The sequence below is a fragment of the Dermacentor andersoni genome, chromosome 6 (assembly GCF_023375885.2).
Source record: "Dermacentor andersoni chromosome 6, qqDerAnde1_hic_scaffold, whole genome shotgun sequence".
NCBI classification, from domain to species: Eukaryota; Metazoa; Arthropoda; class Arachnida; order Ixodida; family Ixodidae; genus Dermacentor; species Dermacentor andersoni.
This window is the reverse complement of record NC_092819.1, coordinates 72,492,546-72,564,634: the sequence shown is the minus strand read 5'-3', so window position 1 is coordinate 72,564,634 and position 72,089 is coordinate 72,492,546. Positions and strand designations below refer to the sequence as shown.

The following is a 72,089-nucleotide window of genomic DNA, read 5'->3' as shown; positions in this document are numbered from 1 at the left end:
CGCGAAGTCCAATTAAAACATAAAGCATTGTGAGACTAAACAACACGAGGGAAGCCGCGGTGAGAAGAGAATAGGCTAAAAACATCTGGAGAGTAACCAGCGCAAACACATGCAAGCTGCAGATGAATCGCTCGTACTACGGCACACGTAAGGATGACAACGTGGGCTTTCACAACAGGTTCACCTTTAACATATATGAGCCCTGTGGAACCCGCTCCTACTGTGTCAAAAGGATGAAAAATTTGCACGGGCTTGGCGCGAAGTGATGCAAATGGGAGACAGGCGGGTTTTGCGGGGAAACGAGCGCATCACGAGCTCTTGGTGATCACTCTCTTCACATGCTGCTTGGCGTCCACAGTACAGTATCTCTCCCGCTGCTCTGCCACTGTAACTGCAATTCCAGCGTGGAAGAGACACTTGTGGGCACTGTGCACGACCAGCTGCGTCTCTCAATGACCACTACGAATCAGTAGAGGGTACCTAAAGCTAGGCTGAGTAACTACGTTACCTAGTTCTGTTCTTATACGCAGAGGTCCATCGTCCTGCCCAAGAAATGGGTGAGGAGCGCAATGATTATTCAGTGGTTCCCCCAGCTTTCAGCGATGCTGTTCTCGTTGGGAAAGCTCAGGTCTGGGTGTAGAAGAGCCAGTAAACTTCCGCGTGGGCGATTCCTTCAGTTAGCAGCAAATGTCCCTTCACACCTGTTAAGCCTATTTCACATCATCCGATTTTCGCCGCACCGAAATTGCGATTTCCCGTGTTTGCGATGAAAGTCGCAGTCGCAGCGCCGACCCCCCAATTTTCGACTGCGACCAACCAGTTGGTCGCACATCGCACCGTCGCAGGGCTCGCTGCGATTTTCCGTCGAAATTGCGCGGAAAGCTACTTCGCCGGTTTGTTTAGGGAAATGGCGTCTCGCTCAACAAGTGCAGTGCGCGGAGAAGTGGATTGCCGAATTAAGTATGTACGCGACGGGAAAATAAAAACTTGTACCGCAGATTCTACTCTCTCATTTCTATGCGTTCGTTGACACGCTGCGCAGCAAATGAAGTGCACGTTCGCGTTTGCTTCATACACCTTTGCGAGCTGCCACAAGACGACATGGCCTTTTGGGGCCTTCACAATTTTCTTTTATTCAATAGCATACAAAAAACGCACGTTTGGAACCGCCTAAATAATTCCAACCTCGGCGGGCGCAAATGACAAGACAGCAAAGTAGCCGAAGTTTCAACATTGTGCTGAACGCGGTACCGTTAAGTTGCACTTTCTTGTCAGATTTCAAGCGTGAATTTAGCGATGCATCTTGAATGGTTATGTTACCTCCCTTATTTATTAAATTTGACAGGGCAAACGTGTAGGATATTGTAAGGAATTCTTTTCAGTACATTAAATCTGTGGCTTGAATAAACAGCGCCATTATATTTGTCTTCAAATATTTCATGCACGTTAAGTTGCATCTCTTCTTCTCTTCTCTGGAGGATATTTTTCCTTGCACAAAAACCAATCAACATTGAATATTTTGCGGATGTTGTATCGTAACTGCAGCTGTAAAACCATTTGCTTTGAACGGTAATTAATTCTGCAGTTAGTAAATTAAGTAAATTATTCGCTTGCTATAGTTGCACTGTGACTTCGTACCGTCCTCCACCGTCCTGTAAAACTCATGCAATAATGCAAAAAGTAGGCAAACAGCCTGCTCTCGTGGGGACGAAAGAGTAGAAGAGCACACGTTAAAGAAAAGTAAATCAGAACTGTGCATCGAAGTCAGCCATTTGCATCCCTTCCTGTGAATCTTTGAATTTTTAAAGTACAAACGGTTCTTGCAAGGTCACAGCTGACCAAGTGTGCAGAAACATCCATGCCTTGCATGTTTCTTATAACAGTCTCTAATGTAATTGTGATAACATATATTAGTGTCTAAACCCATATAACGATATCCACTGTGATTACTACCTTTACAAGAAATGAAATATCACACTACTTGCAAGAACATATCACCCGAAGATGAAAAACACAAATATTCTGCATTTCAACTATACACAATAATTGGTTTCTTCAGTAAAGGACCAAAATCTTTTTTGCAATAACAAACTTATTCCAAGTTTTACATACGTAACGGCCAAGAAAAGGAATCTGCACGTTCAATTGAAAACTGAAATTGTTCAATTTATTCATCTGCCACTGTGGCTATAGCATAACACATGGCGAGCGTTTGAATTGCCAGCCACGGCAGTCGAATGTTGATGGAAGTCATAGGTAAAAAAACCCTCTTGCTCTTAGATTAAGTTTATAATCATTTATTGAACTCTTAAACTTCCCATTGAAAAAGAGGCATGTTTTTGCAAAATCTAACACCAAACGAAGAAAATGGCGGAATTGTAAAACAAGCATTTTTTCTGATACTTCGAGTGTGCAAAGAGACGACGCCACCACAATAGTTGAAGCAGGCGTTCCAAGACGTGTGCCCTGACGTGTGCCCTGCATAAGGAGATAAATCCACTCACAGGTAAGTCCACCGACGGTCAGCTTTGCCGTGAACATTGTCAGAAACCACCTGGACAAAGTTGTATGCGCTGGAACCCGGGTCGGTGGAATTTAGATTTGCCATGATGGCGGATTACGAGACACCATCGAATCCTTTGCTGAAATCAAGCCCCAGGACAACCCTGGTTGCCTCGACACAGCGGGGGTCCACGACATCGTTCTGCAATTCGAGCGTGATGCCCTGCGTCGACAGGTGGCGCCTGAAGCCAAATATGATGTCGGGAAATGGATTATTGTCTTCCGCGTTGGTAATAAGCCGATTAATAGCAACTTGTTCTATGACAGTTGCAAAGCAACAGGTCAGATAAATCAGGGGAAGGTGTATAGGGGAAGTCATATAGTGACGTGCTAGTTGGATACACAAGTTTTACATAGGACGGAATAGAGCTCGATAAGTACGGGATTTTCGCACTCATAGAGTGACAACAACGTATTCAGGAGACTTAGGGAGTCTGTATAGACAAGTTCTTTTTGTAGTTTTAATTTACTTATATGCTTCCTCGCCGACAATATTGCATAGGCCTCAACCGTTAAGATACTTGTTTCCGGATGTAGAGCCTCAGATTCCGAGAAGGACAGTCCAACGGCTGCATAGGACACCCCGTCATGTGACTTCGATGCGTATGAGTAGAACACTGTGCAGGAGTGCTTCCTCTTGAGTTCCAGGAAATACATTCGCACTTCGAGCTCTGGAGCGTGCTTTAGCTTTTCAAATATATATATATATATATATATATATATATATATATATATATATATATATATAATCACATTTTATCAGCTGCCACTCGCTAGGCGGTATCGGCTTACCTGGAGGCATTAAGCTATGTTCGAGTAGCGGGAAATCCATATCAACGCTAAGCTCCCTCACGCGCAGTGAAAACTTTTTTTACAGAGGGACAATTACGAAAGTGTGTAGGACATGTCATTCATTAAACACTTCCTGGCGCGGCCTCATGTAATGTGGGATAAAATTTTGAGTAAGTTCATTGTTTTTAGGCATGTCATTTGAGATACTTTATATGTGGAATAAAAGTTAGTTTTGAGTCCAGGATAATGCCTAACAACTTATGCTCTTTATTCACAGGTATTTTGCTGACATACATTTGATATTGCGATCTGCAATCAGCCATTTTCCAATCAGCCTAGTGCTTTTGTTAGGATTCACTTTAAAACCGTTTTTGTCTGCCCATTTGGACACTTTCTTCAAGCGCTGTGGTACTTGTCTCCCACACACTGCAAGGTTGCAGGATTTAAAACCGATTTGTATGAGCTCTACATAGACGGAATAAAAGATAGCTGGCAGTAATAAAGCACGAAGCGTGTTTACCTTCACGATAAAGAGCGTGCAGCTAAGCACGCTTCCTTGGAGTACACGAGCTTCTTGTATAAGTGGTCGTGACAATATTTTCCCGATTTTCCGGCGGAAGGTACGATTGGACAAGTAGCTTTCTATTATTTTAAGCATATTTCCACGGATTTCCATTATCGGCAAGTCTCGCAAGATGCCGTAAAGCCACGGTGTGTCGTACGCGTTCTCGGCATGGAGCAATATATATATATATATATATATAAACTGTTTATGTACAAATGCATCACAATTATTTCTTTTAATGCGCACACGATTATCAGTTGTGGACCACCTTTCTCTAAAGCCACACTGATAGGGATCAGGCATGTTGTTCAGTTCAATGAAATGTATCAGTCCACAATTAAGCATTTTTCGAAAAACTTCCAAAGGCAGCTTATGAGAGTTATCGCGCGATATCTTGCAGCCAAGAGAAAGTCTTTACCTAGCTTCAAGACGAGAATAACAATAGCTTCTTTCCATGAGGATGGGAGATATCCGGCAGCCTAGATAGAGTTGAAAAGTTCCAGAACACTCATTTGTGTGTCGTTGTGAAGGTTTTGAATCATGTTCTACATGATTCTATCAGCTCCTGGTGCAGAGATTCTACATGCGCTCTAGGCAGCTCCCGGCTCGCCAATGAAAAAAGGAGAGCTGTGTGGTTGACTTAGTCGCACTTGACGATCCAGTGACTTCAGTTCAGTTACTTGTTTATATTTAAGGACTGGTTTTGTGTAATGCAAGGAGCGTGATATATGTTCGAAGTGTTCGCCCAATGAATTAGCCTGGTTTTGTAAGGTATTATTCTCTTTGTCGTCAAATAAAGGCAATGGTTGGATTTGCTACCCCGTTAGCTTTTTTTTGGCCATTGTATACTTTAGCCTCTTGAGTGTAGGATGTTAAGGCCAAAAGTATCCTCTCTTAGCTGTCCCTCCTTGCCTGTCTCGGGGTCCGCATTCCTTGTGATTTTACCTGTTAATATATTATGAAATTTTCTGCCTAAATAGTTAAATTGAGTACTTAAATTGAGGACGACGCAACGAGCTATGGAAAGAAGAATGATCGGTGTAACGTTAAGGGATAAGAAAAGAGCACATTGGCTGAGGGAACAAACGCGAGTTAATGACATCTTAGTTGAAATCAAGAAAATGAAATGGGCATGGGCAGGACATGTAATGAGGAGGGAAGATAACCGATGGTCATTAAGGGTTGCGGACTGGATTCCAAGCGAAGGGAAGCGTAGCAGGAGGCGGCAGAATGTTAGGTGGGCGGATGAGATTAAAAGTTTGCAGGGACGACATGGCCACAATTAGTGCATGACCGGGGTAGTCGGAGAAGTACGGGAGAGGTCTTTGCCCTGCAGTGGGTGTAACCGGGCTGATGATGATGATGAAGTTTTCTGCAGCCCGGCAGCGACGCAGTCAGCCTCACGCTTTTGTTATTTCTTGCCAGTCTGCGCTGCACAGTCCACCATGGGACCTGTGTTTTACATGAAAGAACTTCTGTTTGACAAATGAAATTTTCTGTTGCATTAATGATAAAAGCGGTAAAATGCGATGCCGCATGATCTATGCTAAAATTACCTATAATCTATACTATACTATACTATACTATACTATACTATACTATACTGTATACTATAAAATCTGGTGATATGTACGTGGATTCCTTTAAAAGTTTGCAATTAGCTTTGGCTATGTTCCAGCGAGGGACATGCGGAGGCGAGTCATGTTGTGTTACTAGGCGTAGTGTTCCTAGGAAGTCGTCAATTCCAAATAAATTTTTGATTACATGCCGTTCTAAATCAGAGAATAATGACGGAGTGCTAATGGATAGGTCTATTGAGGCATACGAGTTATGACAAAGATTGTAATACGTTGGCTCCTTGTCAATAAACAGGCAGGCACTGGAAGTCAAGAGCAAAGTATAAATGAATCGACCTCTTATGTCGTATCGAGAGCCTCCCCACATTATGTTGTGGGCGTTATTTTCACCCACGAGTACGTAGGGATCCGGAAGCTCATCAATAAGATTATAGAAATTGCTTTTTCTGAGATGATCTCAGGAGGTAGGTACGTAGAACACAGTGACGAATTTTTTAAAAAGATATCCCAACTGATACTGCCTCGAGAGACATTTGAAGGGTGCCGTGTGGTGAAGCTACAGACTTGACAGCAAATATTCCTACACCACCGGAGGCGTTAACCTCGATGCGGTCTCTTCGGAAGATGGAGTTATTGAGAACAAAGTTAGTGTTTGTAGGTATTTAGTGTGTCTCTAGAACACCCAATAACGTTGGAGTATGTTTGTGCAGAAGTTTTCTAATATCGTAAAGGTTATCAAGAGTCTTCTAACATTCCACTGTAGTTTTTGTGTCTCCATTATGATAAATGTGTTTAGTTCTGTGTGTTTAAGAAACAAACAGTAGCTCATGCACCCTTTCTAGCCGCCGTGACGCGGTTTTTTTTTTCCTTTTTGGAGCGATCGCGAGAGTCTCGCCGCTCCTTAGGCGCTGGTTCCGCCGTATGGCTGGTTATTGTGTAAATGTGTTTGACGTGAAGATCTCGTCTTTGGAAATGAGACCTTTGACACCACCATCTCTGTCAGCTTGAGCAAGTCATCATCTGAGACAGCGTTGCGTGTGGTGTTCATAGTATGGTGAGGGACTATTCGGACTTACACGTCCCCAAATGACACTAGAATGGGTAGCTTTTTGGAGCTCCTAGAGGACATCACTTGCCATCCTTGATCCTTCGTAGCCTGATCCAAGAGTCTGAAAGACACGGAAACTATAAAAGGGGAGATTTTTCGTACTTGTTTATCAGATTTTTCACAGTGAATAACGTGGAATCATGGAAAGATTGGTCTTTGAACTCCAAAGTCCTAGAACACATCCTCGGTCGGTACGCCCTCTTCATTGAGGGCGATGACAGAGTAGAGTGAAGGAACTAGCCATAAGAATATGTGAAGATTTCGGCAGCAACGCCAGCCACCCATCATGGAGTCCTACAAGGAGATGCTGCAAGACCCGTGAAACAAGTTCTGCAAACGCCAGCTGTACTTTACCACTATAAGCGGAAATGACATAATCTAGGTAGGCTACTCACACAGGGTTAACCCTAGCTGCCAAGAAAATCGGAAGTAATGCAGAACGGACTAGACGACCGCGACGACTAAGAGTGAGAGAGAAAGATAAAGATTAGAGAGGAGGATAGGAAAAGACTACTACCGATTTCCCCCAAATGAGTCAGACCGGTGGTGCCGTCTAGGTTACGATGAGGCCAAAGGGATGAGCTGCTTCCGCTGAGGGGGCTTAAAGGTTCACACACTCAGCATGGGCTCGACCCCCAGGATCCCCTTTTGACCGTACACGGCTAAGCCGCTCACGGTTAGACGCGGGAGGGTCCAACCCTTGTGTGCTCGAGTATTTGGTGTCGCCACACCAAACGCTTGCTGACGCAGACGCCCCTGCGAGGGAAATTATGAATATAGAGTATACATGAACTGATAATGTAGTTCGCGAAATAATTTCTTCTAGGCATCCCAAGAACAGCTCTTTCCAAAGTAATATTGATGTACACAGTGTCGGTAACAAATTAAAGTTCATTTTGCTATAGTACATCAATGTTTATATCCTATTGATCCCTTTTTTTTAGTTTTGTGATACAATGGCACATTACCATTCTCGCCCGAGTGTACAAAATATCGAGGACAGGAACTAAGTCAGATGCAGAAGAGCTCGTTTAGGGCTTCCCTTTTTTTGCTTTATTTTTCCTTGTTCGCAAATTTAGGTGTGGTCCAAATTAGTTGAAAGCAAATACTTTAAACGAAAGTTGAAGTTGAAACTGAAATGAGCTGAAATTGAAATGAAGTACCCTCATCCTATTGGTGGGACAGCCTCGAACATGACTTGATAAAATATCCGTTATCTAGTTTCAGCATTTTCACGAGCTTCCCAAAGTTGGCGTTTTGTGTTTACTGTGTAAGAGTTGTACATTTTTGAAAAAAAAGTAAGCAACCCCGTTTACTTCATTTATGAATGCCACTGAGTACCGAGACAAATTACTAGCCCCCAGTCTAATTGAGCCTCAACATAAAATTTATTCATTGTTCTTACTTTTAATTAATTTAATACTGCTGCACACATACTATAAATAAAGTGGCTAGCCTGGATTTTTAGTGCTCAAGTGCAGCCGTTCCCATGTTGTTTATAATCTCTACAACTCGTTTTCAAGATCTGCGTCGTTCATTTTCCATCGTAGTCTTGTGAGAACACCAGCAGCGACGCTGAGAAGTCGCTAGATGCACACTATAGAATGAAATGATCTGTCGTGAGGTACGGTGAATGGACTCAAAAATTAGCATACTAAGGTCGGCAGCCTCACAATGACAATGAGAAGGACGAGATTTAAACAAGTTGAAGATGAGTGCTTTGGCGTGGTTGCACTTGCGCCCTATAGAACCGAAGAAGTATCGCGAGAGGCACTCATTATCTTTTATACGCATGCCGCTCGACCTGAATTTATTATTGGAAGAAAAGTACGGGCGCCGGCTTTCCGGCTCGCAGCATGCTCAGCCGCGAGGATATTGCGCAGCATGACTGCGGGAATTGCACTATAGTTTCCGCCAAATGCAAATGCTGAAATCTTAGCCCCTTGTACTCTCGATTCAATAAGGAAACTCCTTAAATATGCAGTCGAACGCTTTCGAACGTCAGTACAGCGCCACCCGATAGCTACGCGCTCGACGGCTCCTCGCGCAGCTCTGTGGGCCGACTTGTTGAGGTCAGACGGCTCGCCCTTAATCTCTCCCACGTGAGCAGGGAACCAGACGATTGTGTGTTGCTTGATTTGCTTGCCCCGCAGAATCCGCAAGACCGGCTTCGAGACGATGCCCTTGGCGAATACTCGGACCGCCGATCTCGAGTCACTGTATATCGTCGTTCTCCTATCGGGCAGCAAGGCCAACGTTTTGCGGCCTGTTCCGCAACCTGGGCCGCCGTCATCCGGACCGTCGAGGAGTTTATTATTTTCCCTTCTTGATCTACGCTGACTAGCAAACGCCACAATAAAATTGAGGTGGGACGTTGAATATCGAAAGGAGTCATGGTGTCAGCGCTAACCTTTTCAAATGTCGTTTTACGTTTAGATTCGCATATCTACTTGGTAATAGAGGTTAACCGAAAATCGGTAGGCCGGTCGGCTTTGGGAGCCCTCGGTAAAACCGCTAATCACGCCGTGCATGGTGATATGGGTTGGGCCTCTTATGAAGTCAGATAAGCACAGAGTGACATTTGTTTTGAAGAAAGACTCGGGAACATGAATCAAAATAAATAGGCTGCTAAAGTTCACAAGTACCTATACCTGAAAAACATGGACACAGAATGGAGGAACAGGTAATTAAAACTGGCAGCTAATTACACCGCAACTGAAAGTGTAAATAGACAAGCGGGAGTCGTCAAACGGAAGCTTAGAGGAACAGGCATGGTTAATTAGATACAACTAACTGAAAGAAAAAGTACTTGGCAGATTTAGAAGAATGAGAAGAAAGAAATGAGAAGGTCAGTCTGTACTATAACACAATCGCCAGTGTCTGGCTCATTTAGATTCGAGCTGGTTGCCTAAGTACAAACACAAACCGGAGAAAATACGCGCAGCAAGAAGAGGCATGTGTACGCTGCCGAAAAAGTATAGATACCACTCAGCACATCCTCAGGCAATAGAAAGGGATTCACTAATAACACCCGTAGATAACGTACACATTCCATAATTGCTTGAAATTAAATTCGACTGAAACATCAACCAGTCAGTAGTCCAGGTAAGCAAGAGACGTTCACAGTATTGGTGAAGAAAAGCAGAAGAGAGCCTGATACCACCGGATCCATTAAAGCATTAGGTAGCAGTACAAGGTGGATATAGAAGTTTTTGAAGAGAAATAGTTTAAGGAGATGTGTACAAGAAATGCTTAAAGGAAAAGCATGTATAGCATACCTGATTGACTCAAGCAGGCTAGGTGACTATTTTTCATCGCCAAGCTTAAATGGGCATGCGAATAAACTATCATCGTCATCGTCATCAACGTCATCATCATCAATTCAGCCGTGCAAGACGTCTGAATTGCTGCGTTGTAAGGAAAATCGGTTGCAGTGCTCTTCATTGTAGAGGCTTTCGTAATACGTTTGAAAGACAGGAATTTGGGCGAGACCTGATATCAATTCCTTTATTAGATAGGTCACTTTGGCGTAGCAGCGCACGTTGTAGAAGTGTTGGACTGTGCCGATTTAAAGAAAAGTACCTGAATTACATTGTTACTAATTAATAAAGCAATCGATGCACTACAAGGTTAATGCAAAATTTGATTGGTTACAGTAATAATAACACGTAGTTCGCTACGTACAGTTCTTCTCAAACATTGGCACACTTCAACCACTCAGTGCCGCATGTTCTTTATGCGGGAATACTTACCTAACTATCCTTTCACCTGCCTTTGTGTTCTTGCAGTGTCAATGACATATTCCTACTTTGGCCGCGCTTGTGTATTTGGCTCGTGTAAATATCAACAAACCTCCTTGAATATGTGTAGGTGCGTGTCCATGGGTGTATGTGCTGTTTGTCGGTGCGATGGCTCTGTAGACCACAATTCTCACCCACTATCTCGATGAGCATGCGAAGTGAGAAGGTAAGCAAAATGTTTCCATTTCTGAACAAACAGAGCATACCTATACTTTCATAACCAGTATTGGTTTATGTGGTCTGGCAGAACGCATAATATTTAAAATTGGGAAATCTGTAAGGTATTCGTCGATCACATTTTTACCTTTGCGTCATTGAGACCAACCCCCAAAGCCCCCTACTCCACCTCAAAGAAAAAAAAAGCATGTCGCTGAGTATCGCGAGCATCCATAAATCCATGCTGAGTATCGCGAGCATCCATACCACTGCCTAAGTTCTGTCTGATTCACAAGAGCCCTGTAGAATGTTTCTACATGGTAGATTACCGAAAGTTTGCCAATAATAATCATCGACAAGCGAAAACCACCATGCCATAATTAGGTGCTTACGCCAGGCAGGTACCCAAGAGGGGTGCTGGGTAGGCCGGCGCCTTCCCCCCCACCCCCCGAAATTACATGGCATACCCCCTTCGCTCCCGTCCACAATACGACTCCAAACACACATTCCTGATGCGCTGCCAACTCGATCTTGAAATTTGACAGCTATTTGGCGGTCAACGTTTTGCTGCCCATTTTACTCCTCTTGGACGGCGGTAGTAACGGCATATCCTGGGGTGTGAAGGCCAGTTTTCTCATCGATTCGATGCCTTTCAGAATAGCTCCAGATGTGTTCCATTATCACCATCTCTTACAACGGTCACGCGCATTGATGTTGCGTCGTTAGTTCAACCTTTGTTTAGGTTTATCCACGGACGAGGGAAGGGATTCAATTCGTATTCAGCTGGTCAGTATGCGACCGGAGAAAACGATGGTTCCGTTTAACTTTTCCTGTTGCTTTATCATTTCCTGGAGTGACGGCTCTCCGTGACGCTGGCAGATCCTCAGAACCACATACCCATGCTACGGGTTCGATAAGGTGGAAAATAAAATCACGCGAAACCGCGTCCGTCACCAAACTTTGCAATGACCATTAAACTCATAAGCAATATGAATGTCATCCATTACGTCGTCTAATTCCACATCACGTTTCGCCCGAAATTGACAACTGGAAAGAAGAGTCGCAAGGAGTTGAGAAATTGAGTGGTCGACTAAGGGTGAGAGCCGAGGCAACAGCCAAACAGGAAGAAAAAACAAAAATTCACAAATGTCTCCGTTGTTTGTGAAAATATTTATGGATCAACATATTTTTATTTAAAAAGGAGGCAGAGAAACGCCGCCAGAAGTGGAGAATGATTCCGTGTGTTTTGAATGACGCTTCTACAGTTATCGGTTGAGCAGCCTGACGTACACATTTCTCTGCTATGCTTATGTGGGTCTTTTTCAAACCTTCTGCGGTGGGCGCATTGCGTCTAGAACCGCAACGTCATGCGCTCTACGCGGTCGTATGGGACTGGCAGCCGCGCATCGTTACGAACTTCCCTAATAACAATACGAGTCTGTTTTGGCACTTGGTAGAGCAGTAAACCAAGGATCCAAAAGAACTGTGATTGTTGTGCAAATCTGCATTTATGTATAATTTTTCCAGAGCTAACTCAAGAATGCTACTAGAAATCTTCATTTTACAGTTTCGCTTGCTTACTTCTTGACAGTGTTCTTCCTGCATTTGTTCCCTGAACGAGTCTGCTTGACGTGGTACCTTGATTGTAAAGTGAAGGAGATGTGAATCTGACAGGGGCACCTGTCAGATACACCTTAGTTCATTTCATTTTTGCGGGTTTACGCGTCTTTATGGCCAACGGGGAACATTATTTACAATTGTGCTAGTAAAGGTACCCCTCCATCATTTGCATAGAAAGATGACCTTGGGTTGGGCTCTCACCCCGAACAATTATCCCGGATACGTGCCTGGCCCAGACCATGACGGTATCACAGGTAATGAGCGGGCGCCACCATCGGCTCGTGATTTAACGAACCGAACGAAAAACGACGTGTACCAGGAATACGAACCACACACTGCTCGCGTTATACTAGACCATGAACGTAAGACAAGACTAAAGTATGCCCCATTGCATAAGCTACTGAAAGAGCAAGAGGTACGCAACCTTAGAGAACTGCAGATGAATAATAATAATAATAATATTTGGGGTTTTACGTGCCAAAACCACTTTCTGATTATGAGGCACGCCGTAGTGGAGGACTCCGGAAATTTTGACCACCTGGGGTTCTTTAACGTGCACCTAAATCTAAGCACACGGGTGTTTTCGCATTTCGCCCCCATCGAAATGCGGCCGCCGTGACCGGGATTCGATCCCGCGACCTCGTGCTCAGCAGCCCAACACCATAGCCACTGAGCAACCACGGCGGGTCGCAGATGAATAGACACCAATATTTGGGTTGGTTGGATCTCATAAATCCGAATAAATATACAAAGGAATGTCCGTGGTTCGAGTCGCGTCCCACGCAACAGCATAGTATCGAAATGCCAAAATAACCCGTTGGAGGCACAATCCCCTCTTATACTTTTAGCCGTCCACGCCCGAGTTGACCTGGAGACCCAAATTGGTTTACTAGATCAAGATGGGGAAAGCAGCGGTGGCCACCAGAGACCTGGAATGGAGGACCCGCCCTTGACATTCTCCCCTCCTAATATTTATATAAGTCAATAATTTTTCTGTCTATCCATTCATCTTTCCTCTTGCTACACTGGTCTGTATATTGTATTCTTGTTGAGGTGGCACGTACTTCTGCTCTTGCGCATTGAGCGAATGTCTATACTTCGCAGCAGTACATTACAGTTTTCATAATGTGACTTATCAGCGCTCGAATGGTGCATGCCACTGAAACTGAAAGATTTCTCGTGCACTCAAATACGTGTATGTCAAGCCAATGTTCTTCCTTTATGACCAAGATACTGTATTGCGGCAAAGCGAATTATACGCAAAATTCTCAGCAATTTTCACCGTACACATTTGATAAGAATTGACATACCGCGGCTCCACGGATTCATTATCAGGCGCCCGCGTTTTTGTTCTCCCCGGAAACGATCAATCTAACCGGGAAGGCACTGTTCACTGGCTGTTTTGCAGAAACGCCTGTTCAGCACAACAGTTCAATCAGGCGATGCACGAAAGGAGTGCATTAACGTTTACTTCTATATCTGCCTCATCGCGAACACCTAAACTTAGACATAAAGAGGTTACTGAAGTAACGTGTACATTTACGGGAACGTTGTTCTTTACATGTTTGCAATGCAATTGTATGGCGCACTTGCAGGCTGTGAGACCTATATAGATTTGCCTGCCTGTTTAACCGGAACGTTTGATTTCTTCCCTTCACTTTCTACGTACTCTGTGTTGTTTTCAAAATGTTTGCTTTAAAAATTGTCGCAAAGCCCGATTGACGTATTTCTTCTTTGGTTTGATGTTATTTAGCGATTTTCTCCTCACGTACAAATTTGCTCCAGTACATAAAATAGGAAACGTGTACACTATTGCAGAAACTTACGCCCTGTTCCGAACTATCCATTTAACCCACCATGGTGGCGTAGTGACTTTGGCGTTGCGCTGCTAAGCCCCAGCGCACGGCATCCAAACCTAGCGACTGCGGCAAATGGAAAGCCCCCGTGTATCGTACATTAGGCGCACGCAAAGGACACCAAGTCGCGAGGTTCGGGCTTCTGTATGTTGCTGCTGGTCCGCCATTTTTAACTCGACTGACTCTGCTTGTGTATATATTGTAAATAAAGTCTTTCTATACTCCCCACATCCCCGTAACAATATTTCAAACCACATTCAATATACATCATCCGCATATTGGAGTTCTTTTATCCTCCCATAAAATGCGTAATAAAATAAAGCAGAAAACATTTTTCGAGAACCTATTCGACAGGTATGCACTCACTGGAACAATAAACACAAGAAAAAGGCACAGACGGGTTCACAATGCGACATCTTTTTTTGTTTTGTCCGTTCATGGGGTAACGCCCAAGCGAAGATACCTCAAGAGGGAATCTGTATGCGTGCCGAGGATTAAATTTTATGTGTTGATATCTTTAGTCCATTCAACTTAGATCGTCGCAAGAGCGCGCGGAGGTGCCACAATTCGCCGAAGTATGGCGTTCCTGCATGACATCTCCTGGTACACTCCGACGATCAACGAATGACACTACTGACGTGACGACGAAAGCCTAGTGGCCCCAGGGGCTGATAACCTCTGGTACTTGTATTTAAAAGCGGTTGTATTCATGTTAATTACCAGGAGCCACCATACGAAAATGTGCCGAGAAGGACCAAAGTAACCATCGTTTTGCTTAAGTATTGCCAAAGTTAGGCGAGTGTTGTAGGACATCGGATTCGCAGCGTTCAGTTTTAGTTAGATGCTATGGTTGAGTGGGATCGCGAATAAAAATACTGCACACACACTATTAGGCGCCGCGAAAATGAGATGTGGTTCCAGTAGTATCCTGGTTCGTAAAGGAAGGCAAGCGATTTAATTGAGCCTTTCATTTTCAGGCTGCCGGACTGGTGAACGCAACTTTACTCAGGAAAGGAACTAAGGAGGAAGCTTCGGGTCAGGACTTCATAAAAGGAGACATATTTTTCTCAACTGCCGTTGCGAAAGTTTTGACAAAATTGTTGTATTTAAAAATGAAACAACCAAGCTTAGTGACAGTCTAAGGAGGACTTAAAATTTTTGCTATATTGTTTTAATGAAAACACTGCAATATTTCAAATCAACGCGTGCATAAGCTGGGCAGCAGCGTAACTCAGGCATGAAAAAGGCATCATAATTCTCTATATACAACTAATGATACATCAAAAGTGGACGAATTCAATGTATAATACACAACTCTAAACTATATCACTAATTATAGAGCACGACATGTGAAAAACGCTCGTGAGCATTGTAACGATTTCATATAAGCTCTAACTATACACATAACATCTGTCCGCTTGAGATGCCGTTACAGTTGCAGCTTGCAGAACTATGATATATCTTCTGATTGCACAGTTGTGAATTTGCCAAACTTACATGACTTTCTATTACATGACTTTCCTTTTCTTTCTTTTTTTGGAAACGGATTTCTCACAATTTTTTGTGCCATGAACATTTTTCTTCATAAAGTTAATTGAATTTAGCTTTTTTCCATCGAAATTTCTCTCCCAAACGTTTTGATGTTGACTCAGAAAAACATGCTTGTGCTTTAAAAATATTTCAATATGAGGCACTCGAGCTGGAAAAATGCTAAAGCTTCATCTTAGAAGGCCTCTCTCCAGGTTTGGCCAATGAAGAAAGAGAATTTATTAGCAGGGTCCCATGCTTTTAACTGCCTGGAAGTGATCAATGTTACGCGGAGCGCACTGTTCACTCGCTGTTTCCCAGGACCGCTTGTTCACTAGAACAGTTCCATCATCCGATTCATGAAACGACTAGATTAGCGATTACGTTTCCATCGACCTCATCACGCAGACCTCAATTCAGGCCTGAAGAGGTGAATTAAGAAGTGCACATTTACTGCGACGAGACGCTTGATGAGTTGACAGAAGTCCTTTTGCAATGACATTTTGGGATGCATTAGGAGGCTGCGGGATTTATTTAAATTTACCAAACTGAATACTCGGCGCGAATTACTTCTTCACTTTCTTTTTCATATTTCTACGCGCGAACGAGACCGTTTATAACCATTACGGATGAAGGGGACCGTTCACTTTAGGTCGCTAAGGTGAGCGCAAGAGCGGCCAGCTGGTTGACCAACTCAGCGTCGTTCTCTTCTTCCTTCCCCCACTCGGGACCGCAAGCACGTTCACTGGTCTTCGTTTTATTCATGCGTAACATTCCTCTCGTCGCAGACTAAGCCCGCCGGGCGAGTCAATCCATTTGTCTCGACGTGAACAAATTCAAGCGGGCGACATGGACCACTTGTGTCTTGGCAGCTCTTCTACCACTCGCCGTGAGCCGAGCTATCTTATACGTGACTTCGGTGAGTCTGTTAATAATAACAAACGGTCCATCGTAGGTGGCCAAAAGCTTTTGGCATAACGCGCGTTTCCGTACTGGAGTCCACAGCCAGACTAAATCACCAGGGCGATAGGTTACCGGACCGTGGCGAATGTCGTAGCGTCCTTTTGATCTGTCCTGCGGTGCCAAAGTGCGCAAACGAGCAATACGACGAGCTTCTTCGGCGAGGCAGAGAGTCTCGGCGACAGTGGGATTTTTGTGACTACAGAAGGGGAAAACAGTGTCGATTTTGTACCGGGGTGGCCGTGCGTACAGCAGGAAGAAAGGGCTATAGCCGGTAGTCTCGTGCTTGGTGGTGTTGAACGCGTACGTGATAAAAGGCAGTACGTCATCCCAGTTCTTGTGGTCGGATGAAACATACATAGATAGCATGTTTACAATTGTCTGGTTGGTGCGCTCCGTAAGCCCATTCGTTTGAGGATGGTATGGTGTCGAGTGACGCAAGTTGGATTCGCACAAACGAAGCAGCTCCTCTACAAGGTCCGCTGTGAATTGTCGACCACGGTCGCTGATCATCACGCGAGGCGGACCATGTCGCAGGATCGCATATTGCAGCAGGAATGTTGAAACGCCAGTGGCAGTTGCGGATGGCACGGCCGCCGTCTAACAGTAGCGTGTGGGGTAGTCGACACAAACAACTATCCAACGGTTTCCCTTGGCTGATTTTGGAAATGGGCCTACGAAGTCAATGCCCACTTGTTGGAAAGGCGTGCTTGGAGGGGGGATCGGCTGCAGGAGACCAGCTGGAGCAGTAGATGGCCGTTTGTGGCGCTGACACTGCATACAGCTGGCCACATACGTCTCAACAGACTGTCGCATTCAAGGCCAATGAAAGCGTTCCTGAATCCGGTAGAGCGTCCTCGCCAAACCCAAATGGCCAGACGTAGGGTCGTCGTGCATAGCACTCAGAATCGCTGTGCGAAGGCTCTCCGGTACCACTAGAAGAAAACGTGCGCCAGTGCCGGAAAAGTTCTTCTTATACAGGAGTCCATCACGTACACAGAAATGGTTTGCTGCCGTCGAGGCGGTAGTAGCGGTGAAGAGCGGTGTTAATTTATCGTCTTTTCGCTGTTTGGCTTTGAAGCAGTCGAAGTCTGGAAAACGCGGCGACACAGAAGCCACGAAGTGATCGAAGTCGTCGGCGTCACAGTCCGTAGTGCTAAGTGGCATACGCGAGAGGCAGTCCGCATCAGCGTGTCGTCGACCGGAGCCGGAGCACCCAGCGCGCAAGGCAGCCACAAGGGTCACGAAGATTCACAAGCCAACTCAATGAGTGTTGATCGGTGACCACTGTAAAGGGGCGTCCATACAGGTAAGAACGAAACCGCTGAACCGCAAATATTACCGCGAGGCATCCTTGTTCGCTGACAATGTAATTCTGCTCGGGCCTACTTAATAAGCGGCTTGCATATGCGATCACGTGTTGGTGGTCACCGCAGCGTTGAACTAGAACGCCCCCAATACCTACGCCACTGGCATCCGTATGAAGTTCCGTCGTAGCTGAAGGACTGAAGTGTTGAACAACCGGTCGTGACGTCAGCAGGAACTTCAACTGACGAAAAGAAGAGTAGCACTCCGAACTCCACTCAAATGGGGTGTCCTTTCATAGCAGGCATGTCAGTGGATACACGACGTCGGCGAATTTAGGAATAAATCGGCGGAAATAGGAACAAAGCCCCAGAAAACTACGGAGCTCCTTGACAGAGCGCGGTGCACTGAACGCTTCAACGGCTGCTGTTTTCTGGAGATCAGGGCGGATGCCATCCTTGTCAACGAGGTGCCCAAGCACAAGAGTTTGGCGGTCTCCGAAGTGACATATTTCTTAGAGTTTAAAACTAGACCAGCGTTTCTCATGCAGTTCACGACAATATCCAGACGCGAGTTGTGTTGGCTGAAGGTGCGGCCAAACATGACGACGTCGTCGAGGTAGCACAAGCAGATGTTCCACTTCAAGCCGCGCAGAACAGTGTCCATGAATCTCTCGAAAGTTGCCGGAGCGTTGCACAATCCAAATGGCATCACATTAAATTCGAAGAGCCCGTCAGAGGTTACAAAGGCAGTCTTCTCCTTGTCGTCAGGATGCGTCGGAATTTCCCAATAGCCGGATCGTAAATCTACTGAGGTAAAGTAAGAGGCGGAATGAAGGCAGTCTATTGCGTCATCAATACGTGGGGGTGGGTACACGTCCTTTTTTGTTACAGCATTCAAACGGCGATAGTCGACGCAAAATCTCCAAGATCCATCTTTTTTTTTAACAATAATCACTGGAGCTGCCCATGGACTCGCGGACTCTTGTACGACTCCCTTTTTCGTCATTTCGTGTACTTATTCTTTGATAATCTGGCGCTCTGATGGTGAAACACGATATGGCTTTTGTCTAATCGGATTTGCCGAACCCGTGTTGATGGTATGGCGCGTTCGAGACGCAGGAATTGCAGGTATTTTTTCCTTCTGCGCAAAGTCAAATACTGAAACGTGCTTCGAAAGCACACCCACTATCGTTCAGCGTTCACTCGTGCTGAGCGATTTATTTACCGTCGACAAAAGGGCTGTTTCCGAACTGTGGCCATCAGGGGCGCTATAACGTAAAGCTATTCCAAACCTTTCTATTCCAATTCTGCAATCAGCCCTCCACGATTGGTCAAAAACTTTTTTAGGCCAGCCCACTTAACCTGTCTGTCACGCGACGTCACGAAATCCGTGATAGCTCCCCATCTGATATGACCTGTACACAATAATTATGAATTGTTTGATCGAACAAAAGAAAAATGGTCGTTTTTTACTCGACCCCTTTTCGCCATTAGCCCTCGGCTATAGGTCAAAAGTTTTAGGGCTGCACCCACTTCACCTGCCTGTCACGCGACGTCACAAAAGCGCAGAAATTCACCACGTCGAAGTGACGTGTACGCGATAAAGATGCATTAATATGCCGAACAAAACTGAATTTTTTTCTGAATAGCCGCTGGCTGCCCCGTTCCGAAAGGAATAAAAAATGGCTGCCGCCGATCCCTCAGACACTGGCGACTGGCACCTGCCGGAGAGCATGGATATAATTACGTATAATAAAACATATTGCGTGGCCGTGAAAAGTTTTCGAGCACTTTCGGCACGTTTACGACATCGTTCTGCCAACTCTCTTTTGCTGAGGATTCGTTTCAGTGTCATTCTTAAGCTTCCCTTGCATGCCGCCGCGATTATATGCCAGCCACCGCAAGCCAAGTAAGGGAAAGCGGACCAACCGCAGACGTCGGCACCACCCTCTTGACCCGGTTCTCGATTTTGAGTGTAGTGGCTCGGCCATATCGAATCCTTCTCCACTTCAGTGTGCTCGTCGCCTCTTGTCAGCCACTTAGATAAGACAAGCCGCTCAGTGCAGGCAATGTTATTCGTTTTTCAAGCAAACAAATGTGACCTCCTATGAACGAGGAGAGCGTTTGATTGGTCTGTTCAGACAACCCTGCGGGTGATCGCCTGGTGCTTGCCGTCAGGAGATTGGAATAAAAACATATTGGAATAGTTTTACGTTATACGGCCCCAGGTTCTTCCGGCACATCTGTAAGTTAAGCCACTGATAAGGACGCGTGTTCCCTGCCGAAGGTTAATTTCATGCCGTCTGGTAGTATGACGGGCTCCTTAGAACAGTTTACGGTCCATAAGCCAGTGCGTCCGCCTTTGATCGACACCACACAATGTGGCACCAACACATTCTTCTTCACACAGTTGAAGTGAATCGGCTGTACGGTAGCTACAAAGCTGTCGGAATCGGCGCCGCAACAGACAACGGGAACGCAAACGGTAAATGATGCAGGTATGATCGTATCACCACAAACACACAGTATAGCTTCGCCATCTACAGGGTTCTCCAGGAGTCGTGATGGAATCCTACCACTTATGAATACCTTCCCTGTGCGGCAGTCTACAGTAGCACAACACTCCCGCAAGAAGTCTATGCCGAGAATAACATCATGGGTCGACCGAGGAATAATTACAAACTCTATCGTAATAACATGGCCTCCCATGAACACGTCAGCACTACACACACCAATAGCTCTCAACGGCTCGCCACTCACTCCACAGAACTTTGAATCTTCATCCCATTTAAACAAAACCTTTCGCCCTAACACGTGTTTAAAAGAGACACTCATGACCGAAATTGTTGCGTCTGTGTCCACCAGAGCCATCACAGGGACATTATCTACAAGAACGCGGACTTTGTTTTTCAGCATCAACACAGGAGATATTTCTGTCAGTAGCACGTCTCCAGCAACCTCACCTCCATCGGCCGCGCTAGCTAGTTTTCCGGTGCCGAAGGGGACGTGGTGCGACGCATCGGTGAGGGAGAACGGGGAGCACGACGTTGCGGTGGGAGTGTGAAACTCCTGTCAGATGCTGGGGAGCGATTACAGGAGCTTCTCGGCCAATACTCGTCGCCAGATGATACGTGTGCTGGCCACGGGGCACCGTGTGGCCGTTCGGAGGGCCGAGAAAGCTCCGAACGCTGGCCATAACACGTGGTCATACGCTGGTTTCAAAGCCGCGATGTATGACCTGGGACACCGCAGGAATAACACCGGGAGAGGTCGAAACCTTGGTTGTTCGTCGATGAAGCGGATATTATCATTTTCCCGTGTAAAGTGGGCTGGTTCGTGGCGTGTGTCACGACGATACATCTGGCGTCGAGAAGGCGTGCGCTGAGCGCGTCGGTCATAGCGCGGAGTCGGAGGGCGTGTTATCATCCTCGACTGTGGGGCTGCGCTGTACTCTACGGCCGCTGCGGTAACCATTGGTTGCCAAGAACCGAATGTGGCGCCGTCATAGCCTCACGTGACGTGTACACACCATGGTGATCAGCAGTTGAATGCAACAGCTCTTCGCGGCGGGAAAGTTCCTCGCGGATAATCTGTCGGATCGTCGAAGGAAGGTCAAGGCAAGGACTCGTGTCCACACGGCAACCATCGTAACGTTTGCTGACCGACCAAACTTTGGCGCAATCCGACGCATCTTGAGCGGTTCAAAAGTTCTGCAGTGCCGGATGATGTCGGACACAGAACTGAGGCTCTCCTTTCCAATTAGGAAATTGTACACATCCTCAGCCACTCCTTTCAGCAAATGTCACACTTTATCTTCTTCCGACATGCGAGTACTGACCACCTTGCACAGCTTTAACACTTCTTCGATATATGTTGTGCATGTCTCACCTGGTAGCTGCGCCCGTTGCGACGATGTCTGCTCCGCACGCTTCTTTTTGGCGACTGAGTCCCCCAAACACGCCTTTAACTCGTCAACAAAATGTTCCCACGTCGTAAGCGCGCCCTCGTTGTTCTCGTACAACACGAGGGCGGTATCGGTCAGGGAGAACACCACATTGGTGAGCTTAGCGGTTGCATCCCACCCGTTGGACTTGCTCACTCGTTTGCAGTGGAGGAGCCACTCGTCGGCATCTTCCCCCGCTTTGCCTCCGAAGGTGGGTGGAACTCGCTAGTATGGCAGTGGACTGCTAGGCGCTGCCCTCGGAGCGGCTACTTCTGGCATCTCGAAGACGGTCATGGCTGATGGCGGGAGGCCAGCAAGTCCACGGCTTCGACGAAGCTGCGGCAGTGATGGTTCTGCTGTTGTAAGCGGTACCCCGCACCTCCACCACTTTGTTACGCGCGAAGGAGACCGTTTATAACCCTTACGGATGACGGGGACCGTTTACATTAGGTCGTGAAGCTGAGTGCAAGAGCGGCTAGCTGGTTGGTATGGTATGGTATGGTATGGTATTCCTTATGCGATGGCGCACACCCACTGTGGGGGATTGGCCAAGATTTGGGTGAAATTAGGCTATCTTTATTAAAAGACTAAAATTGGTAAAGCTAACTGGAGGAAATGAACAAAAATAAAATGTTTAAGAATTCAAGACAATCTCTTTGTAGCACTTATAAAATCCTCCACGGTTGAGAAAATATCCCTGTGGCACTTTCCAAGAGAGGAGGCTCCTAGAGAAAGGATATTTATAATTGAAAAGCTCAAACCAAAGCTGTGTAAATCTTGATTCTAGATTTTTTCTTAAAGAAGTGAAACGGCGGCAGAATATGAAAAAATGATCTATTGTTTCATCTTCTCCACAGACTGGGCGCAGAGGGGAGGGCACCAGACCAGCCCTGTGACGATAGAAGTTTAATTTTGGTATTCGACAACGTAATTGGGTAAAGATGACTTCAGTTTTTCTGGTGTGAAAGGAATTTTTGGGCCAAGGGAATAGGAGGTGTCGATATTCTGAAAAATTAGCTACAGCTGGGTTCAAAAAGTGTTGAGTAATTGTATATCTCCTGAATCTAGCAGTTGTCAGGTAAGCTACTGTAGGAAGTAATGGTAATACAGGGCCACTGAGGGCCTCGCTCGCGAAACTGTCAGCCATTTCGTTCATGACTAATCCTTTATGTCCAGGCACCCAAAGCAATCTAACTAAATTTATCTGGACAGGCACTAGAAAATGAAATGTACGTAAAAGGTTAGTGACACCATTTGCTGTGAGCGAGGAACATAAGGATAAAGAATCTGTTATTATTACTACTGCCGATATTGACAAATTTAGTTTCCGTAAGGCTAGGACTACAGCTAGAAATTCAGCCAAAAATACGGAATAGCAGTCCGGAATCCTGATTGCAAATGACCAGTCTAGAGCGGGAGAGAAAATGCCAATTCCAGATTTTTCTTCACACTGTGAGGCGTCTGTCGCAATGACCGTACTTATAGATAAACTCAAGAAATGGTCCTGTAATAAGCGGTTTAATGTATTATAAGGGATATGTTTTGCAATATTTGGGTAGATGTCATCATATATAATTTGTAGGTTCTCTCGCACATCACAAATAGGCGGTACCTCCCAGAGATGTACATTTAAGGGATTTATCAATGTTTGTACGAAGACCACCTGTGGTGTATGAAAACGATGCCAGTGTACTCCAAAGAAAAGTGCAGGCTGGGAAATGAATATGTATTTCAATATTGTAATAGGGGATTCATACAATTTTAAGACTGTTTGCACCGTCAGTAACCGAAATCTACACAATATTGAGGGCAACCTGACTTCTTGGTGTAATATGCTATTGGCAATATATTTCGGTAATCCGCAACACAGTCGTAGGGCTTCCCACTCAAGTAGAACAAGGGGACATAATTTATAAGCTGGAGCACCAGAAAATAAAACACATCCAAATTCTAAAATGGGCCATACATACATTTTGTATATCATTAAAAGTGGATCGCTCCGCATTCCGGACCGACAGTTGCACAGCTTACGTAGCATACCAACTGCTCGCACTGCTTTTTTAACTATATGTTCAATATGGCCGAGCCAGCTGAGGGAACCGTCATATACAACACCTAAGTATTTCACCGACTCCACTTGAGGTATAGTCTCGAGGCGATAGGATATCGATATATTAACGGGATTGTTAAGAGGGAAAACCAATATCGAGCATTTTCTAACGTTAAGTGAAAGGCGAATTTTGTTTAACCAGGTTTCTACGGCGTTGAGGTAGTTTTGTAGTCGATAATATAGAGAGTGAATATCACTGTCTGATGCGAAGAAAGCAATGTCATCCGCGTATACGTATGTTTGTACATCTTGGTGAAGAGGAATGGAACACATCAGAATATTAAATAGTAATGGTGAAGTGACAGCTCCTTGAGGAACACCTCGCGATTGATTATATATACTCGAGGAAACGCCTCTCAGACTGCAGTAAAATGTCCTTCCATTTAAAAATTCACCAATCCAGTTTGAAAAATAATTTGGAATCTCTAGATTTCGCAATATATCTAATAAAATTAAGTGTTCTACACTGTCGTAGGCTTTGGAAATGTCTAATGTCATGCTAATTTTACTCTACTTTCTAGGTCCACGTGAGTATGCCAAATTGAACATGATTGTCGGAATCCAATTTGGCAGGGGCTAAGCAATTCCTTGTTCTGTATAAATTTATTTATGCAGGCATATAGAATTCTTTCAATTAATTTAACCAAATTTAAGGTTAGCGCAATTGGCCTAATGTTATCTATTGTATATCCTTCTCCATGATTTTTAAGAATAAGGATGATTTTAGCAATTTTCCACGCAGACGGAATCCATGAGAAGCGAATTGGGTAATTTACAATAGCTAAAAGGTCATCAGGAGCTTCCTTAAATGAAATTCTGATCATAGTAGATGTTACCCCATCCACACCGGGAGCCGAATCTGGAAGTCGCTCCACGATTTCAGCCAATTCTAACATGGAGATTTCTGTAAAATCATCTGATGCCCTTCCTAAACGAGAACAACTTGGCAAGACAAAAGAAAGAAGTTGATCAACTCAGCGTCGTTCTCTTCTTCCTTCCCCCACTCGGGACCGCAAGCACGTTCACTGGCCTTCGTTTTCTTCATGCGTAACAATGTAGCTTTCTTTATTTTCAGCATGATGCTCTACGACATGGCGGCAAATCCTACTAAAGTTTTCCTTTTGGAGTGTGACGTTTCTTTTGGCAGTTTTTACCTTCATGTACAAGTTAACGCTCGTAGTTGCACAAAAGAAAAGTCTACACTGCTTCCGAAGCCTACAACATGTCGCAGCTGTTCAGTTAACCCGTTGTAGTGGCGTAGTAGCTTTGGCGTTGCACTGCTAAACACGCGGATGGTGGCGTTGCATTGCACATTGCGCTGCTAACACCCGCTGCGGCGTCCGCGTTTCCGTGGGGGCGAAATGCAAAACCGGCCGTGCGCCGTCCTTTGGGTACGCATTAAACCAACCCACGTGGTCCGAAATATTCAGGAGCACCTACTGCGGCATGCTTCGTAATCATATCAGGGTTTCCTCGCGTAAAACATACAAGTTATACTAAATTTAGCTGCTCATATAGTGGCAGCTACAAGATATGCTCTGTCACTTTATATATCTTTGGCTGCTCAAGAATATTAGGCCAGTGCATGTGTTTCTTTTATCAAGTGATGTTTCTTCTATCAAGGAACATGGCACGGTTGAATGAATACAGATTCTCGCAGTTCGATGGGCGAACTTGTGCTGACGATGCAAAGTACCTCTCAAGACAACAATTTGGGACTAGAATCATACGATCTTGACTCCCTCCTGGATTGCAGGACGGGAGTTTTTACATACCTCCGCACTAATTTTTCGCAATCGCTGGTGCACACAGGTGTTATAAATAGTACAGCATTCATAGCGCAGCATATTCACTCTGATTAAACATGGCAATCTCAATATCGAATCGACGACGATGCTCACATTTGAACAGCGTCACTTCAGTCAGAGTGGTTACGAGCACAAGGTAAGGCACTGTTGCGATCGTGTAATCATCAAATAAAATAAATAAGCTTTATTACTACTACTCCAGGCTAGATGACCGGGGTAACTAGTTCCGAAAGCTATTTCCTGCGATTTTCAATCCAGTATATAAAGGTAGTGCATCCATTGAGCTTTGCTAACAACCTATGTATATTGTATTTTCACATCACAATAATAAACACTGTCAGTGATAAATTCATATACAAACACCGGGCATACTTCTTTTCTGTGGCGCAAGCTTTCACTTTGGAATGTAGATACCAAAAAAGTTATTTTTTAGAGGTAGAAAAAATATACGCAGAATAAACACGGTTTGCATCAAATTAGGCAGTTGCCGTTTTATTTAGGTAATTGAAATCGCACATTTCTTATCTCTTCGCCTATCTACCTCTGTTGCCCCGAATGTAGCAATAGTCGTATACAGGATCATTGTTGCGGCCACGTGCTTCATTCAACTTTCTGAAACATTTGTGAAACTCAAGGCGCCCGTCGTTTTTGTCTGTTAGCTGGCTTTTTCTCACATGTAATTCAAAGTGCCTTTTATCTGTACAAAGAGAAAGAAATGCACTTTCAGTTTGTAAAAAACAATAATTACTGAAGCTTTCTTCAGAAGGCAGCGTCTAATATTCTTCTTTTCCTTGATTGTTCTATTAAGAACACTGGATTAATATTTCTTCATTTTTACCTTACCTAAAACGGTTTTACACCTCAAGACTGAAAGTAGTAGGACAGAGTGCTATGACTACTGTATTAAGGTACAATGGTGGAACATTGGTTATCCTGGAATTCTTAACGAGCTCCAGAATCTAAGTAATGCGAATTCATATTTAAAACACCAGGATATCGGATAAACATTAAGAACCTCAGTCAACGGTCCTGAACATAGAAGTGAATTTGGGGATCGCTGCTCTTGACCACTGAAAGAGCGTGAAGTCCGGAACTTCTATTTCTATATTGACTCAATAGGCTTGTCATTTAAACTGTGACCCGCCAGTTATATCTGACAAGTCATTCAACAATCACTAGTCGACGACATGGCAAATAATAAAGGCAAGCACATTAACCAAACCCTCGCTGTAGTCACATCTACCCAAATGTTTGCATTCCGCACTTCATTATTTTGCTTTGCTATTCATCTGTCAACATACTTCTAGGGCATTTCTTCCTATCCATGCCATTCCCTGCAGTATTATGGGGGTGCATATGCACCTGCTAATCCCTCTACTTTTCAATAATTAAATTTCTCTTGTTTTTTGCAAAATGTCCCGTTCCAATGATGCCACCATGGCTTGGATTTCCGCCAATGCTCGCGTGTTGCTGGTAACTACCATTCACAAACAAACGAACGAAAGACCGAAGGTTAAAAGTGTTTATCGTCGTTGTGAGCACTTAACAATTTCGTCCGCTACATTTTTCTGCTCAACAAATGAACAGTTTTCTGTGTGGTAGCTCGGGCGATAAGAGTTCGCTTTATGATAGGCTTCATTCAATGTTCTTCGTTATGCAATCATTTTATTAAGTTCTGCGCTAGTGCGACATCATGCAGTCAATTACAGTAAACACAATACGTGGGGCAGAGTTGGAAGCAATTGAATTGTTTCATTCTAAAACATAGAGTACTGCCGCTCCGCCTTCAATTCTTGGCATCAACTTTGACAAGAGATCACAGCGCTTGCCTTGAGATGCCCTTTATGTTCAGTTTTACTCACTCTTACGTCGCCGGTTTAATTTAGCAAATGTAATTCGGTTCTGGCAAAACCGAAATTCTTCCCCAGATCAGGCACATACAGGGAGAGGGGGATGGAGGGCCGCTCTTCAGCGGTAGTATGAGCGCTGTCGACTTGTGGAGCACCAACGTACATGCACTATTTTCTAGTCAAGCATTTCGTTTTATCAACAATTTCCAATAATTATATCAACTGTTTCTCCTTACGATGTATTATCAGCCACATGAAAATTCTCCAAACCTTCTATCTGCAGCAGATCTCGTTTTTGACATCACGTCTTGTGTCGCGAAAGGCGTATACCACGGGCCCTTATTTCTTTTTGTGACTGTTGGGTCGTCCTCGATGTCGGAAAGCTGGACAGAGATCAGTGTCCGAGAGGTAGAACCACGAAAGCGAGCGGCGCGGTAATAACCGCGATGCTGCCTTGGGCATGTGCTCTCATCCAGTCGATGCAGTCGAACCTGACACTTCCTTTGTGTACGTGTCGTGCGGTCGTTTCATACTTGGCTGTACTCTCAATCATGGGGGAACGACTCAATTGTCTCAATTGTGATGGTTAATTTCGTTGTGTTGGTGGCGATTTCGCAACCGTGCTTGGTCGCCTAAACTGTGACCTCTATTGGATCATGACGGCTTGCCTGATTGATCCCAGTAGGTGATCGGTGGAGAAGCGTGCGTCTCCTGACAGTCCGCGTGCCCCATGTATGCTGTGGAAGCGAATTTAAGGGAAGGGTCTGAATCGTTTCGTGGGAGCAAGGAGACAGCTATCCATGGCGCCACTCCAACTGCCCTTACTGCCCTTGCGGCTTTCCTGCCTTCAGGACAGTTAGGGCCGGCCGGTATCTTGAAACGCTTTAATCGGGCAGCTTTGGTTGTGCATGAGTTCCAACCACAACCGATCGACGCTCATTTCTCTGCCAGCCAGCAGCCGCGGTGCCGAAAGGTCTCGGCACCTGCCATCTGCGACATTTTTCGCCACCTGCGCTGCGGCAGAGCGTCTTTGTCCGCGGGGAGCTACCGACCACGTCAGGGACCTAACCCGATCGTGGACTCCATAGCATCGTTATCAGACCACTTAAAGGCTTTAGAAGGGGTACGTCTTCAAGAGCATTGGCTAATCGAGAAGTTCCGGTGACGACGACGGGCAACTACTATGCCAGCTGTGCAACCGCATCGTCCGCATCGCTCCCCATTGCTGGCAGCGATTCGGAGAAGACGGACGCCCATCGAGTGGGCAGCGTGATACTCGAGGGGAGCAGCTTTACCCCCTCGGCAAACGAGGAAAGCCGGGTGTAGGAAGCCCATCCGGCCGACGATAGTGTAACCTGTCGCAAAGTCAGCCCCTCGCATTGTCTGTGCGAGGAAAGGAGACCGACACAAAGTTACGGCAGCGCTCTAGCTTCGAGCACTGAAACTTCGACAGGCTTTGCCTCCTTCTTCGTGATTCCGCACCACCAAGCGAAGAAAATCCCATACCATTGCTCGGGCTGGATCACGTGAACAGTGGAGAAGATCAGAAGGAAGACGCGTGGATGAGAGAAGTTATGCACCACTTAGAGCCGCCGAATGTAACCGCTGTCCGAAAATTGAAAAGAACGGCACGGAGCTTTCGGTAAGTCCATGGTGCTTTGCACAGAAGAGCCATAGGCATTCATGAAGGACACACGGCACTCGTTGTCCAAGAGTGCTTGAGGTCGGAGGTTTTAAGGCACTTTCATGTCGACACTACGGCGGACCATGTCGACGTCAAGCGCACATGGGGGAAAGTGCGCCTCCGTCATTTTTGGCTGAAGATGTTCTCCGATGCTAGCAAGTACGTCCCTTCTTCTCTGACTGCAAGATTCACCAGAATCAACAGCTACCACCCTGAAAGCCGGCCACTGTCGCCCCATTTGTGGCCTCGAAGAATGAACGAATACTCCAGGTAGATAAAGGCCAAGGGTCACAACGCGGAATCGAAGACAAGAAAGTAGCCCACCGACGCCAGCATCGTCCCAATACAGGAAACCAAACGCGGCAAAAATGCAGCAGCGTGAATGTTGAACGGTTACAACCCTGTCATGTCCGGCAGTGCTCCGATGGTGACGCAGAAGAGAGTCTGTTGAGGAATGCCGTAAGAAAAATGTAATGTGTAATATTCGTCGTGCTGCGCGCAAGTGCAGTTCGCGTGCTGACCGGAGGCTTGCCTCTTGCGATCGTGTGCGTGAAACAGAAAGCCGTGATCGATTGCGCCAAGCCAACAACTCGGACGAGACCGAAATTCACTTCGACCGGAGAACATCTCCAAGACAGTGCGGACTTACAAGCGTTGCAGCTTACGACTGAACGTTCGTTCAATTTGTTTGTGTTGCGCAATAGCTCGATTTTGATCGCGCTTCTTATATTTTATTTTCATTTTATTTTTCCACTTTCTGCCTTACCGCTACTTCATTTTCTTTTGTAACATGAACGCCTCACATATTCATTTTATGAAGGTTCTTTTCTTTAGACGTTCGAAGTGCTTTGTAAAAACGAGAGGAACATTGTTTTTCATAGAGGGGAGGTGTCGCAAAGAAAGTATGCCGCGTTCCGCTTTTCTTTTTGTGACTGTTGGTTCTTCCTCGATGCATGGGAGCCGGGTAGAGGTGTGGGTCCGAAACGTCATTACACAAAAGCGTGTGGCCCGGGCGGCTGGAGCTCTTGCGCAGGAATGGGCAAAACGGCACCTCGGACATGTGCTATATTACCCGGCAGCAATAGAGCCTCCCAGTCTCTCTGCGTACTTGTCGCATGGTCGTTTCACGCTCGGCAACAGTGCCCATCAGGAGGAGGAGAGGAGGGGGAGCTAGGCGAGGGGTGAATCATTTGTCATGGCTAATTTTATTGTGTGCGTGGTGTTTTCGTGACCATGCCTGATCGCTTAAACCCTGACCGCTATAGAATCTTGTCAGCATGCCTGATTGGTCGAAGTAGACAATTCGTGGAGAAGCCTGTGTCTCCCAACAATCCGGAGGGTGTCCTGGATCACGTGAAAGCAATCGAAGGATGGGGTCTGAATCGTTTCGGGGAGCAAGGAGACAGCAGCCCACGGCGCCACGTCCCCGCGGGAGAGTTAGCCAGTCTGGCAGGCCGCCGGCCAATTGTATGGAATCGTTTTGTATGTAACATGTGTACATGGTAAACTTCATGTAATGCCAAGGTAATAAACCTAGTTATAGAGGTTTAGAGGTCTAGCACCCGCTCTAGATTAACTTCGACAGCGGGACAAATTGTTGCGCCCTTTCATGGCAATTTCACTGCAGGGTAATAACTTAACAGTTGCCTTCGACAGCTGTGTGCTTTTACCACTTTAGTGAGGTCAGGCATCCAGATTCGCCTTATGCACAGTTTATTTCGTTTGGCATGTGAAATGCCCTTTTTACGGTTTTTATTCGATATCTCTTTTCTCAGAATTGTTGTCATAACGGGGCGCCGTACGAAAGGGTGCTGGTATAAATGTGCTATGGAAACACATCGCAAGCGTGCAAAGCATGCACATACTTCTTGTACATTCTAGTATTGCACGCAGGCTGCTTCCAATCATTTTACAAGTAGCCACGATGAAGTAGAAGCGGTTAACAAAGACATGGCGTGCTCTGATTGATATAAAATGGCATATGTGGACTGTGGGACACATACATCCGACTTTTTTCTCCAAATCGAAATGTTTGTAATCTTTTAAATTCATTTTTAGCTACATGGTCCCGAACGCCATCATATTGCTTCCGACAAAAAGCAATGTGATTTCTTCTGTCCTCTTAATGGCTAAAAATTTGGAGGACGCGTAAGCTTCACCGTTAAGGGTGGAACGCGATAGCATTCAAAGATCCCTGACTGCTTCTCACGCTTCCCGGCAACTGCAGCTTATGTAACCGTAATGTTTACCGAGAAACGCTGGCGGCGAACGCTATCCATTAAGGCGAGCTTTCTGGTAGAAACGCGGCCTTTTGCGTAGGCTGCGGATGCGCGGAGGCGAGCGCCATCTGGATGATGTTGCAATGATCCGGGTGCGCCGCTCTATGAATGGTAGGAACCCTGGAAGACGGGCTTGTGTTTGAGTACCCGCATAACAGAATTAGATTTTTCTCGGATATGCGATTTACAATCCGACGCTATCATGTCTGTAGGTTGCGTGTTAGTCGTAGTTTGCGGTTTTTCTGGCGCATATTTCTTTGAGAAATTCAATTAGTTCACTAACGCCTCTTCCCTACAGGGAGGGACTGCGTGATTGGTCATGCATGGTTGGGAATCATTTTTGACTCACAAGACGCTCGGCGATGGACGCCGGTACCGGGTTTTTTGCGACAGGGGACGCTTAACGCTATCACGCTAAAGATCACTGCCGCTGTTGCGTGCATGGCTACTGCATCTGCTAGCCCGCTGCCCACTTACCAAAATAGTCCAAGTAAGTAAATACCCCACATTTTCCTTTTGGGTCGTAATGAATGAGAGTCAGTATTACATTTTTTTCTCCTGTAACAGAAAAGAAAGTAGGAATGTCGACAAAAATTTAAAACACATGCTTGTAAAGAACGTTGATGTCTTTTGCCACCACGATTCTAAAAGCTGCTATATTGTTATAATATACATTTTGATCACTAAAGAAGAGTACCATGCTCAAAAAAATGACAATTTAGCTTCTTTTAATAGCCAAAACACCATAGCTAGCTGCCCTTGGGCAACGTCAATATCTCTACAACACCTCTGGAACCTCATATTTAATCCATTGCAGGTATATTGGCATTGCATTCTACTTCGTAAATAGCTTATTAGCTGTGCAGAAGTAAATAAGACAAAGTAAATTATATATATAATTTATTCATAATGTACCTTTTAAGCTTTAGCTTGCGGTAGATACAAAACTGCATTTACCCCTGGTGTAGTTGCTGGAAACTATGTGCGGCAGTACACTACGTCCGATACGCCTTAGCAACTGGTGAGCAATTTTTCAACAATTTCAGCAGGGAAGATTCTAGCCTACTAGGCCACGGGATGAACAAAAATAGCAAATTGAGAGCTTGAATAGTGACATATTCTTAGCAGACAATTAGTTCTAAATGTGCCATCATGAATACCACTTGGCTCACGTACCTTGCAGCCGATTTATTCTAAAGAGCAAATAAAATTACAAAGCAACCTCCCTTGCCACCCAAGTAGTCACATAGCACTCTTTTAAAGGTAGGTATTTCGTCCCTAGGTTGCGCTATGTACTTAAGCCGCCCCGCACCTAAAGTGCCACTTCCTCGAGGACCAGTTCAGAAACCATGCCGCGTCTGCGGCCACCTCTGGTAGTAGACGTTGCTGGGTGCCGCATTTCAAACGACAGCGTGTCGAAGCACAAGCTGTCCCGAGGTAACAAAACGAGAACGTGCCCATTGCTGCCGTGCCATTGTGAGGCGCCTTCAGCAACATAGCACAGTGTGACGGTACCATTGTGCAGTTTTTACAGTTGTGTTAGATAGCAGTATCCTTTGGATCTGGCCTTGGAAATGGTTATACAAGAAAAAATATTCCCATTCCCGCACAACAGGCGAAGCAGCGATTGTGATAGCAAATTAGGAGATAGCTGTCGGAAGTAAGAATATTCCTTTTATCGGCTGTATAAACTTGTACACATTCGCCTAATAAAATATTATAAATTAAAAAATGTGTTAGCTTGACTCAACGAGCATGTAGAAAGATATAGACGCACAGAGACAGCGCTATCTTTGCGTGTCTGCTCCTTTCTACGTCCTTGCTCAGTCGCGCCTAAACATTCTATCATATATTCGAAGCAACTAGTCCGCCAACGCGTTTTAACTAAATTTACCAGCGCGATGTGATTGGCGCACAGGCGAACATGAACACATCCCGCTCGATGAGCGCGGAAACTCGCTGTCAAAATGCTGGAGTGAGGAAATGCGGCAGCAGCAAACGAATTGACCTCCGTGCATCTCTCGCTTCAATGCGAACAAAATGTCGAAAGCACAACGCATACGAAGCTACCGGCACCACGCACACTCTGCAAACACTGCAGATCGCTTTGAAGAAGAGGCCCGTGTGGGTGCGCACTTTGGCCACGTCGAAGATCGCGTTCAAGACACACGAGTGCCGGCAACGCCGTTTAGGCAGACATTTACTACGGCGTGCGCTATTTGCGTGGCCAACGCCGTAGTAGGCGTCGCGGTTGTCTTCACTCTATGGAGCGGCGCGCGAGCAACCGTAGAACACCCCTCCTCCTTCACCTGGCCTTCACTTCGTCTGCTGCCTGAAACCAAATCTCCCTTTCCCCCTCTAGCCTCTCATCTTTCTTTCCCCGCCCCCATTCCCCATTACGCTGCGCCGTGCTCCCATATGGGCTGCAGAACTGAGCGTATTTTCCCTCTCCCAAATCACGAAGAAGAAGAAGAAGCCTGGTGCTGTCGCAATAAAAGCTCAGTGCATTTCAAGTCTGTGGAGCCGTGATCAGCGAAGCCGTGTATATGGACCCCTTAATGTTGAACTGCACCTCAACTGCGGGTCGGCCAGGCACTGAACTATCTTCTGGATTGGCCCACATATGAGAAGTGCTTAACGCCTGTGTCCCCTCCACCGCAGGTCAGCCCGGCATATCACTATCACTATATTAAGGCTAGTATGCTTCGCATCCTGGGCTTAACCTTAGCTAAGCCACAGCCATTTTTTATGTCTGCAAACGGACACGATCCTGAAGGAACTAGCCCTGAACAGCTTCGCTGTAACTCGCTGTACAATTGTTTATGTCTTTTAGGTTTCCTAATTAAAAAATTATTAAAATTTAGTTACGTATACTAATAAGTTAATTGCGCTGACGAACGCGGGAGCCGGGGCAGGAGGGCGTTCGTGTGATGACGTTGAGGGGTGCCAACGAGCCATCTGCGGAAGACGACGACGCTGGAGCCAAGCGTGATGATGATAGTTTTTTGTTTGAACAGGGAAACGACCCTGGGTGAACTAGCCCTTAACAGCTTCGTTGTAATTCGCTGTAAAACTGTTTACGTCTTTCGGGTTGCCTAATCAATAAATTAATGACGATGAGAACGCGGGAGCAGTGGCAGGAACGTGTTCGCGCGATGGCGACGTGCCAACGAGCCAGCTGCGGAAGACGACGACGTTGGAGCTAAACGTGGCGATCGTGTTGCGTTTAAACACGGACCCGACCCTGGGTGAACTAGCCCCTAACACCTTCGCTGTAATTCGCTGTAAAATTGCTTACGTCGTTTGGGTTTATTAATTAATTAATTGATAATGTTGTTACATCGGGCAAACGTGGAGCTACATTAATGATCGCCTGCGCGAGCATGCCGCTTCAGTAAAAGAAAACCGGTACGGTCATTTGGGTGCCCACTGTAACACGTGTGGTTGTACCCCGATTATTAAGTGCGACATAATTGGCAGATATAGCGAAAACCGTGTGCGGGAAATCTTTGAGGCATTTTGAATATTCAAAAGTGGATAACGCGTGCATCAGTTCTGTGTTCCTCACAGCCTCAACAAAAGAACTGGATTATCTTCTTGGATGACGCCTATCCATCCTTCGCATCCTTCTTTTTATGTTCTTTATGTCACATTCAATGATGTCTTTATATGCTGCTTCTTCAAATAAAGCATTTGGTTACTAGTCAGCGCTCTGTCATATGGTCTTTACTCACTTATCCTGAGTCGCGCTGTTCCAGTTTTTATTCTATTTATTTAATTAATGGCGATGACGAACGTGGGAGCAGTGGCAAGATGTCACCGCGGGGCGCCAACGAGCCAGCTGTGGAAGAAGATGCTGGAGCCAATCGTGATGAAGATGTCTGTTGAAACACTGGCACGATCCTAGGGGAAATAGCCCTTAACAGCTTCGCTGTAATTGACTATAAAATTGTTTACGTCTTTTGGGTATTTAATTAATTGATGACGATGATTAAAGCGGGAGCAGTGGCAGGACCGCGTTCGCGCCATGGCACCGAGGGTTGCCAACAAGTCAGCTGTGGAAGAGGACGACGCAGGAGTCATTCGTGATGATGGTTTTTTTTGTTTAAGCACGGACACGATCCTTAGGGAACTAGCCTTTAACAGCTGCGCAGTAATTCGCTGTAAAACTGTTTACCTCTTTTAGGTTTCTTAATTAATGAAGTAATGACGATGAAGAACGTGGGAGCAGTGGCAGGAGCGCGTTCGCGCCATGGCGCCGAGTGGCGCCAACTAGCCAGCTGTGGAAGAAGACGACGCTGGAGCCAATCCTGATGATAGTTTTGTGTTGAAACCCGGACACGATCCTGGGGAAGTAGCCTGTACCAGCTTCGTTGTAATTCGCTGTAAGATTGCTTACATCTCTTGGGTTACTAATTAATTAATTAATAATTAATGATGATGACAAACGCGGGAACAGTGGCCGGAGTGCGTTCGCGCCATGGTGCCGAGAGGCGCCAACGAGCCAGCTGTGGAAGACGATGATGGAGCCAACCGTGATGATGATGGTTTTGTGTTTAAACACGGACACGATCCTCAGGGAACTAACCCTTAAGGGCTTCGCTGTAATTCACTCTAAAATTGTTTACGTCTTTTGGGTTTCTTAATTAATTGAGTAATTAATGACGATGTCGAACGCGGGAGCAGTGGCAGGAGCGCGTTCGGTCTATGGCGCTGAGGGGCACCAATGAGCCAGGTGTGGAAGAAGACGACGCTGGAGCCAATCCTGATGATGATAGTTTGTGTTTAAACACGGACACGATTCTTGAGGATCTAGCCCTTAACAGCTTCGCTGTGATTCCCCGTGAAATTGCTGACTTCTTTTGGGTTCCCAATTAATTAATAAACAATTATTGACGATGACGAACGCGGGAGCAGTGGCCGGACTGCGTTCGTGCTATGGCGCTGAGGGGTGCCAACGAGGCAGCTGTGGAAGACGATGCTGGAGCCAATCGCGATGATGATAGTTTTGTGTTTAAACACGGACACGATCTTTAGGAAACTAGCCCTTAACAGCTTCACTATAATTCAATTTAAAATTGCTTACATCTTTGGGTTTTTAATTAATTAAAGAAATAATGACGATGACGAACGCGGGAGCAGTGGCAGGAGCGCATTCGTGCGATGGCGCCGAGGGGCGCCAACAAGCCAGCTGTGGGAGAAGACGACGCTGGAGCCAATCCTGATGAAGATAGTTTTGAGTTTAGACATGAACACGATCTTGGGGGAACTATACCTTAACAGATTCGCTGAAAAATTGTGGTTCGGTCCCAAAAATAGCTAAACGCCGCTAAAACATGGTAGTTTTCCGCATATGCTCAAACTTCTTTGACGGTGTTCAAACTATACGCGGGCTCCACATCCTGGAGCAGCGCAGCATGCACCGCAGCTGCTGCTCGGCAAGAGGTACGGTACCATGGCAGCTACTATGCCTGTAGCAACGCTGAAGAGCGCCGCCAGTAGCGTTGCAGGCGTCGTCCCTTGATTGTTCACGAGGTGAGAACGACGGGAAAACCTGTGTTTGTCAGCACTCAGTGAAATATTAGACACCCTTAGGTGCACGTTATCGTTCTCGTCACAGGGGCAAACTTAAGTGTACTCTGAGCGAATGCGCTTAGCTGCTAGTGGCATTCGTAGGTTGCAACACGTGAACGCACAGTGACATTTACTGCATGGCGCACTCGTCGGCGAGTGTGTTCGGGAAATACACTTCGCGGGAGCGAAGTGTGTAGCCTCCTTAGCAATGAGTAAAACATAAATAATACTGAAAGCAGATTCGGGGGTAATATTTAAAAACATTTTTTAAACGCTAATGTTGCAAGGCAAGAAAATGTGCCACAGTGCAAAAAAAGAAAAAACGAGAAAGCGAGAAACTACTCTCGCTCTCTGCCACGCCGAAATAGACGAGCAGATGTTTGCTGGTACGCGCCATTTGGACTGGCCGTGTTCCAATACTCGTCGTAGACGACAAAGTAGACTGGTAAGCAGACAGCGACCATCTTAGGTCTCGTTCCAGTTCTCCCGAAGAAGTCAAAGTAGACAGCTTCGCGAAGGCAGCATCGAGGTCAAAAACTAATCAGGCTAATTTCATGTCCAAACAAGATGGCGGCTCAGCAGGACGCTTGGAGACTCGACGAGAAGGTCGTCTGCGCGCAAGAAAAAGTAGACACGCTTTCCTGTGGTCCGAATGGAGCTCACGTCGTGTTTTTCATAGGTTCGAAGGCGCAAGGACTTCAAATGCAGATATAATGCGTACTTTCTTCAATCTTCTTTTTGTCGCTATGAGCTGCGATGACGTCGCAGAAGTGCCTTCCAGACGGCTCGAAACGCGTTCCATTACATGGCCTGGCAGCTCTCTGGGATTTCTCCTTTAGCTGTCTACGTAGACTGTGTCCGATGTTGGCGAGAATTCGAAAACACCTTCTGTTTGGACTGGTACTGGTCAAGTCTTGTTGTCTTGCCTTTGATCGTGAAGATTAATCTTGTTATTGAGATTGCAAGTAATTACTTCACTTGCACTTAAATCAATTTGAAAGGATGTTGCTAAAAACGAGAATCTGTATTTGCCATATTAAGTTAAAAAATATCTGCTTCGTCTTCTTACTCCCGATCGTTATTGCCACCAATTTAAAAGAACACTTTTCCTTTTCGTGAAGCAGTACGCCGCTAAAATGACACTCAGTGCTCTGAAGTTCACTTGCTCCAAGTGCACATTAGTTTGTCCGTGTGATGGGTGTATTGCTGTCCATTCTGTTCAGACCATTGCTGATATATAGCATCTCCGCAGGAACATACAGCACCCAGCGCTCATTAACATGTGCTGAGCGTTGTGAATGCAGTGTTCACATAACGTGTTCACGCAGCACACAATGTTCTTACAAGCCACCGAAAGCAAAGCATTGGCCTGGCTCTGCCTCCCAGGGTTTTAAGCACCTCTCGAAGATGCGTCTACTTCATGCAGTGTGTAGTTTTTTGCAGCCAAAGGCACTCCACGTGTCTGGAGAGTTTCCAGCGCCCCGAGCGTGAGCAGAGCATGTGTCGGCGATAGGGCGACAGTACGACGACGGCGCAAGTACGCCTTAGACGTGCGTAGATTTAATGATGCCTTAATATTGTCACAAGCTGTCATGAACCACGCCTGCCGCGGAGACAACCAGAAGAAAGAAGAGAACGACGTTGGCCAAGCTGCCGCGAGACCGCTCTTCAACAACCGCGCCTATCAACCAGATTCATCTGGTTCTGCGCTAAACACCTCGTGTGTAACATTTGGTGGAGCTGTGCGGGGTAACTCCCACGACCTACAACGGAACCACCAGCACTAGAGCTACGCCGAAGCCGTCGCCTCGCCGGACTTTCGCCGTCATGCTCAATCATGGCTACAGAGCAAAATACCCTCACCAGCAGTGCCTCGGCAAGCCCAGTCCCTATCCAGCACTACCGAGAGCCACGCACGTTCTCGGCGAAGGCAGAGGAAGATGTGGATGAGTGGCTAACCCATTACGAAAGGGTAAGCCAATACAATAACTGGAATGCTGCCAGTCAGCTTAGGAACGTTGTTTTCTTCTTGGCCGGCACGTCGCTAGTATGGTATGACAACCACGCGAACATGCTAACTACATGGACACGCTTCGTTGAGGAGATCAAAAAGTGTTTGGGTGACTCGGACGCAAAGAGGAAACGTGCGGAACTTACATTAGCCCAGAGAGCTCAGGTACCCGGCGAGACTTGCACTACCTATATCGAAGAAATTTTGAAGCTGTGCCAAACCGTGAACCCTCACATGACAGAGGAAGATAAAGTGGGACACGTGGTAAAAGGAATAGCGGAAGACGTGTACAACTTCCTCATTGGTAAAGAGAACTTGCACACTGTATCAGAACTGATACGGCACTGCCGTACGTTCGAGGCGCTGAAGACTCGCCGAATTACACCAAAGTTTGGACGGCTGGCCAATGTAGCAACTGTAGCAAGTGTTGACACGAGTCCTCCGCTCCCAGACCTTTCGTCCGCCATCCGCCAGATAGTCCGCGAGGAGCTCCAGCGACATGACGAATAGGTACGTTATGCGGCGCCACGTTGCAGCTCCTCCGTTTTCCGAGACACTCCTTGGGAACCCCCTTCGGCTACTTGGAACCACTCGGTGAACGTCGCGGATATTAACGGCTCCAGAGACGAACCGCATTACATTACGACCGAACCACCACGCAATGATTCGCCCCCTCAACGTTTTGATCCACGCCCACGCAACTTTCGTCCACGAAGACTCACCGCTACCTACGACTTTCAAGGGGAAGAGCCTCGTTACCCTCAACCGATGTCTTCGGCAGAATACTTCAATCCGCATTCTGAAGTTCGCCCTTCGCCAGTGTGTTACTGCTGCGGCATGCCCGGCCATATAGCTAGGTACTGTTGCCGACGCCGAGCATCGAACTACGGATCGTCAGCGCCGACTATGCGGTCTAGCGGTCGTACACTGCGCACTCAGTGGCCAGGAGACTCCACTTCAGGAAGCCACTTTCGAGAGGACCGATGCAGCGCCCAGGAGACCTACCTTGGAGAAGAAAGAACCCGGAACCGCTACCGCTCCCCTGCCTCCGACCGTACTCTGGCGCCACCACCAGCCTTCCGAGCCTCCCGATCACCATCCCCTCGGCCGCGATTCACGTCGCCAACACCTCGGCGCCGTTTCGTGTCGCCCCCGCCGGGAAACTAGCCAGCGCGGCCGATGGAGGTGAGGTCGCTGGAAAATGTGTGCTGTCGACTCAACTGCCTCCAACTATGTTCATGCTAAAGAATAAGGTTCATGTACTGATTGATGGGGTCTCTACAATGGCTTTAGTCGACACGGGAGCAACTGTCTCGGTCATGAGTGTGGGGTTTAAAGGCCTTCTGGGACGCAAGGTTATGTTTCGTTGGGACCAGTGCACAAGTTTCCGTGAAGTCAGTGGTGAATCATTCTACCCGGTTGGTGTGTGTAACGTGGATGTGTCATTGGGTGGGAAAGTTTTTAATGCAGAGTTTACTGTTCTTCCTCGCTCCTCGCATGACGTGATTCTGGGGATTGACTTTTTGCAATTGTGTGGTGCGAATGTTGACTGCCGGACGGCAGAACTCAGTGTCGACACCAGTGTTTGACCTGTGCTCTTTGAAGGTGAAGCTTGCCCGGAGAGTGTGCTGTGCGTGTCTGAGGATACAGTTGTGCCCGCCTTATCCGCGATGCGTGTTGCCGTCGCCTGTTCATCTCCGGATCCTATCTCGTTCGACGCTGCAGTGGAACCTGTACATCGGAACTGCCTCAAGAAAAACGTGTTAGTTCCACACTGCATAGTCTCAGTGACCAATGGATGCGCGGGGCTGTGGGCGCTAAACTGTTCCACTGAAGCGGTAGTGCTACCTCAAGGCCTAAAGATTGCCACGTTTCAGGAAGACTCGCCCGTATCGGTGGCAGTACTTACAGAGCTCCCCGATGGAGGAGCAACCAGTGTCTCGAGCCCCGGGAGCTCGAAGATACTTTCCATGATTGACAAGTCACTCAGCGATCACGAGCGTCGAGTTTTGATGGCCCTGCTTACGAAACATACCTCGGTATTCGACTTTGCGCAGCACGATGGCCCGCCATCAATTCCTGCGTCCAGAACTCGTCACTGCATCAACACAGGAGCCGCCCAGCCAATCCGACAAAAACCCTATCGTGTATCTCCGTCAGAACGCAAGATAATCAGTGATCAGGTCCAAGAAATGCTATGCAAAGGCGTCATTCGAGAATCATCTAGTCCTTGGGCAGCACCCGTGATATTGGTGAAGAAGAAAGACGGTACGTGGTGGTTCTGTGTTGATTACCGTCGCCTAAACGCCGTCACTAAGAAAGATGTATATCCGCTACCACGAATTGACGACGCCATCGACTGTCTCTTTGCGGCATCTTACTTTTCCTCAATCGATTTACGGTCAGGTTACTGGCAAATTCTTATACACAAGGACGACAGAGAAAAGACAGCATTTGTAGCACCCGACGGACTAGTCGAGTTTAACGTGATGCCTTTCGGGCTGTGTAACGCACCTTCAACGTTCGAAAGGTTCATGGACACGATATTACGCGGCTTAAAATGGGAAGTTTGCATGTGCGACTTTGACGACGTTGTGACCTTCGGGCGAACGTGTAGTGAGCACAACAAACGTTTGGATTTGGTCTTGAACTGCTTGGAGAAAGCGGGCCTTGTGCTCAATTAAAAGAATGCCGTTTTGGGGAACGACAAACTCTTGTGCTAGGCCATCTCGTCGCTAAAGAAGGCATCCGACCAGATCCACAAAAGACTGCGGCCGTAGAAGCATTTAGAGTACCCAACTCTCTCAAGCAGTTAAGAAGTTTCTTGGGCTTGTGCTCCTATTTTTGCCGATTCATTCCCCGGTTTGCTGACATGGCTCATCCCCTTACACGCCTTCTCCAAAAAGGCGTTCCCTTTGAGTGGACTGCAGATTGCGACTCATCGTTTCGCCAGCTCAAGTTCCTGTTGACATCCCAACCAATTCTTCGGCACTTTGATCCTTCATCACCAACTGAGATTCACACCGATGCCAGCGGCGTAGGCATCGGTGCTGTGCTAGTTCAGCGTGTTGACGACAGTGAGCACGTGATCTCTTACGCTAGCCGGTCCTTGAGCCGCTCCGAGCGCAACTACACAGTCACCGAACAAGAGTGTCTGGCGGTCATCTTCGCCGTGCAACGGTTTCGTTCGTATCTCTATGGGCACCCCTTCACTGTGATAACAGATCATCATTCGCTATGCTGGCTTGTGAATCTGCGGGATCCCTCAGGACGACTAGCGCGCTGGGCCCTCCGTCTACAGGAATACGATTTCGTTATTTGCTACAAAAGTGGCCGGCGACATTCTGACGCTGATTGTCTCTCTCGGATGCCACTTCAAACAACTGAATGTGATGCGGACAATTTTGATGAATACATCGCTTTTGTGTCCCCGGAATTTCCGGATATGGGTACCGTCATATTCGAGCAGCACAAGGACGAGAGCTTACAACCGCTCTTCGCGGCAGCACAGGAGTCACCTGCAGGCAGTCGCTTTCGCCTACGTGATGGTGGCGCGCTGTATAAGAAGAGCTACTCGACCACCGATGCACGCTACCTTTTAGTTGTCCCCAAGAACCTTCGCCACCAAGTATTACACGCCATGCGCGATGACCCAACTTCGGTCATCTTGGTTCCACGCGTACACTTTACCGGGCTCAAGAACGTTTTTACTGGTCTAAGATGCGGAAAGATATCGAACGGTACGTCGCCAGCTGCTCTCAATGCCAGCGCTACAAGCGTCCGCCACAAGCGCCACATGGCCTGCTTCAACCAGTTCCCCCTTCTAGCGTCTCCTTTGAGCAAGTTGGTATAGATATTCTGGGCCCTTTCCCGCGATCCTCCAAGGGTAATCGTTGGGTTATCGTTTGCGTAGATCACCTTACCCGCTATTGTGAGACCGCCGCATTGCCATCGGCCACAGCTATAGAAGTTTCTATCTTCTTGCTGGCTAACGTTATACTCCGACATGGACCTCCTCGCATAGTAATCAGCGATCGTGGGCGACAGTTTACCGCGGACGTGGTTGAAGAAACCCTTCGTCTGTGTTCATGTAGCTTCCGCCATTCTACGCCCTACCATCCACAAACTAATGGTCTGGTCGAGCGCGCAAACAGAACGCTTGCCAACATGCTGTCCATGTACGTCGATTCAGCACACAAGAATTGGGACAGCGTCTTGCCTTTCATTACCTATGCCTTCAATACCGCGAGACACGAGACCACTGGTTACTCACCATTTTTCGTTCTGTATGCTCGTCCGCCACGCTACACCCTCGACACCATATTTCCCTACTTCGCTCATGACAACGAATCAATTGATGAGATCCTATGTCGAGCAGAAGAAGCGCGACGCCTCGCTAGGCTACGCACCATAGCATCGCAGGACCGGTCCAAGATCCGCTATGACGGGCGTCACCGCCACGTTTCCTTCGATCCTGGTGACTTTGTGTGGCTCTGGACGCCGTTGCGGAAGCGTGGCTTGTGCCAGAAGTTTTTCGCCCACTACGTCGGCCCTTACGTTATTCTGGAGCGCCTCAGCGAAGTAAACTACCGCATGGAGCGTCTCACGAGCAGTGGACGACGCTGAAGGCTGAAGTGACGCACGTCGCGCGTCTGAGGCGTTACAACCCACGAGATGACTGACTCGCCCGGCGGGCTTCGTCTGCCAGCGGGGAAATGTCACAAGCTGTCATGAACCACGCCTGCCGCGGAGACAACCAGAAGAAAGAAAAGAACGACGTTGGCCAAGCTGCCGCGAGACCGCTCTTCAACAACCGCGCCTATCAACCAGATTCATCTGGTTCTGCGTTAAACACCTCGTGTGTAACAGTATGATTATCTTGACCTCCTAGATTCAAATATAAGAGCGCCAAAAAATAAACACGTGTAGGCAAGAATAACACAAGCGCTAAAGAAGAGGCCGAAGGTAAAGTTGGCCTGAGATATCCAAGAATTCACGCTGTCAATAGCATCTGTCATCTCGTCACGTTTCAAGTTCTTTTTTTCCTCGCACAACTGTAGAATAGAGCGGCCTTCCTAACGACGTTGCTGTCATTATGTGCCCATCAAAGTTCGTTGAAAATGTAAAAAAGTTCCTGTTATTGTGACTACGTATTTTTATTCTTGCCCCCCCCCCCCCCCCCCTATGTAATGCTCAGTTTATTGGGGCTTTTAAGGTAATGAAATGAAATGAAATGTCTGTTTTTTCTTCTATTGCGATAACATTTATGGGGACCCTCGAGGCCTCGGGGACACGGGGACACGCGTTTTATAGCCAGGATTGTTAACCCGCACAACGTTTTATTTTTCCGGGGCGCAGCTAAGTCCGCTATTGCTAGCGAAACTGGAGACTATGTCGGGCACCACCTGATGTGTTTGCTCATTCTGCGCTAGAGAGCCGTATGTATCCTGAAGCGTTATATCGTCCGCGTGCAAGGGGTAGGCTAATTGCGGGGCTTCCTCTAAGACATGAGCGAGTATGCGCATAGCTATGTTAAATAGGAGTGGTGATATTATTGCTCCTTGACGGATTCCTTTGTTAGGCATGTCTATAGGATCTGACCGGGCCTGTCCAATGCCTATTGTGGATGTGTGGTTAGTGAGGACGGACTTGACATATGCAAATATTCGTTCACGGCATCCTATGACATTGAGTTTGTTGAGTTATAGCCTCATGTGAGATGTTATCGAAAGCCCCCTTCAGTTCGACGGCAATAATTAGGTGTTCGCTACTCTTAGGCATGCGGCATGCGACGTCCTCTTTCAGGAGATGAAAGGCGTCCTCTGTGGACAGCCCTGCCCTAAAGCCTAGCATGGTAGGTGGAAAAAGGTGATTGAAATCGATGTAATTTTGAAGGTGGTTCTGTATGACTCATGCAGTTTTCCCATGCCAGGGGTGAACGAGATGGGACGCAGGGCCTCGTTTTCTGGGGTTTTTCCTGGTTTAAGTATAGTTATGATATTGACTTTCTTCTACTCTAGAGCTTCCAATTCATGACCTCGTTCCCAGCAGTCTTGATTCAGGTATTCAGTAATATAGTCCAAGATATCGTCACTGAGGTTCCTAATTATTGCGTTTGCAATTTTTATCTGGCTCCGGTGCCGTGTTTCTTTTCGCTGCTTATGCGGCGGCAAGAACTTCTGCTTTGGTGAGTGGAGCATCCAGTTCTGGGTTTGGTGCCCCATTATAATGGGTGTTACAAGGCGGCCGAGATTGGTCGCCTATATAGCGCGCGGCTAAGCTTTTTATCTGCTCTTCGTCTGTACCCGGGAACTTGCCTGCTATTCTGTGCAGTGTTCTACTCGTAGCAGTTTTGGATTTGTCGAGTTACAGAATGTTACGCAGGATTACCGCATTTTGTACTGTGCCTAAAGTGTCTTGCAAAGGGCTACAGAATTGCACCCATCTTTCGGTATCTAGCTGGGCTGCATAAGCATTGGTTTCCTCTGCTAGGGCCATTATGCTGAGTAACAAGGTGCGGTTGAGGCACTGTTTTTTCCACCGTCTGGACAAGCTTTCGCGGCTCTCCCACAAATGGAGTAGGTGGTGGTCTACCGCTGGTGTTTCCACCGTGCGCACGAGCTTTCTTGAATTTTGCTTGTGGGCCTCATTTATGTGTTGAGTTCATTCCTCAACATTACTCGGAATGCGGTCAGGTCGGGCCTGGGAGCGGAAGGCAACCCAGTCCGTTAGGATGGTGTCACCCACTACTCTACGGAGTTTGGGAGATGAAATGGGCACACCAAAGATATAATGATCGCTTCCCAAGTTCTCTTCTACGTTGGCACAAGTTACTCGTTTAATGTTATAAGTGAGGGTGAAATCTGGAAATGTGTCTCTACTTGTACTGCTGCCTAAGCGTGTGGGTGGTGTCGGTAGGGTAACTAGTTGTAGTCTTAGCTTTGCCGCTAAGTTGAGGAGGTTGTCTTCTTTATGTGAGTCCCTATGATAGCCCCACATGGTGTGGGGAGCATTGAAATCTCCGACGACCACTAGTTGGTCTTTGGTGCCCACAATAATTTTAGCGAGGGTTAGGGGGGTAGTAAAGTCTTCGTGTTTGTGTTTTGGGTTACTGTACGCGTTTAGAACGACTGTAAGGGAGTTGCCCCTTTTCTGTGGCGTAACCACGATTATTTGGTGATTAGTTTCTCTGCGGCCTCAGAAACAAAGGGCAGTGGCATTTATAGCTTTCGATACCAGTGTTGCGACACGAGGGTATTTTGAATTGCCGTTTGTTAGGCGTGTTGGCAAACTGACTTGGAAAGCATATTTAGTACCAGGGAACAAGGACGGAATGGAGCCGACACCGCAATGCGCTAACTTCAACAACTTGATTTTATGCAAACACGCACGCATTAACCCATGCACAGTGGCTCCACCTCATCCAAATCTTACCATGCAAAAAAGCAGACTTCTTATGTAACAAGTCGACCGAAGGGCACTAACACACGTGTCACTATTCCGATAGATAGCCCTGAGCCTCAATAATCTCTCTCACATCTTTATCTTTGTGCTACGCAAGAGCCCGGCAGGATCCATACATTGGCGCAAAACCGCATTCCTGACAGTGAGTTGACAGATGAGCGTATTGCTTATTTTTCACGTTTAGGCTACGTTCCGTTCACCGGTCATTAAGACACCTTCCTGCAAGTCCGATGTAGTTTTCCCCACAGGACAGCGAGAGCTCATAAACGACAGCTTCTACGCAACTCACTGCTGCTTTACGATGATTCGTAGAGCATCCAACAGCTGGCTTACGGTACGGGCCCGTTAATCGACATATTCTTGCGAGCTTTTCTGACGCTGAAAAGACCAGTTTTGTGTCCAGCCGGCTAGCCATTTGCGGCACATTGTCTTAGGAACGTCCTTAATTGTGCCAGGGTGCTTCGCCTTTGCGACTTGGTCTTAGTTGTGCAGGAACCTTGGCTTTCTTGGCTATAGGCTTGAGTCGACGTTTGCATTCCTTGGCGCCAGTAGCGTGGGCTTCCCCACAGGTCCCGCATTTCAGGGTGCATTCGTGCCCGTCCGTTGGGTATCGGGTGCCGCACGTGTTGCAGACAATTATGTTACGGGTGGGGCACACATCAGAGTGGTGGCCGCTGCGGTAGCATACTCCACATACCTGCGTTGTTGCCTTGTTGGGGTAACAGGGCGTCTCCCCGCCATAGTAGTATACATATCTGGGCGTGTACTCAATGCTGAAGGTAAGTACCGCGGTCTTGGTGTCACCCAGTATCCGAGTTTGAAGTATATTCACCCCTTGAGTACGTATACGCAAGTGCGCCATCAACTCTTCGGTGTGTGTCGTCGGGTCAATGCCGGAAATTACGACACGCGAGACTCCGTCCGGAGCTGCCACGTACGAATTCACCTGGTGCAGTGTTCCGTTAACGAGGAGGTGGGTCAACCACCTGACCCCGTCAGCGACTTGCTGGTGAGGTGTAGAAACAAGTATGATGTTAGAGCCTCACCTTAGCCTGGCGAAAAATTGTGTGTCCGTGACTTGGCTTTGACAGGCTATCACCACGGCTTTGGAAATTTGGTGGTTAGTCAAGCCTTTGACAATAAGTCCCTTGAAAGGTCGAAGCGCAATCTTAAAGTCCTTCTTGAGGAGGGGTGGCAACCGGCGACGCTTAGAGCGCGGTCTTGGTGCTTGCGATGTATTCGACTGCTGCTGTTTGGCGGGCGGTTGAATAGTGTTCGCGGCTGCGGTCACAGCTTCTCCACTCGTCAACTTCTTCTGTGATCGAGTCAGGTTCATTTGCCACATGAAGTACGGGTCGTCCAATGCTCCCGTGGCGCGGTCGGACGTTGGCGCATTCTAGCTGTTCGAAGCAAATTCCATAGACTGGGTCTCTTGGAATTGCAGAGAAGTAGGCACAGTACACGGTGCGGTACTCGTATAGGGCCGGTTGGGGCTCTGGTGAAGCCCAATAGACGGCTGGGAGGCCGCCATAAGGATGCTCGGCGTATTCGGGCTTATGCCTATCCGTGGCCGCCGAAGCGAGTGCGTCAGGCTTAGTTTGACCTCGCACAACGGAGAAGTTTCAAGATCCTTAACTGGAAAAATATTGGTCACGTACGGCCAAAACCAGTCTCGGACGGTGCAGAAACACTTCACGGATCATCTAGACACTAAAATTCCCGTCCCAACTCGAAGACATCCATGAAAAAGCCGAAATTTGGCGGAGCGGTGTCTCTTCGAAACGCAAACTGAGCGTCTCCCGTAGCGTTCCCCCCGTCACAGAAACTTACCGGCGTATATATACTCTGTTTCATACATCAGGTGCAACACTTTCGAAGCTGCACAAGAAGTTCAGTCACAAAAATTTATCACTCCGCGCGTTCCCCTCTATGCTTCGTTGCAGGCCAGCGTAAAATGCACTTGCGGAAAATCAGGGGGCAAATATACAGCGAGATGTGCTCCCTGCTCTTAAACCATTTAACTGCTACTGCCTTGCTGTTTCCTACTAACGGTGGCTAAATTTGCGCCCTCTCTGTAGACGTTACGATACCAATATTTAATTACAACCAGGGTAACATGTGCAGGAGAAGCTGAAAGCTGGAAATGACTTCCAGTCCGAGGTGAAACTATAATTAAAAAAATAGACAAATTTGCTCAGAACGAAACCGGAGTTGCGATAACGAACAATACTTAAGAACTGTGGCATTGAGCGTTTTGTGTAATAGTCACTACTGTGGGGCGGCATTATTCTTCATGAAACTCTTTATATTGGAAAGCCATCACTTGTAATTAAACTCTTGCTAGGTGAGCGTCTGTGTTCTACAATATTGTAGACGTCTTGCATTCATTTATTTGTTTATAGATTACATGGCCTATTTTATGTCCATATTGCTGTATTGCTTTACGAAAATGTATATACACATATCCAACAAATGTCAGCTCTGCCGTGTATTTGCTAGTGAGGTAGAATAAACTACAATGCTGGCGTTAAACATGGTTTGTTAGTTTTTAATGTTCCTTGTGGAGTTTTTCGAACGCTCATTGCATATATTGTCAAATGACATTTCCCAAAGCAACCGGAAGCTTGCAAAAACACTCTCCGAACACTGTCTAATAATTCACGACTGGCAAGTTTTCTTCTAGAGTTATATGTAAACACAAATAGGTCAATCACTGAAGTTCTACAGCGTAATTAAGCTGTTTTGTTCTCTTTGCAATAGCCGTTTCAGTGGGCGATATTGGCCGCCACTGCCGCCATCGCCGGACACCGTCGCAGCTATCGCCAGGCACCGTCGCCCACTATGGGGGATTCCGGGGTTTGACGGAAAAATGGTCGGATTGTGGTGGGGAAGAAAGCACTCACAGGCCTGCGCTATACATTCATGAAAAACTTGTCAATGGACAAAACGCTAATGTAGAAGCGAGAGCCAACGTTTCGGCAAGTGGACTTCTCTTTTTCGAGGCGACAAGTGACAAGTCCGCTTGTCGAAACGTTGTATCGCCCTTTTACCTTGTCCTTGTTTTGCTCATCGCCTTGAATTTCAATATAACGCTCTCCCCATGTTTTCCATTAAAATATGTATTTCATACCTGAATAAATCAAACAGGCTAGGTGATTGCTTCTAACCAGCCCGTTCCAAAGGAGGTGACGATAAATCATCATTATCGTCATCACCATTTTCGTTAGCATCGTATTGCGCCATTTTTCAGGTGATGCGAGCTGCGCGCCGCGGTTCGTCGATACGTGCGCCTTTGGCATTGCAGTTGCCTTGTATTCCACCAGGTGTCCCAACATGCAGCAGTTGCATGTTGCATGTAGCTGGACCTGCTTAACTGAAGCAGGCTAATTGACTACGTGTCACCGCCCTGTATCAAATGGGATGTCAATACACCATGATCATCAACGTCATCGTATCGTGCCACGGATCAAGGGTCAAGCGTCACGTAGTCTCGATACCTGTGTTTACCCTTCAGTACACTTGATGGCGCCTCTTCTCAAGGTACGAGCCACTGCTTATGGAGCCAATCGCAGAGCTTCGCGCGCGGCTACAACCAGCCAACGCCAGGCTCGGCACACCTCTGTGCACAAGCCGTAACTCGCCGTTGACGACGGGCGGGAATTTCACATTGATCTCGTCAAAACGACGCAAATAGACCTCACCGCGAACACTCTCTAGCGCTTGCTGCCGAGAATGCAGATCGTACGTAGCCGCTCCTGGAGCTTACGCCGTGACTGTGCTGGCTGTGCCCCGGCAGGGTAGTTACTTTGTTAAAGGCTTCGAAGTTTTCAAGTCTCCGCGATATTGCGAAGAACATTTAGTTTCATAGACCAGACGTATTCGACGCCTGCTTCCACTAAGCGGAGTGCACATTGCATCCCTGCTTAGCTGGACAATTCGTGAACCAGCTTTTCGTGACAAGGCGCTCACGTGACAGAACAGACATGCGAACAGGATGGCTGAGTGTTTAACGCTCGGCTGTTAAGCTTGCGTAATATATTGCGGAATCATACTAAGAGGGTTTCTAGGACGTTATTGAATTTCATGTTTTGAAACGATGGCGGCAGGTGTACGTTACAAGCACATAATTATGGTCGCAGAACGTCCAGATGGGCATGCCGAGGTAAAAGCAGTTGCAGCTTTCTCCAGTCTCACCATTCCATTGTGATACTGTCATGTCAGGCGCCGTCGGAAAAAAGGGGTCCTCGCTTAGTTCTGCAGAAAGGTTCTGTTTCTTCCTGCAAAGGAATTGCAGAATTTATTCTTATGCATAGCCAACTTTGTAAACGGAGAAGAGTATGCATTTGGGCTGGACCACAGCGCAGACTAACACCCAAGTGTCTTTATTCTTTCTGTCAGCATATATGTACTGTTCTACCGCTATCTCAAAAAGGGTAGGACATAATCTCAAAAAGGTCGTCAGCAAGGCACGCGTTAGATTGTTGTTCACTGCCAGAAATAAGTTAGCTAGTCTGTGCCACCAAGTCAATCGGATGACCGAGAACAAAAAAAGGTGTAACAAGCAGCACCAGCAGAGGTTTCTTGTTGATTGTTCTGGCTGTGTGGCTTATAAGATTCCTCTTTCATGCAGGCGTTTCTATATCGGTCAGACGGGGCGGTACATCAATGATCGCATGCGGGAACACTCAAACAAAGTTCAAAAACGAGCTAGTGATAGCCAACTATCACTGCATTATAATAAATGCGGCTGCAAGCTGTCCTTTAAAGATGTCACCTATTTGTCAAAATACCGTGATGACCGCGCACTTCTTATTTCTGAAGCCTTCCACATTCGCAATAGCGGCGAAGCATATGTAAGTCTCCCATCCATTTCTTTCCTTCCGAAGGAGGTAGCCTTATTATCTCATTCATAGCAATTTATTGCGCTGCGCATGCTGAATTTCTGTTGCTTTGTGCTTTGAGATAGCGGTAGAAGAGTATATATATAGGCAGATTGAAAGAATAAAGGCACTTGGTTGTTAGTCAGCGCTATCGTCTGTATCCATCTCGTTGTCCTGTTGTTTAATGCTGTTTACTCCTTGTAAACGTAGATAGAAATACATCAAAAGTAGTCACAAGTATACATAGCACACGGCATTCAATTCATGCCATTAATTCACGGCACCGATCACACAGCCTGCAGAAGAACGCAAGCGAGTACTTTAACTATCCAGCCTATTCCCCGTGCATGAAATCGCAGCCATGCAAAACAACGTGCAACGTTCAAGAGGGAAGTACCACGGTTTTCTCTATTTTATTGGTACAAAAGGCTACAGCAAAAGCGCAATATTTGTGACTTTCCTTTTCTTTATGTTCATATATTTTATACCAGCTCACATTATTGCATGACCGGGCAGTGCCAAGGAATAGGCTCGTATTTACCTCGAGATTTTTTCGCTCGCAAATTTTCAAGCAATATTTCAGGTTATTTACACGGTTTCTAGTACAAGTCACCACCTACCACTATCATACGTTGTACGTGATTCATGAACACGCTAGTCTTGCGCGACTCCTACGACAGAGAACGCTTCCTATGCTATCTTTCAAAAATTTCTGTGAAGATAAATAATTGAGAACAATTTAAATATTCCACATTCAAATATTTAGGCCATTTAGACAATTGAACAATGTGGGTGAAGTATTTCCCTTTAGTTATTTTAACAATATTCCTTAGCAATATTTGTGGGCAGTTTTTTTCATAACGAAAGGCGGAAATTGCGTCTGAGAATTTCTCTATAGCATTATCTTAGAAGTTAACTTGCTAATGCAAAGTTAAGATTGCGTAGGGACAGTAGCATCAAAGGTACGATGTTTTCTGTGTGCTGTAAAGGCTTTCATGTTCCGAATGACCCGATAGTAAAATTTTTACAAGTACCTTACTTTGACCTATTTCTAAATGTTAACGAAATCATGCTGACAGCCACGCCCACATTTTCATTGAAACATAAATTACGAGAACGTGGCAAAGGAGCGCCTAAATTTGAAGAAGAACCGCAACGAGGCAATTAATAGTAGGAACGATGTCAACTACGAAGCTGACTGCTGTCCAACGCTTGGTGAAAGCAATGCTGTCCCCATAGAGACGATGATGCTGCAACAACAATAGGAATAACGATAGTTACAACCTGGTGCTTAATGCTCCAAAGATATTACAAAAGACCCGCCATGGTTGCTTAGTGCCTATGGTGTTGGGCTGCTAAGCACGATGTCACGGGATAGAATCCCGGCCACGGCGGCCGCATTTCGATGGGGGCGAAATGCGATAACACCAGTGTACTTAGATTTAGGTTCACGTTACAGAATGCCAGGAGGCCTTTGTACGGCATGCCTCATAATCAGAAATTAGTTTCCGCGCTTAAAACCCCGTAATTTAACATTACAAGAACAGACATCTCGAAATACAGATTTGAATGCTTGGGGTGAGAGTCTAATACTTTGGTAATATTGCTGAGAAAACAAGTTCTAAGATTCAACAAGGGCCAGGAGTAGAGCATGAAGTATATATAAAAACTGTCAATATAAAGTTACCTTTAGAGACTACAATCCTAGCGTGTAGTCAGTAGGAGGTCACACAGTTGTTTTGAATAACAAATTGATTCACAGTGCCCCTTTTATGCCGCTGTGAAGCGGAACATCTACATATACCCAAAGAAAAGAAATTATTAACAGTTGGCCTTCATACCACGATTAAGTAGTCGGGCCAGGTAAATGTTTCTCAGCCTAACGTCTGGAGTGTCTTTGCAACAGAAAAAATAGAGAGAGAATTAAATAAGTACTTTGTTTGACTAGTGCAAACACATTACTCGGAATAACGATGGACAGAATACAGTGGTGTAACACTTGAAAAAAAAAACAATAACCGGGAACACTGTCGTTGCGGCCGCCAGCATTTTACGCACCGACTTCCCAGTCCTTGACAAAGGTCTTACGAACACCAAAACAACAAGCGAAATGAGCAATGGTTTAAAAAATAATATATCGCTGCCGAACGTGTTCACGCGCCGCACCGTCATACATTATCAAGCTTCTATCTTGGGTGTCGTTTCGTGATTCTCCGCTGTAGAAACACAACGTTTTGCTACCCCATTACACCAGATGAACTCAGAATACAATGGTCACGTCCCAGGCACAGCATTTATATTAGAGGTTTCATTAAAGTGTAAAACCTAGGTACCCATTTCGTTATTCTAGGTTCCTGACATTTAGTGCTGCAACACCGAAATGTGACTGAGGCGTGAACTAGAATAGAGACTTCTGACTCGTCTACTGACGTGGCTGTAGAAATCAAATGGAGGTCTACGAGGTGCGATCCGAGGTCCCATTGCTGGGCTCCTATGGGTCCTTGCCCTTCAACGCAACGCGCCAAAGTCCGCAAGGATTTCATGCCGATAATGTTTTACGAGAAAGATTCCATCAGGAAGCCCTCAGAACAGTCAATAGTATCTATGCCCGTCAACAACATTTTTGTCTTTGGTGACCACTTCGAGACTCGAAAGGTCAAGATGGCAAATAACTGCATCAATACCCACCCTGTAGGCGGAGCCACCAAAGCAACGAGTACGTTGAATGTGCACATCCCAAACCACTCCAATGACGATGGCTGCAAGGTTCGCGAAGCTGGGATGGCGAGTCTTATTCAAAAGTGAGATTCGGCAGGCTTAGCCTCCATAGAGTCTGTGTCTGCGGATCAGGGGCGCTGTAATCATGATGGCGACTTCTAGGTTAGCGAGCCGGGAATGCTGAAATCTACAACATATGTCCAGAAGAACTTCACCTTGTAGCAGCCACCACCATGCCAGCAGCATAGCCGGGCACACGAGCCAGGACACGCAGTGATGGTGACAAGAAATGTTTATCCAGTGCCTGCAGCTCTGGCCTGGCGAGCACGCAAAGGGTAGAACATATCCAGTAGCACATAGATCAGTTACCAGTTACCATGGTAGTGGTAGTTAAATCATGAAGAAAGCGATAAATGTGCCTTGGATGCGCGAAACCGGAAATACATTTGCTTGCCTCTCGACCAAGAAAGGTAAACCCTGTAAAGCGTAGTAAGAAAAATTTATATCCTCAACGACAGTTACAAATTATAGAGTGACGTCGAGGCATGTGAAGACTATGAATTTTATGTCAGATTCACAACAACAAAGGTCGAGTTGATTATTGAAGAAGTAGAAAGAAAGACAGAGAATAACACTGAAGCTGGCGAGAGCAATATCGAGGTAGAAGTCTGCTAGCTGAGGTGACTCTAACTCGTAAAAACAGGAAAGATGCGACTTTACGAACCAACGGAGTAAGATGTCAATTATAAGGCATTTACCGAAAAATATGTGTTTAGTGCCGATAAATATCCGACTGCGGTGAGGGCCCTGAATATTTGGGCAGTGCTCCTGTAATTGAGGAGCAAGCTGTTCATGTGAATTTTCCGGTAGATGTATCTCATGACAAAAGAAAAGTAAACGGAGGCTGACCAAAGAAAATTAGATGCCTCAGGAAGAAGAAGCGAGTGGAGAAGAGAGAAATAAGTTAGGTTCCTGGCACCTCTATCGTTGTAATCTCAAACTGTAATGTTTACGGTTGCGAGCCCGAGAAGAACAATTACCCAAGCAAGATGCGAGTTCAATTTTTTTAAACGTCCGTACAGGCCTAGCCTGAGGCATTGAGTAAGGGGGGCGTTACAAAAGGATTAAAGGGTATATAGGGCATATAACAGAACATAATAGACATAAATTATTTAAAGACAGTGTAAAAATGTACACACATGTTATACAAGCCTTAAATCATTGTACAAAAACAATAGGGTGGTTATGTACATAATAGAAAAAGGACAAACGATACAGCTCTTTCCACAAACAATTAAAGCAATGAAATTGGTTAAGAACAGCTAGGAGTGAAATCTGAGCTCAAGGCATCAGGATTGTAACCAAGAACATAAACAAATACAGGATTCATGCGACAAACGAACTTGTATGCCGATATGAAATGAAAACGGGAATCGTGTGGAAGACGGAGAAAACTCATACCGAGAAGAGAGACGAACAAATAAAAAAGGAAGCGCAAGCATGCGTGATGCTTCATTTCCGTCTCATCAAACTGATAATTGATGCAACACCATCACACTACATATATCGAAGCGATTGCTCTAATGACATCACAACAATCAGCGTAGGAAAATCCCACAAGCAGTGGAAGCACCCCTCAAAGAGGATGTCGTGCTTCGCTAGTCTGTTCATCCTAAACTTCTTAGATAAGAGTGCTGCAAAACGTAAGACATACCTACAGCGTGGACGCCAGCACAGACGATGAAGCGCTTCTATCGGCTGAGTTATAGGGAAAGAACACAGCGGGAGTGAATTCGGGAACGAAAATGCCAACGCGCAGAGAAACTTGCAGCACTGTTTGGTAAACGTGGAATTCCAACTGAAGCCTTATTCCTAAACTTTTACTGATTGAAATGACTTGAATATTGACTGAACAGGACTGTTACAGTGGGCAATGGAATAAAGCGAAAAAATACATGAGATGTGATAAGCTTCACGGATGCTTCACGGACGCTTCACGGAAATTCAAGGATACGCTTAGCTATATGGCTATCAGGGTCCAGTTTCTGGCAGCTGTTGAAAGAAGCAAGTGCTCTGGGTTCAGGAAGTTATTCTGCAGGAATGGTGTGGAACTACAGTGTAACCACCGAGCGGACACTTGAAATCTCGGAGTAAAAAAGACAGATCAACAACGATCACAACAAGAGGCACCTGTCTTGATAAAGCAGCGAGCAGTCAACTTGACGGCAGGCAGCTGACTAAGCTTGCGAACGGAAACCTTTTCACGAATGTTTACTTGAGTGGCTTCGCTTTTGCACGGGTGAGGATATCTGGAATATAGAAGACGACGACGGCTGAGTGCTGTACACAAAGCGTTATAATTAGGATTTGGGTTTAAAATAATGAGGAATATATGGGCAGCTATGGCATCGGTTTCGGTTCTTCACAATATCTTCCAAGTTAGCGTGCACCAAATGTACCATATGAACTTTCTAGACATATAAATATTGAAAGAGACAAAATATATAATGTTGTTCTGAGAAAAAAAATATCTTTACGACATTGACCACTCAAGGTGACGTTTATACTAAAGATGCACAAGGCTTAACAGGCGTTCTGCAATTTTAACCTCCATGCGTATTGAACGCAGTACTTGGTGTCTCTTGATTTGCTAGAAATTGCGGCGGTTTGGGCAGGAATCGAGAGGCTTTGAATGAGTGCCGTTGTCTCCCACAACATCTGTAGTTTACACTAGCACAAGGTAGCAACCTATAAGTCTGGAAGCCATACTCAATGCAAAAAGACAACGCTTTCGGAGCCTGTATAAAAGTGCAAGATGTGTTTTTACTGTCACAGCATAGACCTATTTTGTTCTATACTTTTATGAATAATAAATATCTCTAGCGCATAAGTGCTGTCATTGCTAGCGAATATACGCTAGCGGTAGTACGGTGCGATACTTATCTGTTACTGCAGCAGACCGGAATGGTAGAATTGATTTCAGTTCTTAGGTTAATTTCATATGACACATAAGCTGGCCACCCGCTGGCGCATAAGCTGAGGCAAGCTACTAGCTCCGAGAGAAAACAGTTTTGGAGTAACGGCCAAAGTGCCAGACCTTAAAAAATTTAAGCGTTCGTGCCTTGAAATGTAAGTCAAGACGTAACTTCCAGTTCCGTGTGTGACTTCATAATTTTCTTCTCTATGTCTTTCTTGAAAATTGTCATGGCGCTACAAACATCGCGAAGGCTGCAACACGCCGCCATTTACAGGGCATGTGGCCTTCTATGAAAGCTTCGCTACCTTCGACACGCTTCTGGGTGATTATTGAGCTTTGGGCCTATGTAAGGAAATCACCATCGTCATTAACACATGACAATCATCTGAAAGGGCTGGTTGGTGTTCGTACGAGAGAAACATCTGCGCAATTAGGGCGTAATTGCTAGATCTTACTGGGATCCAATCAGTACACCAGCTCGTATGTAATTTAGAGACCACATAATCATTTTAGAGGCGTAATTAGAACGCACGAATGTCCTCCGAGATTCCTCACCAGGATGGGAACACTGAGAAACCTAACCAGATTTTAAATGACTAAGCGACTCGCGATGCTACGGGGCCTTTGGGCATGTGCTGTCGGAGATGTCTGTTGTGTTGTTTTTATTTGGAAACACTCTTGTACACGTTATTCACTTTCTGGCTTGCAGAAACCTGACAATAAAGAAAAAAACTCGTCTTTGGCTTAATGATAAGATAACAGGGTTACAGCGCTGGGGGGCTGAAGTTTGAATCCCGTAACTGGCTGCGCTTCGTTTCCGTAAGAGAGAGGAAGAATCTACACGGTGAGAACCCGACCAGCGACCGAATCACCCAGGCGAAAGCATCAGACTGTAGTCAAAGATAGCATCGCTTTTAAAAAAAGCTACCTTGCTTATATACTATAGAAATAGTGAGCCTAATTGCACAGTTTATTTTTGGGAGTAATCTGCATTTTTTTTTCGTGCAGCGTTTGACCGGTTGTTTGTTTGTGTTGAGCCATGGGTTGATATGATGGTGGCCCTGAAAGCGGGTGCGGGCGGTCGGTGTGGTCGTCGCTGCCTTCGCGAGCGCCTCGCAACTGCTGTATGTATGACCTAAGTTTGGGTGATGAATTATCACTGGGAATAACAAAAAATAGTAGTCAGTAACTTTAGATGAAAGATAGTAGCACTTCGTTATTCAGCTTCGATAATTATTAATGTATCAGCTGCTTGGCGAGCGTCTTCTTTTTTTTTCTTTAATATCATGTTGCAGTAAAATCTCGCTGTTTATCATTCGCCAGTAAGCACCATGTTTTTCCAAAGCATGCGAGGGGTAGTATGCACTTCAAAATGTGTAGTCTATTACTAAAAGAAAACAAACTACACTTTGTCAATGTTTTTGCGTGAAAACACATTTCCCCAGGTGGGTTTCTCACTGCTAGTAGATGGTACTTGTGCCACGCCGAATCTGAAGGGTTTCAAGAGGACTGCTTTTCGCCGTTTAGCGTGGTGACACGTTCCCCAGTGTTGTACAAACGCCGTATAGCCGCTCCCTTGTGGGTAAGTGGCACTGGGTGGATTCATAATCGTGGCGCGTTCAAACGGCCCAATATTTTTTTGTAGAGTTCGCGTAAATGTGTAAAGCTGCTTGCGTTCAGCTGCCGAATGAAGCGGTGCGTGACGGAGCGTCCATTTTGCTTCTGTGTCGTTTTACAGCCAAGCCGACAGCAGGTAACTCTCGTCTCCGGCAGACCAAGATTCAAGGGACACAACAGCCAGTCAATTTTTACCACGCGCAAAACTGACTCGCTCTTAGACATATTCAAGCAATTTTGTTAAATAAATCTGCATTCCAATTCGGCCGTTATGCAATTGCCCTGGCCGTCCGCTATCACTGCTGGGTCGCCATTGTTGTACACCGTGACGCGGCGTTGCCTACACAGTGCCACGACTCTGAAAGCCGGCGCAGCTTTTTAGAGACAGTAGCCTGGCCTAGAGGCTGGACATTTATTGCCTCAAGATGTATCGTCGCTTCGCTGCGGTTGTTCGATTCCCGCTGGCGTTCCATTACGAGTGAGGGTTTCGGTTTGTGGGGAGAAAGGAGGCATACATCTGAAGCTCTAATAGGAGCACAGCTCAGTGTCTTCTGGGAGAAGCAAGTGTGAAGAAAGCGGATAGAAAAATGAGACAGGGATTAGAGGGGCAAGATGCCAAGCCATAGCAGGAGTGTCAGTGGGCGACAGCAGACCTTTCGTCTGCTGCACAGCGAGGTGTCCTCCAGAAAATCAAGGATTGCCTTGAAGACATGGCTATGCAGTGACGCGTTGGAAAGACGCGATCCGTGATAGTGCATTTACGGAGCTGGCGCAGGCTAGCAGCGAGTTTTAATCGTTAGTCGCATGTTCTGGGCAGTGACACAGGAGGCGATACAGTGTTTCCTCTCCCCCGCAATCTGTGCAGGCAGAGTAGGAGCTCCTGCCCAGTCGGCCCTAGCAGCAGCAGCAGCCAACTCGCACTCTCTCAGCGGAAATGCCTGCTCTTCCCGAAGAAGCCGCTATTGAGGACCACAGGCAGGGGTTGGTCTCCAGCAAACCTAGAGTCTGGGTGGCAGTTCAGCAGCAGGCATTGCAGGAGATGCCTTGATGAATTGGATGAAACTAGTGTTTTGCTGACTGCCGTTGGGGACTAGTGAACCCGCTTGGAAAGTGCGTCTGCTTTATCATTGTCTGGTATCCCTACATGAGATGGAAGTCATTGCCGGGTGATGTCGCTTCTGCTAGCCTCGAAGGCACGTAGTTTTGTGGCTAGGAGTGCTGTGCTGAAGCAGAGTTTTCCTGCATGTTTGAGGGCCAACAGGGCAGCACGTGACTTCCACAGCACTGCAACTGGTGGCGTAAGAGGATTCTCGGTGATTATGTCTACAGAGAGATGCAGGCTAGCGGTTTCTGCAGTGGTTGAATTTGCTGCAAACTATAAGGTTGGAATGCAAAGCCGTTTTTCTAATTAAATGTTGCTGCATCTTAGTTAACCTTTCCTTTATCACTGTCCACATTAATGGATACTTCTTATAACGCCAACAACTCCTGAGGGTAAATTCGCGAGGCAAAAAAAAAAAAAAAACCGCGAGCGTTTCTCGGCGTGGTCAATGGTTTACTCACCTTCCAAAGGAGAGGACCATATTTCCACTAACATGGCCATTAAAGATAAAAGTAAGAAGGAGATAGCTGCGAGCGGTCTCAGAAACCTTCCAGGTTGCTACGGCCAGTGTCCACATTTGTGGACCATGTTCTCAAGCGAACTATTCAACAACGAACAGATCCAAAGCATTGAAATCACGCTTGTTTATCAGCCTGTAAAATGGTTTTGACTGCTTCTGAATGAGGACGCCATCTGTCGACTGAGAAAACCATTAAACAAAGAAAATGGGTGCAAGCAGCTCACAAGATGTTCTCACAATTTCATATTCAGAATAATTTTTGTTAGTATTTTTATTTTTATTTTAGCTGATGAAGTAGTGTGAAATAAAAGATAAAAGCGGTTACTTATTTGGTTGTTTACCATTTGTTGGTCGTGAAGAGAATAAAGTGCACCAGATGGCCCGAAAGAATTCGGAGCCCTAGCATTACTGTGTCTTAAATAACTCACTGTTTAGTTAGAGGACGCTGAACCCCGCATTAAAAAAATCTCCTAATGGTATTTTACTTTTACTACTTCAGTAAGCGCACTTTTTAGTTAGTGGATTGACATCTGCAACCCTCACCTAAATGTTCGAGCCAGAAGCTTGTGAGTTCAGCGTTTAGCGTTCACAATCAGAAGGCATAAAAGAAAACATGTGCTTATTAACAATGACGTTCTGCTGACTGTTTTACTGCAGCTACTTCTCTCTTAGCTCTTCTTCGATGTTATTTGTTTGGCCTACCACTTCGGAATAAACGGTCGAAACGTCAAATTATCGAAACCACAGCTGTGTAATAGCTGAAAACGTTGTGGCTTATTTTGATAAAAGGCAGAGTCCCCGCAAAAATACAATTTTCTGATAGCGTATCTTTAGAAGACGATTCGCCTTTCTAGATAATAGTTTCCTAATCTCCATTAATGTCCAACCTCCCTCACTGAAAATCTCGAGACTCACAGTGACGTGATAAATGTTAGTAGATTGTTTAGAAACTGGTATGTCGACCAATGCGTGGTTTCCATACGTTGCGTAACAACGTTTGAAGCTTGATGTTTTGTCTTGGGTCACAACATTAACTAGTCACGCACGACATTATGCCTTTTTACAAGCTACCACAAAACCTCAAAACATAGAGGTTATAAGCTTTTATGGTAGCATAAAGCAGTCTTGAGCAGTTGGTTCAATCACAAGGCATTACGCGGGAAAGAAATAGTGTAAGAACAGCGTAGCCGAAAACGTTACTTTACCAAAATTAAGAAAGTAGTGGCTTTGAAGTCATTCAGAATAAATAAAGCAAGCAGAAGTCAACAGCGAATGACAATAATCTCGATTTATTGCAGCACCTGAAAGTACATACCACTCTGCCTTAAAAATGTACTTCTAGGCGGGCCCTCTAGTACGCGTACGACAGTTCATTGTGCAAACTATATGAGCTAGACGTAACGAATTCGGTAGGATAAATATGCGATATATACGTCACTTCCAAAGGTTTGGTGGAACTTCCTCGCCGTTCACGCAGACATTGCAGGTGACAATCGCCGAAACAGGCGCTTGCTTAGCCGAAGCAGTACTCATGCGCGGCCATTCTAAACATAGGTTGCGGATGCAGGCTAAGGCAAGAATAGGGCGCTTTAGCACAATATCGAACGTGGCGTTACCGACAGGAGCGCTTGGTTTATATAGACATTTGAGGGCTTAATATACATTGCCGACATAATGTACTAACAAAAAATATAGATTATGCACAGGTACTTACACTGGGCACGTCATTACAGTGAGCTCGAACTCGTAATGGGACCTGTTCAGGAATAGTTTATCATAGTACTTGCACGGGGCGTAGGAGGATGTATTGTACACATAAATGTGTTCTGTAGTGTTGAGTAGCTGCAAGACGTGCAAAGTTTTAGATGGTTGCTCTGAGAAGCATGTGCTGATATGAGGTTTACAAAAGTCGCTTGAAAGACATGTTATAACATAAATTCCTAGCGATAGGTCACATTAGTGATAATATTATAGATTGAAGTATTAGTCCCCCTTTTTAAACATTTTCGTGCCAATTGAGGCCGAGTCACACTTCATCGCCCTGGTGTTTCCTCCAAAATATGGCAGTGACAAGTGTGACTCGTTCAGAATTTTCTATTCGTGGAACGAGTGCGACAGACAAGGTGCAGTGAGCTCATCCTTTTGGTTTCAATGCTGCGCTATTAAATGGTGCTAACTTCCCCCACCCCACAAAAAAAAAAAAAAAAAAACTTGGTGCGACTCAAAATAACACTTCTTCGTAAGTGCGCTTTACAAATGGCCGGTCCCCTTCGCTAATATTATGTGCAGTATCAGCACTGACTGGAATTTGCAGTTAACAACACTGCCAGCGTACAATAATTGTTTAAGGACGTCCTGGGGACAAAATTACGAAGCGTTTTCGTTCATAAGTGTTGTTTTCATCTCAATGGCCATCTTCGCGAATGATATTCCAGCATCAGGATTGGCAGAAACTTGCGCTAACAACAACACAAACGAAACATCTTTTTGTGAGTGTGAGTCCTGCTTTTTGATGGTGCAGTTTACAGAACGGATAAAGAAGTCTGGTTTTTTGGAGTTTTAAATCTGGCGGTACGGAAAGAGGTAGCTCCAGTGCCGACGGTGGCATTTTTCGCAGCTGGAATAATGGTGTTCCTGGGCATTCCTTCACCTTAGGGGGTAAAGAATTATCACTGAAAACCAATGTTGGTTTTGTGTTTTCAGTTTCAACTTACTATTGACGCTAGTGAGGAACATTTAGTTCATCTGGCAGGCGTTCTCACTTTAAAGCGGCTCATCAAGAACCCTTTGTACCGGCATCTCTGCGATTTTCCTTCTTCGCTTCCCATGAATGTTTCATCCTATGGAGTGTAGAAGCACACCTGACTGCTCCTCAAAGAAATGCTGCTTTTCCTAGACTGTTTCCCTGCCATTGCTCATCTGCAATATCTGCAACTCATTAACATGAAAAATAATTGAAAGTAAACCACAACAGCAAACTGAAGAAATGGAGCACTGATATTGAAGCATAGGTAAACGTTTTCGAAAACATCTTTAAAAAAAATTTGAAAACATCGGTTCTTCTAAAACATGGCCATATTGAAAGGATTAAGCCATCCTATAAAGACATGCTAAATTACGCCTACTGGTAAATAAAGCGAAAAAGAAACCAGGTTGTTAAATTCCCTGGAAGTGCTTATGACAGAGAAATATAACATTGCTGGTTCTAGTGGTTTGTAATGAAAGACAAGCCTTCATTTCCCTAAATTCCGAGATACTATACCGGGCTATAGACTTTTCTAGTCGTTTTTATGTCCGCATGGGACAGGCGCATGAATTTAAATGTGCTTTGCAAGACGTTCATATATGGGAAAATATACACGCACGGACACACGGTGACCTGCGAGGATTTGAAATCAGGTCCGCTGATTGCCTGTTCGAGACTTTACCTCTCGGTCACTCGTTTTTCGCTTTCATCTCTTGCATTATTTTTAAACTTAGGTTAAAAAAAACAGCAATGACGATGACAAAGTTGCAGTGTCTCCCGAAAGGAGAAACATCGATTGTGCAACTTATAAGACAGCCTTACGAAGTAAGGATAGTCGCTTAATTGGTCACATACACCTGTAAACATTCGCTTACTAATTCAATTACAAGCGTTGTGTTAGGCGCGCACAGGCAAACATATATACATCGAACTCGATGGCCACGTAAACTCGCTGGCAGAGCCCTGGAATGAAGAAGAGCGGCAGCAACAGCGAGCGATTTGAGCTTTGTGATACCTCTACCTTCAATGCGAAAAAACCAGTGACAAAAAAGCGCACACGAAGCTGTAACCCTTCGGCGCACGTAGGTTCTGTACTCATCGCAGATACCGTTCAATAGAGTGTCCGCCCGACAGCGCTCAACCGCGCCATAGGCAGCTGCCGCTTTAGTAGAAAGCCCCTGCCCCCTGGTTTCTTACGAACGATGGAAGACGGCGTGTTTCCTTCCCACCTTCCTCCCTTGGGCCTGCGAGATCGAGCCACCCATCTTCGGCTCACCATCGCACGCTTTTACTCGCGCCTACAGCATACGGCGCCAGTTCCGTTGTTATCGCACTTGAACTTTGTACGGGACATCACAGCCGCGGAAGGGGGGGGGGGGGGAGCGGACGATGGCGACGATGGTGGCGGGATTATGCCAGGGGTGTCCATTAATTGTTCTTGTAATAAAAGATGCCTGTAGACGCTACCACTTCGGCAGGCGTACGTACGTGCTCTAGGATGGGTCTGTGCGCTGTAGAAAAAGTGCAATTAGGTATTTAGCCCATTCACTTTTAGACCGGTGGAAAAGACATTTTATTAAAATACGCGGGGTGAAATTATGAAGCATTTCTCTTAGAAAAATTATGAATATCTAAATACTGGATACAAATCGTTGGATTCCCAACTGCAAAGCTCCTTCCTTCGAAACTGTAGCTGAGGTATCTTTGCCAGACACTACCATGCTACCATGACTCTGGCCGGGACGGCTGATACAAATGCCAAGATGGACAAATTCATTTATATCAAAATATGCAGCAATTGCAGTGGCGGTGCAGGCCACAAATTGTGCAGATCCGATGCCGGTGTTCCAATCTGTGCGAAGCGAAGCTTTCGCAAAGCGTTTAGTGAGGTACTGCAAATTTGTCTGTTCCATTTCTGCGCCTTTTGGACAAAACCAAACTGGCGAACGCATGTGGTCTCGCGTATCCTTCCTAAGCGACGTGATGAACTGTTGTTTATCCTAAATGTACCGGTCGCCTCTTGGCTAGTCCCCCGTTGAGGGTATGTTGCATAGAGTAGGAATCGTTATCCTAGTGAATACACGGCGTTAATCACAAAGAGCTTGTTGGTGTTGGCACTATGCGTAGTGCCCACTTCTTGGCTGCTCTTTTGTTATGGTCATCTCACACAATATGAAAAGCATCAGCATGAAAGTCAAGACGCGGACACGCTTTTCGACGGATCACCAGCGATGGGTACGTGCGATGACATCGAAATCATGGTCATAATCTACACGTGGTGATTATCTCAAAGGGATAGTCGCCGTTGGCATGAATGTATCACCCAGTTTCTACACCCCCCTGGGCCCCCGTTGTGGATAGGAGCTATTGAATGAAAATCATCATCCTAATCAACATGCATACACATTTTGCCGATACCCAGCTGTGGGTATGAACCATAGAATGGGTGTCATAATTATCATTAACACGCAGTGATAATCTCGAAGGGCTAGTTGGCGTTGGCACGATGTGTAGAGCCCGCTTCCCGACTAATCGCCTGTTGTGCGTACGGTCCACAGTTTAGAAATTGTCATCATAATGAACACGCCACGATCATTTCAACGAACTTTTTCTATTGGAACTAGACAAGCCTTCATGCGGATGTCGAGTCTCTAGGCACCACAATACCAAACCTCTAAAGTACTTCGCGTCTATAACTCCTCTTACTGACGAAGACTGTTCAGTCATAAGCAGTCGCGGTACTAGACAAGAGTTAGAGGTTGCCATTGATCAGTCACCTACGTTAAGAACTCCCGGTCCTGAGAGAATTTTAGGTCACTTTTGCAAATCCATTAGGTCCTTTTGAAGGTCTGCTCTACTGAATATATTTTAATGAGTTGATAACTAGAGGCTTTACCACAGTGTCTCACAAAATGCCACAATGAGTTAATACCTAAAATACTGACCGAGAAGAACTACGTTCTCTTGAGAGTTATAGACTGATTACATTGTCGAACGCTGACTACAAAATTCTTGAAATTATTTTGTCAAATCGTTTGCAGGTTCCGATGCCAATTGTCATTGTTCCTCATCAAACATGTATAAGAAACCGCTTCATACAAACTAACATACACGTCGCCCATACAGCTCTGCACTACTACTCCACTTCTTATGAACAATTTGCGATGATTCAAAGAACCTGGTGAAATCCTTTTCATCGGGTCCGGCATTTTCTTTTCTTTTATCTTCTATAGCACACTAGCGTTCGAGATAGCTTAATGGCGTTCTATTTTGTTATACAGTCATAATAGAACTGGCTTCGTTATCACTGGTAGCCTTTAAGATTGTGTCCACATCCGTTCCTCATTGAAACAAGGATTGTTTCAATGAAAGATACCCAAACCCAAGATACCCAAACCACCCTGTTTGGGTATCTTGAGCTGCACCCACGTTCGTGGTCCTAAGGTACTGGGTAATGAGGTGAAAGTGTTAGCATAGGCTGACGTTATCCCATTCGTCTCTAAGAACAAGTCGAACATTGATGTAACTCCGAACCCGCCGTGTTTGCTTAGTGGCTATTTGGATGGGATGCTTAGCACGAGGTCACGGGATCGAATGCCGGCCACGGCGGCGGCACTTCGACGGGGGCGAAACGCGAAAACGCCCGTGTACTTACATTTAGGTGCACGCTAAAGAACCCCGGGTGGTCGAAATTTCCGGAGTCCCTCACTACGCCGTGCCTCATAATCAGAAAGTGGTTTTGGCATTTAAAACCCCATAATGTTTTTTTTTTTGAAATTCCGACTATCAAATAGGTGCTTGGTACTGTCTACTGTGGGAAAACGAAGAAACCTAAGAGCTCTGTGCTGTGGTTTAAATTTTGAGCAGTTACATCATTACATTAAGCATGCATTAAGTGATATTGTGTGCTACTTAAACATCTGGGTGTTCCGCTGCATGCCTACCCGTTAAGTGCACACTACTCGAAAGAGAGTGTTGCGGTGCATAATCGCTATACAAGTACCTTTGTACCGCAGCGTCTTCGAATATTTGCAAGCCTCCAGCATTTCTTTGGCAACCAAAACTTTAACTTTCTCTATAATTCTGGTTATTCACTGCGCACGGCGTTACGTTTGACGTTATCACATAATTTTTTTTAATGTATATGGTGTTCGGGCTTTGAACCTAGACGACGGGATAACATTTTTTCGACCAGTGAGTCTGCGACGGTTAGGCTTGGCCCATTTGAATGTGGGATAGTTACCCTCAGGGTTTCTCGTTTGATGGGAAAGCGTAAAATGGCCTATTAGGCGAGAAAGCTTCCGTCTGTCGTCTGTAGAAGTGAAACGGCATGTATATTCCCCATTGGCTGCAACGCCCCTTCATGAGCACGCTGCAACGGAATTCCTATGGACTGGTCTGCCCCGTCACCAGCGCGCCTCGACATAGCAGAATAGGCAAAAGGGAATACCTGCTGCCGCGATACCACTTCAGGTAATGTCTAAAGGAAGAGGCCATGGCCGCAACGCCACGTCATCGTCGCTTTCGCTCTCGAAGCCCCGGCGCGGTTTCTCACACTCCTCACTGGGCTTACGCTTAGCGCACGCCTGCCGGCATCCGTGGCCGCTGCTGCTTCCTCTCGCTGCGCAGGACGAACAGTAGCATGCGACGTTCGCTTCTTAGTAGTTGTTAAGTTTGTTAGTGTGGTTAGTGTGCCTACGTTTACAAGCTTACACGGCGGATAAAACCACTATCCTTACTTCGTGTAGCTGTTCACTGATTTGCTATCGCAATCGATGCTTCCCATTTCGAGCAAAACCGACTGTTTTTAAGTATGATGTGCTGTGTCATCAAAAACGAAATAGGTTCTATGCCGCTCTATTGATCGATATACATCGTATTACTAGGACATCATGCACTTGCAAGAGCGCGAAAATCTAAGTATTCTCTCCTGCAAGAAGTTCTTTTTCGGACCAATTAAACACAGGAACGTTTCCACTTAGAACATGGCTGCGGAAATAAAATACTTTTGTTTTCTCGAATAATTGTACACTTTGTAAGACACCAGATACAATCGAACTCTGAATTATTGATTTTAAAGATGCCATTTAATTCTGCAATTCTGTCCGTAGAAATTTAAAAAAAGACATTGATCAAAATGATCACATTTTCTGATAGCTGTTGTTCGCTGTGATGACATACAATTTGACATGTTTTTACTGATAAATAGTGGATAACCAACAGACCGCATTGGTGAAAGAACCGCACAAACAATACCAATTTCCCCAGGAGCCCATATCTCGCAGATGATTATGTACTTGAACGACATTTACGATCAAAATGAGTGCCATCCGGACTTGCATACACATTTGAATAAGTGTTTAACTTCTTCTCTGAAGTCATTATCGTGATGGAAAGTTTTTATTGCGTTTTCACGTTTTTTTATGCATGCTTGGTGACCTAGCATTGCTTATGTCAATCTGATGCTCACATTACTGTGACTAGTTGAATAGTGAATAGAATAGTGAATAGTTATTGCGAATGCTGGCAGTTCCATGTTCGATCTTGTCGCAAAGTAGGCTTCATTTTTTTTTAAGTGAATGCGGATCTGCACGCTGACAACCCTACCACTTACCTACCGACAGACCGATTGGCCCAACTGAACAGTAGAACGGTAGACAAAAAATCTTCGCCTAAAAACATTTGTCTACCCATCGCTCTCTGCTTTGCTTTCCTTGCGAGCTCTCCAAAACAAGCTGGGGCCAAGTTTGTGCGAACAAAAGCGAGTAACATATGACGACAATACTTACTTCAAGAAGCTTTTGCAGCGAAGCATCAGTTTTAAACGAATATGCATCGCACAGAAGTGGACCTACGCAGACTCCGAAGGCAAAAATGAACGTTAAGGTAGCCATGTTTTGCCCCTTCTTAAGCGCAGCACAGAGGCAAGTTCCCTACTAGGGTTCGCAAACAGCGAAACAGCGTCGCAATTTATATAAGCGCTAAGAATGAACCAGATATATTCCTTGTACGTTTTGACTCATTCCTATGCTACTATGAAGAAACATTTTAGCGCACGTTGTCAACGAGTACATCTGTCGTCACTTTCGTAGCACCAATGTGACATTTACTGAACACGCGTCTTCTTCAGAATCACTCATTTCAATATGTTGTGTTCTTTTAAGCTTGCAGTAGTGGAGGATGAACCTGATGGCAGCAGTAACTGCGGGATTGATGTTTAAAAAATAAGATCTCATGTTTCAAGTGTGAAAATCCTCGGAAACAGTACATTTATATAGAAGACAAATATTCCCGTTAACACGCTCAATGCATGGTCAATGCTCCCTATTCACACATTGCTTCACTTGGCCTGCAGAGGCACTGGCGCATGAAGTGTCGTGGATGTTTATAAGTGTGAACAGGACAAACTATTGCTCACGTTGCAGTTTATCGTGGCGGAATTTGTGCACTAATACTGTTCACTCTGTTTCCCAAAGTACTCACTAATACTTTAGAGATTATCCGTCAGTGCTGCTAGAAACATTCCAAAACGTTATGTTAATTTTTCAAGGAGTCCTAATATAACTGAATTTTTCGCGAAATTTATATTGGGAGACAAACAGGGTGGCTAAGGGTTAGGGTTGGCGTGGAGGCAAACTTTGATGTTTGTGAGACGTATAACGGCCTACAAGAAAATTCATAAACCACCGCTTTGCCTATGTGGATGCATAAGTAAATTCTCACGAAGTGGCGCTGCTGCGCTGGGAATAATCAAAGATCGCAACAATACTATAGCATTTGCAGATATTACGATTTATGTAATGAGTGTACTACACCAACAATATAGAATTGTGTAGTTCACTTATTATATTGGTAGAAAATTTCTTATACGAGAGCTCTAGAGCCTATGTACAAGGATATAATGTACTCTATGCATGGTAATGTTCAATAAAGGGGCTTACTCTCAAAATTTCTTGCACTTATAAATAGGAGTTATGTAGTAACCTTCATTCAAATAATCTTTATTATTGCGCATATTGTAAGAATATTTCTGTACCTATATATTAGAAATACCATAGTCACCTTTCCTCAAGTAAAGTTTTATAAAGAAGCATACTCTAACAATTTGCGCACCCCTAAATTAAAATCTATACAGTAAACTTTATCATACATACAGGTAGCGTTTGAATTGTAACGTTTGGTATAGGCATACATGCTTGCAAGTTATCGCCCGCGCGTCTTTCCGCGCATGCCAATGAATTTAGGGCATTGCCTCTTCGGCCATCTGTCGAAATTAACCACAGCGCACAAGCGTCACCGCTGCGCCGCTGTTTTCAGCTTTATGATGGATGCCCCATTGTGCGGGATGCTTTGAAGCAGCATTCCTAAGAGGCAGATGGTCGGCACCTCAGGAATGCTGACACTGTTGAGGCGAATGTCAAGGGTGAAAGGCGGTGGTTAAGCCTGAGCAGAACACTTGGTTTCGCTTCGAATTACGAGCAACTCGGGTTTTACTGGTGAACAAGTGAGCCCCAAGTCCTCCAACAGTGACTGTACGGAGTGAACAGCCTCTTCACTAGCTGTCGCATTGTCCCTATCAGAGCCTTTGCAGTGCCAGATACTAACACCACCCGCGAATGGGGAGTTGGTGACATTGGAGATGGATGCCAGCTTCGCAGGAAGCTGGAACCTAGATTAAATAGTTCGTTGGCTGGCTGACTGGTGCGTCGGTCGGTCGGTCGGTCGGTCGGTCGGTCGGTCGGTCGGTCGGTCGGTCGGTCGGTCGGTCGGTCGGTCGGTCGGTCGGTCGGTCGGTCGGTCGGTCGGTCGGTCGGTCGGTCGGTCGGTCGGTCGCTCGGTCGGTCGGTCGGTTGGTCGGCTGGTTGGTATGTAAGGTTTAATGGCGCAAAAGAGACTACGGCTATGATGCGCGAGCCACAAGGTTGTGCTCAATAAATAGTTTTGTGAAACGGACGAAATAAATAAGACCGTGTTTTACAGTTTATTTAAAAGACATGTGTCCTCCAAAAACTTAGAAATGTCATTGATAGGCACTAGTGCATGCTCTGATAGTAATAAATGTGGAAGAAATGGAGTTGATGTTTTGTATAGTTCATGAAAATAATATTGGCTGTCTTTCGCTAAGGCTGGACATGTGATAAAATGGTGATTCAGAGTTAGAGGTTCCTTGCAATGTACACACTATACTGCTCCTTCACCTCATTGTAAAAAATTTCAGATAAGCGGGTGTGTCGTATACGAAGGAGACTTAAAATTACTTCAATAAAGTGCTCTTCGTGTTTCCACGATTTCCATTCTTGTAGAAAAGGCTTCACTGTTTCGAGTTTGTTGTGTACCCTGCAGTCCCATTGCTCCTGGCACTTTCAGTCGAATGCTGTGCGATATTTGTGTATACAACTTTTGAAAGGTAACTTCATACTTAGTAATGTTTTGTGTGTCGCGATTGCTGCTAATTTCACGGCTCTTTCACTTCCAGGAATACCAGTATAGCTTGGCAGCCAGGCCACGCGTGTTATTTTGCCGTGTTCTTCTGCTCTTCGCAGCATCCGCAAAATGTCTCTCAGAAACGGTTCACATTCTGATTTTAGATTTAAGGCGTTTAATGCACTTATAGAATCTGTGTATATAACTGCTTTTCTGTAAATCCCAGATAATAGTTCTTTTACGCCTGTAAAGAAGGCATCTACTTCAGCTGTGAAAACGGAGACAAACCGTGGTAGCCTAATGCCAGATTCCAATTGTTTGGATACTACGGCACTTCCAGCATGTTCTTGGGTTATTGAGCCATCCGCATAAAATTCGGTGGGATATCTATATTTGCTTTTCTTCCTCTTTGTAAGGTGCCAGGGCAAAGTCACGGAAATGTGCGAAATGTGCGGAGAAAGAAGAGCCCTGTAAAGGTGAGAGCCATTTCGGAAGAAAGGGCAGTCTTCATCCTCGTGGACGGACAGCCCTTCAGACAGAGACACAATGTGT

At 45.9% G+C, this 72,089-nt stretch overlaps 1 long non-coding RNA gene across 1 annotated transcript; it reads right to left on the bottom strand.

Moving 5' to 3' along the window:
• Nucleotides 1-26,208: 26,208 nt before the first annotated feature.
• On the bottom strand, nucleotides 26,209-68,978 carry LOC126522959 (uncharacterized). The gene is made up of 5 exons (XR_011894927.1): nucleotides 68,903-68,978; nucleotides 62,082-62,209; nucleotides 50,748-50,830; nucleotides 31,982-32,062; nucleotides 26,209-26,388 (listed from the first exon to the last, which is right to left on the bottom strand). It is a non-coding gene; the product is annotated as an uncharacterized lncRNA (long non-coding RNA).
• Nucleotides 68,979-72,089: the final 3,111 nt, after the last annotated feature.